Source organism: Physcomitrium patens, chromosome 19 (genome assembly GCF_059467195.1).
Source record: "Physcomitrium patens ecotype Gransden chromosome 19, ASM5946719v1, whole genome shotgun sequence".
Lineage (NCBI taxonomy): Eukaryota > Viridiplantae > Streptophyta > Bryopsida > Funariales > Funariaceae > Physcomitrium > Physcomitrium patens.
The window spans coordinates 5,539,921-5,610,903 of NC_143428.1; the positions used below are offsets into that span (position 1 = coordinate 5,539,921).

At 36.2% G+C, this 70,983-nt stretch overlaps 6 protein-coding genes and 4 long non-coding RNA genes across 32 annotated transcripts; 6 read left to right on the forward strand and 4 right to left on the reverse strand.

Moving 5' to 3' along the window:
• The first annotated feature begins 8,351 nt into the window (after positions 1–8,351).
• LOC112295957 (polyubiquitin) lies at positions 8,352–9,937 on the forward strand. Its single transcript, XM_024548001.3, has one exon. The coding sequence runs from the start codon at positions 8,482–8,484 to the stop codon at positions 9,853–9,855; it is 1,374 nt and encodes a 457-aa protein (XP_024403769.1). The 5' UTR covers positions 8,352–8,481; the 3' UTR covers positions 9,856–9,937.
• Positions 9,938–10,469: 532 nt separating this feature from the next.
• On the forward strand, positions 10,470–14,770 carry LOC112295958 (phosphoglycolate phosphatase 1A, chloroplastic). Of its 2 annotated transcripts, none has more exons than XM_024548003.3 (12): positions 10,470–11,114; positions 11,266–11,346; positions 11,672–11,739; positions 12,122–12,214; positions 12,330–12,401; positions 12,804–12,875; positions 13,084–13,143; positions 13,323–13,375; positions 13,531–13,628; positions 13,808–13,907; positions 14,033–14,136; positions 14,254–14,770. In XM_024548003.3, exons 1-12 carry the CDS (start codon positions 11,096–11,098, stop codon positions 14,379–14,381), a joined length of 948 nt encoding a protein of 315 aa, XP_024403771.1. In that variant the 5' UTR covers positions 10,470–11,095; the 3' UTR covers positions 14,382–14,770. The 2 variants fall into 2 exon arrangements, with proteins under 2 accessions (XP_024403771.1, XP_024403770.1); XM_024548002.3 differs by having other exon boundaries at positions 10,897–11,114; positions 11,240–11,346.
• Positions 14,771–17,765: 2,995 nt separating this feature from the next.
• Positions 17,766–21,608, reverse strand: LOC112272714 (uncharacterized). Of its 20 annotated transcripts, none has more exons than XR_016498439.1 (5): positions 21,188–21,585; positions 19,744–19,842; positions 19,509–19,593; positions 19,185–19,286; positions 17,766–19,083 (listed from the first exon to the last, which is right to left on the reverse strand). It is a non-coding gene; the product is annotated as an uncharacterized LOC112272714 (long non-coding RNA). The 20 variants fall into 20 exon arrangements; XR_016498438.1 differs by having other exon boundaries at positions 17,766–19,096; XR_016498440.1 differs by having other exon boundaries at positions 17,766–18,301; positions 18,607–18,671; positions 19,185–19,593; positions 21,188–21,565.
• A 173-nt stretch (positions 21,609–21,781) lies between these two features.
• Positions 21,782–24,861, forward strand: LOC112272713 (uncharacterized). Of its 2 annotated transcripts, none has more exons than XM_024500749.3 (4): positions 21,782–22,568; positions 22,749–23,163; positions 23,319–23,541; positions 23,711–24,861. In XM_024500749.3, exons 2-4 carry the CDS (start codon positions 22,783–22,785, stop codon positions 24,208–24,210), a joined length of 1,104 nt encoding a protein of 367 aa, XP_024356517.1. In that variant the 5' UTR covers positions 21,782–22,568; positions 22,749–22,782; the 3' UTR covers positions 24,211–24,861. The 2 variants fall into 2 exon arrangements, with proteins under 2 accessions (XP_024356517.1, XP_024356518.1); XM_024500750.3 differs by having other exon boundaries at positions 21,783–22,568; positions 22,754–23,163.
• A 2,828-nt stretch (positions 24,862–27,689) lies between these two features.
• Positions 27,690–29,513, forward strand: LOC112295927 (uncharacterized). The gene is made up of 2 exons (XR_002973790.3): positions 27,690–27,824; positions 28,077–29,513. It is a non-coding gene; the product is annotated as an uncharacterized LOC112295927 (long non-coding RNA).
• A 611-nt stretch (positions 29,514–30,124) lies between these two features.
• Positions 30,125–32,837, reverse strand: LOC149987358 (uncharacterized). The gene is made up of 3 exons (XR_016498453.1): positions 32,628–32,837; positions 31,581–31,846; positions 30,125–31,175 (listed from the first exon to the last, which is right to left on the reverse strand). It is a non-coding gene; the product is annotated as an uncharacterized LOC149987358 (long non-coding RNA).
• Positions 32,838–32,952: 115 nt separating this feature from the next.
• LOC149987359 (uncharacterized) lies at positions 32,953–34,453 on the forward strand. 2 transcript variants are annotated; one of them, XR_016498724.1, is made up of 3 exons: positions 32,953–33,302; positions 33,806–33,891; positions 34,087–34,453. It is a non-coding gene; the product is annotated as an uncharacterized LOC149987359 (long non-coding RNA). The 2 variants fall into 2 exon arrangements; XR_016498723.1 differs by having other exon boundaries at positions 32,953–33,891.
• A 503-nt stretch (positions 34,454–34,956) lies between these two features.
• On the reverse strand, positions 34,957–36,185 carry LOC149987360 (GDSL esterase/lipase At4g01130-like). The gene is made up of 3 exons (XM_090244720.1): positions 35,939–36,185; positions 35,351–35,808; positions 34,957–35,217 (listed from the first exon to the last, which is right to left on the reverse strand). The coding sequence occupies exons 1-3, from the start codon at positions 36,183–36,185 to the stop codon at positions 34,957–34,959; spliced, it is 966 nt and encodes a 321-aa protein (XP_090100846.1).
• LOC112296006 (GDSL esterase/lipase At3g48460-like) lies at positions 35,857–36,903 on the reverse strand. Its single transcript, XM_090244843.1, has one exon. It carries the CDS (start codon positions 36,588–36,590, stop codon positions 36,279–36,281), a length of 312 nt encoding a protein of 103 aa, XP_090100969.1. The 5' UTR covers positions 36,591–36,903; the 3' UTR covers positions 35,857–36,278.
• Positions 36,904–68,480: 31,577 nt separating this feature from the next.
• LOC112295785 (GDSL esterase/lipase At4g01130) lies at positions 68,481–70,758 on the forward strand. Its single transcript, XM_024547731.3, has 5 exons — positions 68,481–68,856; positions 69,052–69,276; positions 69,444–69,610; positions 69,745–70,060; positions 70,157–70,758. The coding sequence occupies exons 1-5, from the start codon at positions 68,598–68,600 to the stop codon at positions 70,438–70,440; spliced, it is 1,251 nt and encodes a 416-aa protein (XP_024403499.1). The 5' UTR covers positions 68,481–68,597; the 3' UTR covers positions 70,441–70,758.
• Positions 70,759–70,983: the final 225 nt, after the last annotated feature.

Consider the following 70,983-nt stretch of genomic DNA (forward strand, 5'->3'; position numbering starts at 1 on the left):
TTTATAACTATATATCAACTACAAAAAAAACAATGACTATCAAATGCTTTACTAAAGAAATCATATCTTGCTCTAAAGATTGGAGAAGTAGCATTTGATCAGCAATATACCACTCTTTTGAAGCCAAAACTATGTTGTCTTTGTATTGCTTCTATGATTACATCTATTGATTCAAGTTTTTTTTGAATAAATTTGTACAACATTAGCTAAAAACTCATTACTTTGTAATATTAACCAGAGCCTTGACAACAATAACTTTAAGATCATAGAAGATCTTTTGTATTTAAAGATTGTTTATATATTTCAGTATCACAGACATACTCATGTAAGTTAGTAATTACATATATAAATAAGTAGAAGTAAGTAAAAATAAATAAAAATAAGTTAATTCTATAGTATTTGATATGAAAGCTTTCTAGAAGCTTCATAGACACTGCTTTGATTTCATAGATGTCTTTAATTGACTTTTTGGATTAGAAATGTGGTCAACAAGTTGGCCATATGCCACACATGTTGTTAGCTTGAAGACCAAGCTAACTATGTGGCCCACACGTAGAAAAACTTGCCTTGTAAGTCAAGGCATGTGTCCTACAAAGTCAACACAAATTGGAGGTCCTATAGAATGTCGCCATGGAGCCTCTAGCTAGATAGTATATATAGAGACAAGAGTGAAGCCTTCTTCACTCTTGTCAACTCCTTTCTTATCTCTAGTCTAGTTTCAAGAGTTGTCATATTTTCTAGTCTTTGGCAATAGCCATTCTAGTTCAATATATTATCACCTTTGAGTGATTTCTAAGTATTTTCAAGTGACACAAGAGTGTATTGAGATTATCTTTCTTTGGAGTTCATATCCTTGATATTCAGAAGGATTGATGCAACTTTATGTTCTTCAATCTCGTCATAATTTTATAAGTGTAGGGCATTTTAAATTTAACAAAATATTAGAACTTATTTCTTGAGATTTTTGGTGGCTTCAAATGTGAAATACTTTGAAGGACTTTGTCTTTTTGTATGACATTTATTGAAGATTTAAGAATTTTTGATATTATCCTTATAGACTTCTTATCAAAGACAAGGTTTCAATGAAAGAAAATAACCAAGTGAGACTTTTTTCAAAGAATTATGATAAAATATATATATATAAAAGAAACTAAAATTAATATTATTAAAAGATAAAAAATTAAAGATTCTTGAATCTAAATTAGAGCAAAAAAAATTGATAAGAGTAAAAAAAAATACTTCACTCTTGCCTCTATATATACTATCCACTTAGGAATTATGTGGCGACATTCTATAGAACCTCTAATATGTGTTGACTTTACAAGCTACATGTCTTAACTTACAAAGCAAGTTTTCTATGTATGCACTATATAGTTAGCTTGTTCCACAAGCTATTCACATGTATAACACAAGGTTAACTTGTTGACCAAGTTTTTAACTTAAAAGTCAACTATACATGTATAAAGTCAAAACCGTGTCTATGAAGCTTCTAAGAAGCTCTTCTAGAAGATATTATAAAATTAAATTATTTTTTTTTAATTTTATCTACTTCTATCTAATCATAGAAGTAATGATTATAATAAGTATGTATGTCCCTGACAATATATCCATGATACTTCTATAGCCACTATCAATTTCAAAGCCATAATGGTTTTTAATATCAATGGATTTCATCATTGATATATTGCCCTCAATTACATTTAATGCCATCTAAATTGTTGTGGATTGATTTACAGAGATGGCATATTTTTTCTTTATAAAAAGATAATTTTTTTAAAAATAATAATAAGGATTTTTTTAGACAATATATATTAATATCATGGACTACCTGATGATATCATTTTTTATTAAAGATGTCAATTTATATCAATGTTTTAGAAATTACCTTTTGAGATATTGAAGGTAGATATCAAACTTTCTTTTGTCTTCTACCTTCAAATTAATGCTGAAATATAACAAGTTATTCAAATTTTAGAATAGTATTTGTAATATACCATCAATTATTGACAAGATGATTAAATCTCATATTGTCAAGAACAAGAACTTGATAAAAACAAATAAACAAGTAAAACTTTTTTCAAAGAAAGGTGACAAAATAGAAATAACTATATATATATATATATATATATATATATATTAAAAAAGAAACTACATTAGCTATTACCAAAAGATAAAAAAATTAGAGACCCTTGAAACTAGATTAGAAGCAAGAAAGAAGTTGACAAGGGTGAAGAAGGCTTCATCCTTGCCTCTATATATACTATGTACTTAAGAACTATGTGACGACATTCTATAGGACCTCCAAAAATGTGTTGACTTTACACAACATGTATCTTAACTTACAAGGCAAGTTTTCTATGTATATACTGAATAGCTAGCTTATTCAGTAAGCTACCAACATGTATGGCATGTGGTTAACTTGCTGACCAAGTTTCTAACCTACCAATCAAGTATAAATACATATAAACTCAAAGCAGCACCTATGAAGCTTTTCTAGAAGATATTATGAAATTAATCTATTTTTATCTAATTTTATCTATTTATATCACCTAGATAATAATTATAGTAAAAAAATATTTGTGATATTACTTCCCTTTCTAGCGACGAGTTCCACGAGGAGCGATGATCACATATTGAGGAAGTCTAAGATGTCGCAAATTGTATTTGTGACATACTCTAATCTTTGTTCTTTTCAAAGATGATTGATAGGACCTTTCAACCATCGATAGTATCTCACACCAAGGCAGAAAGATGTCACAGACATATATTTACTGTAATTATTATCTATGTGATATGAATAGGTAGAAATAAATAAAAATAGAATAATTTCATAATATCTTCTAGAAAAGCTTCCAAGAAGCCTCATAGATGTTACTTTGACTTTACATGTGTTTATACTTAATTGATAGATTAGAAACTTGGTCAACAAGTTAACCACGGACCACACATGTTCATAGCTTTTAGAACAAGCTAACTATGTGGCGTCCACATAGAAAACTTGCCCTGTAAGTTAAGATACGTGTTGTGCAAAGTCAACATATTTTTGGAGGTCCTATAGAACATCCCCATGTAGCTCCTAGATAGATAGAATATATAGAAGCAAGAATGAAGCCTTCTTCACTCTTGTCAATTCTTTTCTTGCTTCTAGTGTAGTTTCAAGGATTTCTAGTTTTCTTGTCTTTTGGCAATAGCTATTTTAGTTTCTTTCTTAATATACATATTGAATTATTTTTATTTTGTCATCTTTCTTTGAAAAAAGTCTCACTTGTTTATTTATTTTTATCAAGTTCTTGTCCTTGAAAAATTGACAAGAGTGCACTTACAATATTAGAGCTTTGTCTAATCTTGATTAAGAGTGGATTATTCATTTCTCTTAATAAGACATAAGCGTATTAGAAGTTGCGGATTACCCTCTTCTAAACTGATATTGTTCGTAGTATTTTCTTTGTTCTCAAGTCCTCTCTTCTATTTGTCTTGAGTGATATTAGACATCTTTTCTTTTGTAAGTGTTATTATGGCAGAACTTACTGAAATGAAGAGTACAATAGCACAAATGCAAGAGCAATTGAGGAAGTTAATGCTTACAATGCAGCAATTCAATTTACCACCACAAGGAGCAACAAGATTGGCAGGAAGTGAAGATATAGAAATGATTGGAGCTGCTTCAATATCTACACCAAATTATGTCCCTTCTCTTATAGTGGAATGCCCTTCTAGTCTTAAAGAACCTAAAATTGTCTTACTCAAGAAGTTTGATTGCACTAGAGTAAAGTTTAGAGGATTTATAAATCAAGTATAACTTGTGATTGAACTTCAACCCGAAAGCTATCCAACTCCATGATTGCAAGTTAGATTCATTGATATGCTTCAAATTCAGCATTATCATGGTTTTTATCTTTTTTTGAATGACAAAATCCAATATTGGATAATCTTGAGGTATTTTTTGGCAGAGTTTCGATCCATGTATAGAGAACATGATGCAATTTGTATTGCAACCAACAAGATCCGTACTTTGTAACAAGACAATCGATCAATAACATTATACGCTTCACAGTTTTGACAACTTACAACTGATATCAAGTGGGATGATGCAGCACTTGTTAGCCAATTTCTCTACGAATTACAATATGAGGTAAAAAAATTAATGCTCAACTTACCTGATCCTCAAATATTGAATCAAGAAATTGACTTTGCTGTGAAGTGCGACAATCATCTTTCTGAATTTTCATTTGAGAACCATAAAAATAGACCTTAATATTACTATAATTCAATGGCAACACCAACATCTCTCCAACTCATACATTCGGAAGTAGAGGATATGCAAATTGATGCGGTACATTTCAAACCTCTTACTAAGCAAAAAAAGACTCGTCATTGTTAGGAAGGATTGTGCTTATATTGTAGAGAACCTAAGCACATTACTCAACATTATCCAAAGAAGTGATCCAATCATAAAATAAGGAGTACGGCTATCAAAGAAGATAGTATCTCCAAAAATGAGTTTATCCAACTATAATAGGGACCGTGCGATTGGAACCTTGTACAATACCTAGTGTAGGTCTTAGTCTCTACTCTAAATCCTCTCTTTGTTTTACGATAAATGTTATTCTAGGACCTAAATATCACAAAGCCTATGCCTTCTTAGATTCACGAGTCTCAACATGTTTCTTAGATGAAGAATATGCTAAAAGACATAGCATACTTTTAATAAAGAAAACTAAACTTGTTCATGTAGAAGTCATAGATGGTCATCCATTGTCTTCAAAAGATATTACTCATGAAATCCTTCCTATAGAAGTAGCAAGTAATGGTCATAGTAGCTTTGTAATATTTAATATCATTAGATCTCCTTCTAATCCAGTCATTTTAGGTTTATCATGACTAGAAAAATATAATCCTGAAATAGACTAGATTTCTCGTAGTCTTGACTTTTTTGAAAGTATAACTAAGAGCATAGTTTATCAAGTAGAAAGTCATAAGTCTAGTACAATTAAACTTGTAATTGTAGGTGCAAGATCTTTCTTGCATGATGCAAAAGAAGGATCACCTTCTGTCATTTGTGCCACATCTGTTTCTACTAATGGAAAGACTTCAAGTGGCATTCTAAGCCAATATCAAGATTTTCAAGATGTATTTGAGAAGAAAAATGCAGATACTCTTTCGGAACATCATTCCTATGACTACTCAATTGACCTTCAAGAAGGAGCACAATCGCCATTTAGACCAATCTATAATTTATCTCAAAATGAATTGGCTGAATTCAAGGAGTATATTGAAGAGAATCTGGCCAAGAACTTCATACGCCATTCCAAATCTCCAACAAGAGATCCAATTTTATTTGTGAAAAAAAAAAGATAGATTATTACGGATATGTGTCGATTATCGAGGACTCAACAAAATCACCATTAAAATTAGGTACCTGCTACCTTTAATATCTGAACTCCTTGATTAGTTGAATCAAGCTAAGATCTATTCAAAAATAGACCTACAAGGAGCATACAATCTAGTACACATCAAAGAAGGAGATGAATAGAAGACTACGTTTCGAACAAGGTATGGACATTTTGAATACAACGTCATGGCTTTTGGACTTATAAATGCACTAGCATTATTCCAATATCTAATGAATGATGTCTTTGAGAGTTTTTAGATGATTTTATTATCTGTTACCTAGACGACATCTTAATCTATTCTAAGAACATAGAAGAACATGAACTTCATATTTGTCGTATGTTACAAAAACTAAGAGATGCAGTACTCTATGCCAAGATAGAAAAGTATGTATTTCACACTACTCAAGTCAAATTTTTAGGATACATCATTTCAAATGATGGACTTATGATGGATCCTAAGAAAGTTCAAGCTATTATAGATTGGAAGATCCCAAAAACGGTAAGAGATGTCCAATGCTTTTTGGGATTTGCCAATTACTATCGAATCTTTATCAAAGACTTCTCTCAAGTTGCACCTCCACTTATACATTTGACTTGTAAAGACAACCTTCAATGGAATCAAGGAGCAGAAGTAGCATTTGAAGCCTTGAAAATAGCCTTTGTTTTCGCACCAATCTTGTATTGCATGAATTTTTTTAAGCCATTTTTTATAGAAATAGATGCATTAGACTTTGCTTTGGGTGCCCTATTGTCACAAATGGAAACAAATGATAAACTTCATCAAGTAGCTTTTTATTCTAGAAAATTTTTAACAGTCGAGATCAACTACGAGATCCATGACAAAGAACTTTTTGTAATTGTAGATTCATTTCAAGAATGGTGCCATTATCTAGAAGGTACTCTTAGTCTAATCACCGTATATACAGATCACAAGAACCTTGAATATTTTATATCAGCACGTATCTTGAATTGTTGCCAAGCTCGTTGAAATATGTCTTTATCAAGATTCGAATTCAAGATCACTTGTCGACCGAAAAAACAATAAGATTTGTCAGATGCACTCTCTAGATGATCTTATCTTGCATCAAAGGAAGGAGATGCTACTTTTGATCAACAATTGACAATTCACTTGAAGCTCGAGCATCTTCATCTTCGAGTAATGAAATCAATACTAATTATTGATTCAACTTTCATTAAGCAAGTTCAGTCAAGTATGTCTTCTGATCCTCTTATTTGTGATATTAAGAGAAATCCTTCAAATAATTAATATCTCTTAAAAGGCTTTGTTGGAGATTAGAGCATTCCTTCAACCTCCAACCTTCCATGTATATATTCCTTCAAATTGAAGATAATCCACTGCCACTCATATCTTGTATAACAAATCGCATATTTTATATAAATTTTATAAGCTTTGTGGTTGCCAATACTTATTAAGTGTTATAGATACATCTTCATATAAGATACTATATAAATCATTGCTCAAATGATTTGACTTTAAACAACTTTTTATACAAAAACTTGATCTTATAGAGATAAAAGATGTGTTTTTCAAATGATACTAGTTATGTAATTATGTGGATAAAGTGCTTGTAACTTGACTCTCTTATTATATATATATATATATATATATATTTGTGAAATTTGATGAGATTTTTTGGATTCATGTGATTGAACAAGCAAGCATTGACAATCTTGAGGTTGCTTAATTGATTTGAAAAAGTGGCATAGATGGTATAGAAGATCTCACCTGTGTGCTAGGAACAAGAACAGGAAGATTATCCTTGTGTTGTGGATGCCGGGGGATTATCCTCAATTTGAAGAGATATGTGCATAGCTGGAAGGGGGGTCTGAAGATTGAACCAATCCCCAACAAAGCCTCTCAGGGGACGGTAATTATTTTTGCAGTCCTTTGAATATATATTGCAGTTCCCTACAACCCCGTCCGTCGTTTGGAGGTGTTGGGACGGGGGATGGGAACAAGAGCAGAAACAAGGAAAGAGAGGATTGGGATAAGGAATGTGGGCTAGGATGAGAACGTGGGACGGAGAACAACAAGATTGGAATAGAGAACAGAGGATACAATGTCGGTTGTGATAGGTGGATCAAATAAATGGCCAACGTTGCATGAAGCCAAAACAATGGTGGAAGCTTATTGGGGTTGTGCAAACCACCGACGAAGTCCCGACGCACCGCTTTGAGGAACGAAGCAATTCGCCGAAGAGAGAGAGAGAGAGCAAGTAGAGTGGCATCGTCGTTACTGTTTCGATCACCGCTTCACTTTTCGGCGTCGACTTTCAACATCGAAATTTGAGAGGACGATGGAAATATGTGGACGAATGATTCCGCAGGGAAAGCCACGAAGAAGCCGATAATTCATCATACACGGCGTCATAGGTCTTGCCACCGTATTGCAAACTTTCCACGATGGCTTCAGTGTCGAAGCTAGTGGAACATGCTAGGGTTTTCTCCGAATCCACAAGCTGTTCAGCTGGAAGTAACCGGCCGTGACAAGCGCAGTTGCCGTAATGGAAGGCTCTAGAGTAAATATCTGGCTTGGCAATCAACCGCCACCTGGAAATATCGGAACGTCTTTCATCACCGGCGACTGGAGGATTTCGTATCGGAGCATCTGCGATTTTACATGGTGCCGATTGATTGCAAGTTGCGATTCGAGAAGTTTCAGATTCCATGCTTACGTTTCACGCTTTCGAGGATCTCCACGAAATTGCCTGAAACCGCTCAACGAGACCTAGTCGTCTTCTTTCTCTCGCTATTCATCCTCGCCGAAGTGTCCTCATTGTTGCCCCCTTCGTTGGACGAGGCGACGAATGATATTTTTATCGACCTGAGCATCCTTTATACCATCTCTTTTGTCCGTTGTGCTTCATCCTGACCTCGTTCATGCTCATCATCATATAAACCTCAAGGGTCTCTCACCGTCCCTCGAATTTGTTACTTTCTACCTCTTGATTGTGGAAGTGAGTAGGAGAGGTTCGTGTTGCTGTGAAGAAGCTAGCGTGAGAGGGAGCTTGGGTTTTTCTCTTACATATCTCCTCAATTACTGCTTTCAGTTATCTTTTAGTTCAAGATGCAGATCTTTGTAAAGACCTTGACTGGGAAGACCATCACCCTCGAGGTGGAGAGCTCCGATACAATCGATAACGTGAAGACGAAGATCCAGGATAAGGAGGGGATTCCTCCTGACCAGCAGAGGTTGATCTTTGCGGGCAAGCAATTGGAGGACGGTAGAACGCTGGCGGATTACAACATACAGAAGGAGTCCACCTTGCACTTGGTGCTTAGGTTGCGGGGAGGCATGCAGATCTTCGTGAAGACCCTGACGGGAAAGACGATTACCCTCGAGGTCGAGAGCTCAGACACAATTGATAACGTGAAGACGAAGATTCAGGACAAGGAGGGCATCCCACCCGACCAGCAGAGATTGATCTTTGCAGGTAAGCAGTTGGAAGACGGGCGCACCCTTGCTGACTACAACATACAGAAGGAGTCCACTTTGCACTTGGTGCTTAGGTTGCGGGGAGGCATGCAGATCTTCGTGAAGACCCTGACGGGAAAGACGATTACCCTCGAGGTCGAGAGCTCAGACACAATTGACAACGTGAAGACAAAGATTCAGGACAAGGAGGGCATCCCACCCGACCAGCAGAGGCTGATTTTTGCTGGGAAGCAGTTGGAGGATGGGCGCACCCTTGCCGACTACAACATCCAAAAAGAGTCTACCTTGCACTTGGTGCTTAGGTTGCGGGGAGGAATGCAGATTTTTGTGAAGACCTTGACAGGGAAGACGATTACTCTCGAGGTAGAGAGCTCGGACACAATTGATAATGTGAAGACAAAGATCCAGGATAAGGAGGGCATCCCGCCCGACCAGCAGAGGTTGATTTTTGCAGGAAAGCAATTGGAAGACGGGCGCACCCTTGCTGACTACAACATCCAGAAGGAGTCAACCTTGCATCTGGTTCTGCGCTTGAGAGGTGGTATGCAGATTTTTGTGAAGACCTTGACGGGAAAGACGATTACCCTCGAAGTTGAGAGCTCGGACACAATTGACAATGTAAAGACGAAGATTCAGGACAAGGAGGGCATCCCACCTGACCAGCAGAGGTTGATTTTTGCAGGAAAGCAATTGGAAGACGGGAGGACTCTTGCTGACTACAACATTCAGAAGGAGTCCACTTTACACTTAGTGCTTAGGTTGAGGGGAGGCATGCAGATCTTCGTGAAGACCTTGACGGGGAAGACAATTACCCTCGAGGTCGAGAGCTCGGATACAATTGACAATGTAAAGACGAAGATTCAGGACAAGGAGGGAATCCCACCGGACCAGCAGCGTCTCATCTTCGCTGGGAAGCAATTGGAGGATGGTCGTACATTGGCTGACTACAACATCCAAAAGGAATCCACCCTTCACTTGGTGCTGCGGCTCCGGGGTGGTCTGTAGAATGACTAATTATTGAACAGAATGTACCTCCTATTTTGTGCCGTATATGAAATTTAAATAAAGCCTTGGCTACGTCTGTAAATTGTTCGTACTGGTCGCTTGTGATTTGTGTGACGATACTTTTAAATTTTGATAATGGACTGAATGGTTTTTGGTTTTTGACGAAATTCTGGTGGGTTTTTCGCAATAATGTCATTGAGGGTGTTTTCTCGAGAATGCCCATTTGACATCGGAGTGAATCTGTCCTCGAATATATCCTTGTTAAATACACCTAAAGGAGATTTTACAAAGCCGCAGTTTCGCATAACATTGTTCAATCGCTCTAATACTCCTATCCGTTCTCCTAATTCGCTTCTGGGAATGTGTTTCTGGCGTGCCTGGTAACCGACGTAAAAGTGGAAATTTGTGTGGAAACGGGGAACGTTTATACCCCTTCCCACAAACCCCAGCGCATTGACAGGTTAGCATACCAAATCATACCAGTTATCGATTGTGTTTTACAGAATCACTCGTAAAAGAAGGATGTAAAAAACATGTTCCATGTCGGAAATGTAATACAATATCCACACATCATCATAGATTGTGTAATGTTCTAATTCATTCTTCCCGCATTAGGAATTATAGTTCCGGAGGACACTACTTTGGACTGGAAAGACCAGGCCCAACATGTCTGAGCCCTTATTTTCAACTGTTTCATAAGTGTCTCCTGTTTCATTCGCAGAAGTTTTATCAGTTGTGGAGATCGTCTTCCCCAAGTTTGGAGTTCTTTGCATATGAATCCATTGGTTGGTTTTACTTGCAGCAGTTTCAGCTGTTTGAAGCTTGAAATTGATAGGCTATAACCTGACATCGATGCTGGATGTATCGAACCATTCCTGATAAAGGAGTTGGTAAATTGCAGGTCTACAATACAATTGACGTTAGTGTTGAATTCACTGTTCCCTTGAAGAAAGAAACGGTCTGAACAAATGAGATTTTTCTGCTCATTTCGACAATCCGATTCCACTTTCCTGAAACACACTTCCTACACCGTTAGAGCTTATACATGGAAACCGCATTTGGTGGAGCCGATTCGGCAAATTGGGCAGGATCATTTCGCACCATCTGCCATACTTCTAAATAGTCCCTGCTCATCCCCTGTAGTTTCGTTTAATGCTAGACTTTCACTGCGGGGCATTATAAAACGGAGCTTTTGCTGTGACCGATTAAACGGTTGCACGGTGAATTCACAGTTTGATGCATGGCCCAATTTCGCTCTGGTAAGAAGACAAAACCCTGCATCATGAATCGTGGATATCTTTGCGTGTTTCGACCATAAATTCGGATCAGCTGTTACTTAATGGGCGCTTTGTCAATTTTACGTCAATTTTTCGGATTATTGCAGTCATGATTTTGAATCACTTTGTACAGAGGCAACTGCCTCGGCCTCTCTCTTAACAAACCCTGCCAAGTTAATCGATAGCGTGGAGACGTTCCTCTTCGATTGTGATGGTATGATGTTCTCCCCTGAATTCGTTTTATTAGGGTTTACGGCGGAGGTTTTGGAGTCTTGTGACTTACTGTTTTTGTCGTTCGAAGCGGTCTAGAATCCCTACTGCTAATGTGACGCTTGATTTGCTTCAGTTATATATATGTATAATGTCCTAGTTACTTATCACATTAAAAGAGTATTCGCGGCCAAAGAGAATTGCCTCACAAGAATTAGAGGCTGATGAAGCCATGATCAGATCAGTCGTTTAATCCAGTCGGCATTGTTCCTTCTGACACAAGTAGCTGAAGATGAAACCCAATTGGATTCTTTAAAAATTGTGTGCAGGTGTTATATGGAGAGGGGATGTGCTGATCGATGGAGTGCCTGAGACAGTTGAGATGCTTCGATCTAAGGTTAGTTTTGAAAGTGAACAACTTCTTGATCCCTTATCGTTACAATTAAATGGTGCTGCCGAAGTGGGATCATCTAAGGCCACTTGGACTTGCACCTAGATCATTCAACCTTTATGGTCCAGGTTAAGAATTTAGGGTTTAAGGGGCCGTGTTCAACCTTTATGGTCCAGGTTAAGAATTTAGGGTTTAAGGGGCCGTGTTCAACCTTTATGGTCCAGGTTAAGAATTTAGGGTTTAAGGGGCCGTGTTCAACCTTTATGGTCCGGGTTAAGAATTTAGGGTTTAAGGGGCCGTGTTCAACCTTTATGGTCCAAGTTAAGAATTTATGGTTTAAGGGGCCGTGTTGAAGGTGTTTATATTTGTTGCTATCCTGAGAATGCAGGGCAAGCGGCTGATATTTGTGACTAACAACTCCACCAAGTCGAGAAAGCAATATGGGAAAAAGTTTGAGATGCTGGGCCTTGATGTCACTGAGGTGAAGCTTCTGGTTCCCATGAATTACCTGAAGATTACTTAGGCTGTTCATCTGTTCAGTAGCAGCACTTGTTAATTCTTCATCATTCTCATGGTTCTAATGCTGGTGGGTGCAGGAAGAGATCTTTTCATCGTCGTTTGCTGCAGCAGCGTACTTGATGTCGATCAATTTTCCTTCGCACAAGAAGGTAGGGTTGTAAGCATTGTTATTGAAGTTTTTGTTGATGTTATTGTAGCTAAACTTTTCCTGCAAGACATGTATACGAAGCTGCTAGAATCTGATGCTCGAGCATTTAACTCTACAACACGAACTTCTGACATAAGAGTATTATATCAATACTCGATTTTCATGTTCTTATGTTTGGATCGTCTACAAATCCAGAGAGTAGGTTATGTTCCTTTCCAAACAATAGAGAGGAAGGCCTGAAGGGTTTGACACCAACAAGGCAGCTCACTGAATTGGTCCTTATACTTCATGTAGGATATACGATTGTTAAATTTATGACCTTGTACGTTTATTTGTTATTTTAACATTCAAACGGTTCTGTCATATTACTAAACTTTTGAACGTTATATGGAGTATGAGATAGGTATACGTAGTTGGTGAATCTGGAATCCAGTTGGAACTCAAACAAGCTGGTATAAACTACCTCGGAGGCCCCGTATGTTTCTATACTATCTACTTAATCTTGATGTAAAGTGTTTGCTGAGATTTCTGTTTTCGTATGATCACCTATGGATTGTCATTGCTTTCGGCGATCTGAAGAAGAGGTAGTCATTCTATTCCATTTCAAATAGTTAATTGGTGCATAATTATGTAGTATTCCAAAATCGCTTGGTAATTTTGCTTACATCTTTGTACTTTTGAAGGAAGATGGAGATAAAAGAATCGACCTCTCTCCTGGTCAGCTTATGCAGCACGATCCTGATGTATGTCTACACCTGTCTATGTTACGATTGCTCCATGCCATACCAATATTGTGTTTTGAAAGAATATTTTTAATTTGTTATTATTATGATCATTAGTATTATTTTCCCTCTTTGTTTCCTGTTTTCTCTTCACCATAGACTTGACCGAGTCTGACAGAAAAAACTTGCTCTGTGTAAAGGTGGCAGCTGTGGTGGTAGGTTTTGATCGTTACATCAACTACTACAAGCTTCAGTAAGCCTTCTAATACCTCACTACTTGTTTTCATGAGCAACTATCCGAAGCAATATTATTTTCGCTTTCATGCACAGTGATAAGGGGGACATACATTGGATGATGAATGCTGATTCAAATCACGCTGCTCAGTTCATAGTGTCACGATTGGTCAGGTATGCTACTCTCTGCATTCGTGAAAACCCTGGGTGCATGTTCATTGCCACGAATTGCGACTCCGTCGCCCATTTTACAGAATGTCAAGAATGGGCAGGTATTTTCTTTCTTGATCTCGATTGCTCAAGCTCGATTTTATGAAGATATTGTATTCCTGAGTCGACGGATATGTTGGTTTGACGTTTACTAGAGTTATAACTTGGCAACAGTTAGATTATGAGGATCCAAATGGGCAAGAGCGAATCCTTACCCTTGAAGGGGTGGTGGTATATACAGGGGGTGGGTGCATGGTTGGTGCTATCAAAGGCTCAACGCAGAGGGAGCCTCTTGTGGTCGGCAAGCCCTCGACATTCATGATGGACCATGTTACATCGAAGTACATCATCCATCTTAAACCTATGACTATTCTCTCTCCATTTAAACACGCGTCATCGGATTTCTTAGAATATCTACCCACTCGTGGATGAAACAATTTTGATTAGATTGTTGGCGATGTGGCAGATTCAACATCAAGACATCGCAGATATGTATGGTGGGGGACCGTCTAGACACCGACATCCTATTTGGCCAAAATGAGGGTTGCGCAACTCTCTTGGTTCTTTCAGGCAATTACTAATGAATTAACCACTAAATTATGAGGAATGCTTGTCGGTCTTTATTTGGGTGCACTGCTTACAAATATATTGTTATGTGCAAGAAGCTAATAAGCTGAAACTTTGCAGGTGTGACCACGCTGGAGACGTTGCAGAGTGCTGATAACAAAATCCAGCCTCACTACTACACACCTACAATCTCAGAGCTTCTGGCTGCTAAGGACTTGGCCAATGGACTGCACTCCAGTCTCTTGTAGCGTGCCGCAAGACACCAGCTAATCTTACCAAAATTGCTAGAAAATTTTATGCATCATTTTGTGACGACTACACCATAGGGAGCCGGAGCTTTTGTACCTCCTGGTACTACCTGTGGGTTCAGGCAATCGAGACCAGGACTCATGTGGGTTATATTATTTTCAAGTCTCATTCTTTCCACATCGAAACTTTTATTAAGTTCGATGTGCATATAGATGTTTCTACCATTCTTCAGCTCGTCTCTCAATTAACCAGTAGCTTATGTAGCACAACGTTTTAATTCAGCTTTTCGTGAGCTGAGAGGGGATTCTCTTGCTTGACTCGTCGTTGATGTTACTCAAAACTGCTCAATGATTACAACTGCTGATGGTACTTCTGGAGAGCTTACAAATCTGTTTCTCAGTCATAGCATACGTATTGCTCAGCGTACTCCCTGAGGATCCAGGTGAGTCCACCCACTTGCTGATCTTCTGCCAATTGTCAAGACTAGTGCAGGAGAATGTATATTGAATGGAAAGTTATTTTTTTCTTTTTTTAAGGAATGTTTTCAACAATTTTTAGTATAAATAGAATGACAACATAATGTGGAGTGGGTAAGTGAGGGTGACAGATGAGTCCATCATGAAGCCATAGTCCACCTCGGCCCTTTTCCCACTACAAATGAGCACATGTGGCATCTTCCTTTCCACAGGTCCACTCTGCATTATGGGGCTCATTGTCCATTGGCACTGCCTCTAAAAGTCTTAATTTACACACAACTGCAAATCTTTGTTCCTTTGAAAAAGCAAAGCAGAGCAAGAAAGAAAGCTTTTAGGATACTCTACGCCATTGTAGACACTCAAATATAGATACATATATATATATATATATATATATAATTCTTCAGTTCTAGAAACACTGGTATTTGAGGATTTTCAAGGGTCAAAACAATCATGTCTATGTAACTGGTGATACAAGAAAGAGAAGTCTAAGTTGAAAAATATGGACATCCATGCCAACCAAGTACAAGACATAGTTATGATTATTGGCTATCTTTTTTTTATATTTTAAATTGCAAGCACTGCTACTTTTTGAAGTCAGTTGAAATTGGGGACGACATCATAGATAAGAGAGGAGATATTATATAGCATTTCCATCATAGCATTTGATGTGATCAATCAACTCCTTAAGGACTATGTAACTACTTGAAGATAAAAATAAAAACCAGAGAATAAGATAATATTGAATGTATATATATATGTATATGTAGTTAGAAATATCCCAGTAACATAACTTCAAGTTAATCTCCTACGGATTATAACTGAAATAGAATTGGAGATAAAAAAAAATTTAAAAATAATATTACTTTATAGTTACATATGTGCATGTACTTAGAGACTGTATGTTTTGACAATTTTTTGTAAATAAAAAATAAACCTTCAATTTTTATTTATTTTCATGTATATATTTTTAATAAGATGGAAATGTCTTTAAAATAAAATGGAAGAAAAAAGAAATTGGATTTTTTCCTCGTAAACTATGCAATAAATCATTAGTTTTTCAAGCAAAGTGTGTAGATGCAAAAATAAATGATTGACTTCATTGACTTCTTTTTTATAATCTTCTTTTTAACTCTTGGCTTATTTTCATGTAATGATCCACATCATAATATTTATTTAATTTATAAATTAAAGAAAATAAAATAAACAACATAAAGAATATGTTCTAATGCATTGAACAACAATTCAAAACACTAAAAGTTTTTTGTAATTTTTTGTGTAAAAAAAACTTGATGTGAAATTCTTCCTATAAAAAAAAAATAACACAATATTAAAAATAAGTAAGTCCTGAACACACAATTCAGCAACTCAGTATCAAGTTCTATTTTTCAAAAATAAATCTTGAAACTCATTTTGAGCATTCTAATTTATTAAGTTTCAAACGAAACTCAAACTTCTTTTTTATTCTCTTATTTTAAAGATCATTTAATAATAATTTGTTTACAAAGTCATGTAACAGAAGTCAGTTTTAATAAAATTTAATCTACCATAACCTGGATCTGTATTAATTAATCCCATTGAGAGGTGGATGACCCAAAAGCGAAACAGATAGTAATATTCATCCATTCATCCACGCTGACCTGGCAACGACCCCTCAGAGCCGGAAGAAGCACACGGGCGCCACATGTTAGTCCACGTCTCGGTAATAGCGTATATCCATGCAAGGGCACGGTGCAATTGCAAATGAGATCGATTGCCACGTGGCACTGGCTCATCGAACCCCGTTTGCTTGGCAAAGAGCACGCTGACATTTCACTCATCCATTATTTCCTTCATCCATTTATCTGTTCGTTCGCCTGTCTGTCTGTCTGTCTGAGGATCTAAATGACTCTCACGAACAATAAATTTAAAGCATGGAATTAAAAGAGGGTCCCCCATAAACACCGCCAAATCTAAGCCGCCATTGTTAGCTATCAACATTTTCATGTTCATATACATGCTTAATGATAAACGGTACTTGATTAATGTGGATGTGGTTGCATAATTAGTAGTCTTGAGATGGGAATCTTATCCAAGGAATGACAATCATTTGTTATGAAGTTTTATAAATGTTTGATGAATTACTCCTTTTTGCTTATTTCCTTTGTTTTTTTTTACTATTAAGTGGTATTGATTCATATTTATTACCAAACACATCAACTCCAAACTGTTGAAATTCAAAATTTTAGTTGTAATATATATATATATATATATATATATATTTATAAATGTATGTGTATGTATATACACACATGTGAGTTGAATAAATATCTGTGTCTTTACTTTACTCATTTCAATTTAGACTTATGGCAATTGAGTGATACATTACTTTTAAAAGTTATAACAAAGGTTTTCCTCTTTTTATTTTGAAAAAATCTATAAATTAAGATCCATAAATTTATTTTATTTATTTATTTATTTGGCATGACTTAGAATTATGATATGCAATTTTACAATTGCAATGAATAATTAATGCACTTATCAAACCAATTACAAACTTCACATATACCTAAAAAAATGTAGCATTGTATCTGGAAATGTAGTATGACGTCTTTACTAATTTCGTTTTATTTGATCTAATATCGATATGTAATACACACATTTCCATGAACAATAATTTTAACTTTGGAAATAATTAAAAAAAGTAAATAATTGCTGTAATGGGGCATAATACTCTTGATATTCAAAGATTTTACAGTAAGTCGTACATTTAAACCGTCACACGAAGACTCAAAAGACATTTTCTGGCATCAAAATCTGGAGATGAACTGACTCCCACGAAGACTTCCAGACGTTTTCTATTGTTACTATTACTGACGCCATTTTTTTCTGTACGCCCATAATTCTCATAATACACAATAATCACAGTTTTATACATTGATCTTATTAAATTATAGGTGTTCTTGAACACTTCAAAAATCAGGGTACTAACATCTTAGCGAAAAAAAGATTCTAAAAAATTTAAGATTCTCAAGTCAAGAGCTGGCCATAATGGAAATGCAGATCATAAACAATAAACAATAAAAATAAAAATAAAATGGAATCCCTGTATCTACAGTTTCCTGTAGCGAGTGGTTGCCGCTACTACATCACTACCACCAGGAAGAAAATACAAGGACATCATCGTCTAGACAAGGTTCCAGGAGGCCAACACTTGCAGAATCAGTGCTAAAATAGAACTACAGAATATTGCTGTGTTGTGGCAAGCAGCAATGAAGGCATTCAAACTCCAGCACGTCTTGAACGCCAGGTATCTGTACAGAGGCCCTCGCTGACTTATCCTTGATCCGTCATTCAAAAAGCATGTAGTGTGCGAAAGATTGAGACCATTTACCGCATCAGAAAGTGATCCACAAGGGTGCAGTTCGATGCTCGCTGTAGAGACTGCAACATCTCACACAAAACTTCCACACAACAACTCGTGAGTAGGGATGACGTGTGGCTAGAATCAAACACGATGCAAGTGTCTGGAGTACCCATATGGAGAGGGAGAGAGAGGAAGATAGAGAACTCAAAAGTGATGTTCACATCACTGCCTTGAAAGGCATCGGGAAAATAAATATTCGAGGTTAACTTTCTCATAAAGCGACACAAGTGGGTATGTTAACACCGTATCTGATTACTCAATTACAGTTAATAGTTCCAGGATGCCGAATCCGATCAGCTACCACCACTGTTTGAGCAATGCATGTACATTTGTGGCTGGTACCTGATGATTTAGGAGATTAGTGTTATTGGTGAAGATTTTTCACTAATGATGACAGCTTCGGTCGACTGCTATCCAGTGAAACAGAAATGTGTCAATTTCTTGCAAGAGGGACGGCCATTCTATGAAAATCCATCTATACGCTTGCACTTGCACTTGCACTACACAACATAATTTTTTTGGAAGGCGGCAAACAAACTGACACAACTGTCTCCATCTGCATTATGCGAGCCAAACCACAAGTACACCTCCCGATTACGTGCATGGAATTCCTGAGTACATTCAGACATAATCCTAGCAAACTGCTTCTCGATAACTTAAAGTCCGTTTCAGACCATGGAATGGACAACATTTCAACCGACACAAGAGGTTAAAATTGGAGTTAAATCCAAGTAGAAAGCTTACAATTTAGTCCGGTTTTTAAGTCTGAAACGGACTTGAGTGTCTGCAAGCATCACTCTTACCACTAGCCAAGAAAGCCTGCTGAGTAAAACTGAAAGTAATTTGATCATTCAGTCAATTCATAAGATAAACCACATAACGAAATTAGCTAGTTCAGACGAGGGAGTGATGCCACGCACCCTCTGCGAGCAGCAATGTCAACACCCAGCCCGATGGCTGTGGTTCCGCTTCCATAATTGACAATGATACGCAAACCGCTCTTTCTTCCCAAATGTACACGGCTGCCACAAGAAATCTACGAACTGAATCGATCCAAGAATTTACAGATTCTCTCAGCAAGGACAACCAGATAAGAAAGAGAATTTAACGGCAGAAAAGTAATTACTGCAAGAGACACATTGATCTCTCAGCTCAACAAATTTCTAGAAACTAAGCTCAACAAGTTCATGTTTCTATGATCAATGACAAAAAATATCTGCAGGTAACGAGATTGTCTTCGGAACCTAATCCGACATGGCAGTCACCAGCATTCTCGTTCAAGCTGGCTACTTTCCTTCCGTTCCACCAACAACCTTACCTGGGGCCATTCTGCGAACAGATATTAAGGATTCACGTGATGATTTGCTATGTAGCGAGATGATACAACAAGAATCACCAACTGATTTTGCAGCATAATTGTGGAGCATTGAATGCCTGTCTACATATTCTGAATGAGGTGTGTCAGGTAACCACACATACCTACCACCCGATAATTCCCAATAGCAAATGCTGGCCGCTCTCCTCGCAGCAAGAAGTGATTGTTCATGGCAACTTCTGCGCATAAAACGGAGCGCACACCTACAGCAGCCGTGTGTGCACTTTAACAGCCTCTACTTGTAACTAATCAACTATTTCACCATGTGTTGAGAGGAACAAATTGCTTTCTAATCAAAATTGAAAACCTTTATCTGCAATGTAAATATATGCGTCCAAGTCTAGGAGTTTAAGATAAAACAGGATTAAAGTTGGAAAAAAATATTAGGAGTCTGCACTTCACATGTGCTGAGTGGCTATCAAATAGCATCATCATCTTCAGAAAAAATAGTAGCTGCTAACGACGAACACGTAGGCATCGGCTGAGCAAATGGCTAACAACATCAGTGACTCCATGCGCTTATAGAAATGGCACGAAGAAATCCGGAATGCGGAGCTTGTTGATTCCAATGGTAGGGCGAAGCAAAATCATCTCAAATCACGCGGAAACAAGAGTACCAGGGACATTGTGCCTCTTTCTAGAGCCAACGTCTTAACCCTATCTGCCACCTTCGTCGTTATGGTCGCCGAGTTGGGCAGAAGCCATGGCAGGCCTGGGAGTGATTGCCAGCCATGAACCTCCTTAGAACGTACCTCCCTGCTCTTGTAACACTATCCGAGCACTTTTCACTCTCGACCTTTCTCTCCGTTGTATAATCTTAAGTGCTCAAGTTTCCCATTGCATCTAATTTCAAATTACTGCTGAATGCTAAGCCTTCCCCTCAAAAGTCACGAGGTTTGATTCGCACGATGTCATGACTTTCCATCGTCATTGAGAACGATTGCGATCGTTTGAAACTAATCGTTGTTAATTAATACAGAAATACGATTTTCTTCACTCATTGAAGCAGGGTTTGGATCTTGGCGAGCCCCAAAATATAACTTGTTACCAAAAGCCGCACTCCACTTGCCTGATATGCTTCGAATCATCCAATTATCAATCTTGTTCCAGTTTCAAAAACCCAAATTATTCCCATACATTGCGAAACGATACAACGCTTGAATGCCAATTCGTTACGTGGGTCAGAAGAGACGAAGAGAATGAACTAACTTGACGCGCAAGAACGCGACTGGAGCGTACTCGTGCCTGACGCAGGGAATTCTTCCGACAGAATCCTCTCAACTACGATGAAAAAATGAGGACGCTACTCGCCTTGCGTCCAACTCAATGCTGCGGGTTGGTGAAGCGCCCCATGAGTGTGCTGCCGCAGTGTCATGGCTGCATTCCCAGCTTCCTCAGGACGTAAGGTGAGCTGACCCACGTGATACCACGAGCTCACCACTCTGCATGGACATCCGCGCAACGGAGCTTCACCGGAACCACCTCGGATCACCATTAGTCGAGATGATGAAAAGAAGGAACACGCGTTTGTATGCTGGGTTTACATACCTGAATGTTCGTTCTCTGTAATTTTGTTCTTAATGACCTTAATTTCTGAGAAACCACCCGACAAAATTGTGGGTTGCATGAGAGTTGTCCACGTTGTTCGAAATTCTTTCCTCTCTGCTAGGTAGTAGCAACGTGGGGCAATGCCAACGATACCAAGAAACCCTTCATTTACGAATGTGGTCTTCCCAAACAAATGCGGGCAAGCACATTCCGATCCCGACTTGACCGAGTAAACCCCACCCCCCTCCCCCCAGCCTTATGGACCCAAAAAATCCAGCAGACACATTAGCATTCCATTTTGGGTTGCGTAGCTAAGTACGCACCACCGAACTGACAAAAGTTTCATTGCGGAGTAACAAAGGACGGCGGGATCTGCAGTAAAACACGGTTATGGCGCCTGCGACCGTTACCCCCGTGGTTTTTTTTTCACTGCGAAAGGACGGAGCTACGAAGTCCGGCTACCATAAAGTAACTTATTTACTTCCTTATACAGTACGCTGGAGGGCCTCTGTCTTCTCGGCCTACAAAGAGCGAGGGCCTCGCATTACCCGGAGCATCCTGTGTCGACATTCCCCCCCCCCCCCCCCCCCCCCCGTCGACTCCTTTTTCACATGCTTGTAGAGCTTAACTGACTCCCACCTGCTGCTATATACATACCGTCTCGCAGACTTTTTCACGATTGGGTAACGGTTGCGCTTGCCATTGTCTGTGCACGCGTCGGCCACCCTTCTCAATGTATCTTGGGAGTTTAACAGAGATCAAGTTGTTGGGTCGCTGATTGTTGTGTCGCAGTCGTGATTGTAGGTTGTTCAGGGATCCTCGTGGGTGTTCTGGTGGTCGATCGACTTAATTGCGTGGTGACTAAGGATTATGGTTCTCGTCTGGTAGTTGATAGTACGTTTGTAGTTCGTTGAGGTTGAAAGATAAACGTGATTTTGGATTCCTTTGCGTCCAAAACTGGTGGGATCCTCCAGGAGCCTTTTCGTACCCCAAATATTAGGGTCGCAAGGTGTTTGAGACTGCTTAAGGAGTGTGAGTGTCGTGTTTCTTGGGGGTTTGTTAGTATTGGAAGCGAGCGACCTAGAGAGCGTGAGAGAGAGAGAGGGAGAGGGAGGGAGCGCGGCGGGGTGGTGAATGAGGAGTCTATCGAGTTATTCACGCGAAGCTGAGTGTCGCATATCAACCGGTGGCCTCCCCGACGCAATCGTCGCGACACGCCCTTGCTTCATCGCCACCTCCATACTTTCTTTCATGGTCTCTCATCACGAGCTTGTCGAGCACAATACCATAAAGACGAAACAGAAGAGGACGCAAGGTCGAATTTTGAGTTCCTTGATTTGACAGGGGACGTAATCCGATGTTGACTATTTTGATCTCTACGGTTCGTTTGAAATCCCTGCTTTGTGATCCCACCGCTTGAAAGTGTGATTTCTTTCTCCCATCTTCACATTGAGATAGTCTTGAAAGAGGTTTTCTAGAGGCCCGAGAATCTCTACGTCTTCATCTTCCAGGTCACGGGGTCCCGAACTTAATTGCACTTGCTGGAAAATTTGGTAATCAGCACAGGATCGTGCATCACAATTGGTAGTCCCACGATGCCGGGACTTCGGAGACAGACAAGCGTCGATTTGTACACGAACTCTATTCACCATACCGGCATACAAACCCCTGCCACGGAGCATCAATACTTATGGGGCCGCAAGAATTCAGTCATGTTTCGGAATCCGATCAACACCCGGCAAGCAGTGCCGCGCCCACCTCAGTGGTTGACACAGGGGTACAATTATCTTGGTGTCAAGCCTGTGAGTACAGTCGTGTCCGCAGCTCCCGCAGTGTCAGCATGTTACGGCAGCAGTGAGAGTGACGACCTCCAGGCAATGGTGCACGATTTCATTGAGAACGATCCTTTGGACCCTAGTGGCGGAATAATAAACGATGGGCCAATCCCTGGCAAGAAGCTCAGTGACGCATTACAGGTACGGCAGTTTTCAAGTGCAATGTTGGTTGCTCCATTCTTTATCGTAATCGATCACCGGTACCCCGGCAGCCGTGATCCAGGATCGTGGTCTGTGATACTTGAAACGGATTTGTGTGCGAGTGGATCTGAGCTCCAGCCTCGTGGTGTCTGCAGATGCGGGTTTCCCAAAACAGCGCTCTGGAACGAGAATTCTTGACGGAAGTGAAACTGCTCCTACTCTCCATTAACGCAGATTCGAACCTTGTATGTAAGCCTGAGGGCTCTGATTGCAAGGGAGGATGCGTGAAGCGGTTTATCGTCAAGCATCTCAAGGTTGCCGGTTACGATGCTGCTGTGTGCAAGTCCAAGTGGCTAAGCTCCGGCCGTGTCCCTGGAGGTATCATCTCACATCCTTATCCCCTCTCGAACTTTGGCAACGTTGAAATCCTTTGCAAGGACCCTCTCATGTTTCAATGGCGCTCTTACTCCAAGAATTTTATCTTAAGATGTGATTGAATTTCGTGCGTCGAAGTATTCACATGGCTGCTTCTGTATCTCTCCCGCAGGTGAGTACGAGTACATCGACGTGGTCTTTGATGATGACTCGGTGGAGGAACGGCTCATTGTGGACGTAGACTTCCAAGCCCAGTTCGAGATTGCAAGACCCACCCAGCAATACGAAGCTGCTTTGAAGGTCCTCCCTGTCGTTTACGTAGGCTCCGCCTCCAGGCTTCAACGTATTTTGGAAATCATGTCTGAGGCCGCAAAAGAATCCTTGAAGCAGAGTGACATGCATCTTCCACCCTGGCGCACGCTCGATTACATGAGCTCGAAGTGGCTGTCAACTTTTGAAAGGAAGGTTGATCCAGCCTCACCCACCTTAACGCCCCGCAGCTATCGCTGGCAGGAAAACAATACGCTCTTCCCAGTAGCTAAGCAGTGTGGCGAGCAATTGAGGCTCACAAAGAGCTCACTCATCGCGGAAATGAAATCCCCTGGAGTCGTCGGTAAGCTCATTCGTACACGGAGCTCGCATGCGAACCTGCTGAACCGAACTGCCCTGTAAATAACTCGGTCGATTGCGCACGATTGCATCAAACCTTCATCCTGGAGTTTTTCGTTCGAAGCAGTGTTTTGCCAAGCTCTCTAGTCTTTTCGTTTTTCTTCTAAACATGAGGAAACAAAATTTTGATATCCCTTTCTGCAGTCTACAATTTGATTTAGAGCTGTAGAATTCCGTTTCGGAAATTTAGGATTGTGATAGTCCTAGCTGGAGCAGCCCTGCGGTTATGTTGGTTAAATACAGAGATTTGTAGAGAAAGGATGCTATTAGCAGCTGGACTGCAACGTGTCACTGGCTAGCCACGAAACCTACGAGTCTTGCTGAATGACCTCGAAGAGTTTTGATAGGATTCAACTCACTACTGGAAACATCAAGTTGAACAGTCTCTTTGAAAAGATTTGACAGATTGCCAAGGTTTATCTCGCAGTTGCCTGGTTAGAGGCTGTTCCCATAGTCCTGCAGGCATCTGTTTTTATTTTTTATTTTTTATTATTTTTACACTAGGAAAGACTCATGTATAGACAATAATTAGGTTATCTTTACTTAGGACCTCCTCATGGAGATGAGAAAACTCAGTGATATTCACAAATTCCGACTCTTTTTTAATAAATTGCTGTGCGCCATCAAAGACGACTGGTTGCTTGCTTTCAAGTATTTCCGGGCATTCTAACCTCGCTTTTCCACATCTGATTCTCTAGTGCTTTGAATATATGCCCTTGTTCATTTCCTGTGCAAAAATCCCCAAATACTTTTTTGACTTGGGACTACGTCCCAACCTTGACTGGTTACCAGACAAGTTCTACACAGCTTGTGATATTACTAAACATAGCAACGCTTGTGATTCTAGAGGTTGATTGTACATGAGTTTATAACTGTTGTGCTAAGTGTGGAGTGATCAACCGTTCCCACCAAGCTGACACCGCATTCAATGCTAAAGAACCAGGGGGGAGATCTTTCAGCGCAATAGAAATAACAACACATCCATACTAATGTGTCCAAGTGCTCTGGGTGCCTTCCATTTACAGGCGGCTTAAATTACTAAATAAAACAATCATTCTACAGTGGTTTGTGATTAACCCACACTGTTCCTAGTCTAGTGCTGCGGATTGTAGGTCCTTCAGTCTACGAGACTTATCCCCAGTGTTTCCTCCAGAAGTGTGACAAATGTCATCTTTTGCCTGAAGCCGTTGGCGCGACACTCGAGTCCCATCGGATGCTGGACGAGGGTTCAGCAATCCAAGCTCACAAGTTAGTTACCTCACGACCCAGCCATGTCAATCTGCGAAAGCTGCAAACTGAGTTAGAGCTCTGTAAAGGTCGTGGCAGCGGAGATGATTGCCTCGGAATGGGGGTGGGCTTGGAGAATCGTGCATCGTCGTCATCAATTCCCAATGCTTGTTGGGGATCTGTGCCGCATTGCTGCTACTTCCCTTTTTGCTGTCTCAGTTTTTTCAACCTGTGCAAGCATTTTTTTGCCGAAACGCTCACAAGTCTCTAGGATGTCCTCAAATCTCGATCCTGCCAGATTGATGATTGTGAAAAGCTGGCATTTCACTTCGCTCTGCAATGAAAGTCTTTTCCGAGTTATAATTGAGAAAACTGTGATTAAAAGGTGGTTGGCCATGAGATTTCAATCAATCCACAAGGTGCCCGGTTTGACGCTTTACTTTCATCAAAAGCTGCCACACCGGAGACTTATTCCACATACAAGGGTACATGATAGTATAAATTATGCGACTGATTGCATGCACAGGACCTCTCACCACGCAAAAGCACCATCTGCTGTTGCTCATTAAAACTGGAAGTCTTGAAGAAGACCAACTAAAAAACTTACTTCAAAATAAAACATTTAACAAATATCAATTTGGCCGTTCATTTCAGATTATTTTAAGTTATATTCTAGAAAGTACAAAAATTAAGACTACCCATTGCATGGATTGAGTCCAGTACATCTATCAACCTTTCAGCAGATACGGATTTACAGTGTTGTTAAAAAATCAATGTATACTTATTTTTTTGTAAAGAACATTTGCTTCTGTAGAGACAAACATTTTGAACGTTCTCTGTTGTAAGATCGTTGTTGCAATTAATATAAAGTTGAGTTTCAAGACTTTTACAAATAACATCATTATCCAAATAATCAATGAACAATCACCAATGGATGCACGTCAACAACAAATTGATGTGATGTTACAACCAAAATAACATATCAAGTACTACAAATTTCATTCATATTATGAGACATCTATCCATATTCTACAATCCTATTATGACATCTATGTAAAGAACGCAATGTGCTTTTAGAAAATCTGAATACGAGGGTAATTGAAAGACTTGTAACAAGACGCTTTGTTGTTGACTTGCTGGAGCTGAGTTTCCAAATGTTAAAAAAACGCTTCATTAAAATTCGTTTTCAAAATTAAGTAGTCGGGAGATATTTTGCAATATTCCTGCTTGTGTCATACACTAATATTTGAAATTCTGTCGACAACTTACTCAATGAAATGAATGTCTTTAAACTTCATTTAACTTTTCAGTAATCCTGGTACCCTGTTTAAGCAGTATAAGTTGCACAAAAGAGAGCAGTGGATCTTGTTTCTTTTCACTACAGCAACAACAACAAAATACACTCATTTTTCATTAATACATGATCTCATAAAATTTTATATTATTTTCTTGTGTAGGAACCTGTTTTGTACCAGTTTGTTGAATTCTTTCGAAAAAAACAAATTCAATCAGTTTAACATGAGTTTTCAAGCTTCTCTTTAAGATTATGAGAAATACATTTTAGTCCAATTTCCAACCAAAACATGGAAACTTATCATCACAAAAAAACACTTATCGCTGCTCTCAAATGTTGAAATGAAGCATGAAAACACAACCGAAATATAGAAAATTAAGAATGCATGAATATTGAGTAAATATCAAAATTTTGATCATGTATAAAACATTCACCTCTCTGGATTGTTAGCCAACTGATGAATCCTGAGATTAGGGTTTGGACTTGGGCCCATTCCCAGCACCCCAATTGCATGCTCTCCTCGGATTTGTGAGGCGATCTCGTAAGCTGTCCACCGAAATCAGGGTTGCAGATTGACGCTCTGCGTCACAATGGGTCCTGTGAAGTCTGCATCACCGAGTCTCACATGCATTGATGCCGGTGAATTGATCGTTTTCGTGCAAATTGTAACGTGGTTCGCAGCTTAAGGTGACCTTCACCTTCTTCGAGGTATGGTCTTCATCTTCCGCTATTCCGAGGTTGATATCAAAGCCATTCTCCGCGAGATCATCGAATGGGGCGATCGATGTGGCACACACACCTCATGCTCTCTATCACCCACAGCACAGATTAGTTCGATCAGAGTCAAGCTTTGGAGTTAGCACCACTGCTAACCTAGAGCAGCAAATCCAAAACCTGACCTGCGTCATTAAGTGTCACTGTCCGACAGGTTCGTAGGACAGGCGTTAATAAAGGAGAAAATGAAGATGATTCGACTAAAGATTTTGATGCCCGTGCTTGTCATTCCTAGGGTGTCGCATCATCTCCAATAATGAGAACCAGTCTCGTCGCCTGTCCAAGTCACCGAAATACGGGGCAATATCTTCCTCGTCTCCAGGTAAGTAGATACGATCGAGCGGAGCTTGCATTGTATGCTCTTGTTTGCTTCTGAAAATCCGACATTATGTGGACATTTTTCCAATTTGTGATCGGCAATGGTAGAGTCGAAAGTTGGGTGTGCGCCAAGTAGCATGCATGCTTTCGATAATTTGATGGCTCCCATGTGGAAAGCATACTGCTTGTCGCCGTCATGCGGTATGCGTGGATGCTACAGCACCTCATGATGGTGGTAGTGCTGGCGATGATGCAGAAGGTGGGGAATGGTGAACACAGTGCAATGGTGGTGTGATGAAGCTGGGATAATTGGTGGCCAGCCGGTCGCATTCAAAGTGGTAGAGGAGCACGGAATTGGTATGTTATGTTGATGGATTTTGACCGGACATCGGAGGTTGTGTGTCAGTTTCGGAGTTCCGTGGTCGGTTGAGTCTGGATCAGGATTTCCTGAAACCTGCGTGATGGGATTCGCATGGTGAACGATGTGATGGGGTTGATAGCATTTTGGTGGTTTGTTAATCACATCGATTATGGTAGTGCATTTTCTAAGAGCCCAGAAACTTTCAGCTTGGTTTTTCTAAGAGCACGCAGCAAGTTTCGGAATACGCCGAGTTCATGGATCAGTGAAGGCGACGATGATTTGCACGACTCAAGCCCTATGCGCAAGTTGAGAGTGTTCACCGAAATGTATGCTTGACAAATTCATTCCATTCCTGCGTTTTCAAGTACCGTGTCGTGGGCCATCGCCGCTTTAACCCCTCTAGTGCAGCACAGAGGATTGACTGTCTTCCTCTCTTAAATCACAACCCGAACATAAAGGACCTCCTCGTTGAATATTCAGCGTCAACATTGAGAGCTGAGTAGGGTGCAGTTATACTTGGAAAGATGGAAGCAGTGTCAAAGTCAAGCACGTAGATTTCAGATCATCTGTTCTGCGAAGAAAACTACGACTCAAGCCACATGGGTTGTCCATTCACCCTTCGATTCAAGCTGAACCAGCAAGCAAGGATCGGGAAGGATCAGGAAGGATAGTAGTCGAGGTTGCAGGTTTGAGTAGAATACTGAGACATGACTGACTGACTCCTTTCGCATGCGTGCAAGGATGCACTAACTGATTTACTACCATGTGGGTGGTGCTGGTGCTGAAAGCTGCGGCGTTGCGTTGCGTTGCGTTGGGTGATGTGAGTCATCGTGTGAGCGTCTCCATTGCAAACGGAGATCACGTTTCTTCGGTATGCACGTCCCTGGTTTCAACTATCCTCATCTGGATGGATGAGGGATGGATAATGAATTAAGCATGGATGGATGGAGGAGGGTGGATGAAGGATGAATGAGTTCTTAGACGAAAACGATGAAGTGATGGATGTAATAACAAACGATTAGCAATTGTTTAATATTTTATGAGGGCTTCTTGAGGAATGTTGAAGTCCACTTTTAGTTTTTAATTTTTTTTAGACATAGCGTTAAAATAATTTTTTATAATATAAATAAATAAAAAATGAAATCATATCAAGCATAATTATCACATCAATTACTACATACTTTTTTGCAAAATTTTTAAAAATAAAAGTGATGCCTAAAACTATCTAAAAGTCAGGATATTTGTGAACTTAAGATTTGAGGTGGAACAAAATAGTTGTTACATGCAATAGTTAGTAGTTTTTCCTATGATTAATATTAATAAAAACTATAAAATAAATTCTATTAAGATTATAATTTTTTATAATTTAAATATTGTGATAATTAGAATTACACAAATGATTAAGATGTGCAACTAAAATGTTTTCTTACAAAACATAAGTAAACTTGTAAGTGATTTGTTTTTAAATAAAATATGAAACATTGTCTTTACATTTACTTAATTTGCAACATGTTTGTGTAACTTTATATTATTTTTAGTATATTTATTCTTCAATAGCACCATTCAAACTTATATTAATAAATAATAATCACTTATTATGTAGAAATCAATGAAAGTAACCAAAATAACTTTGATATTATTTGCAAATCTATTATTTACTTTAAGCAAATAATAAAAGCACATGGTTCATTAAGTTCAAAGTCTATGCTAATAAACCATATGTTTTAAACTTATACCATGTCCAAAAAAAATAAAAAATAAAAAAATCAATCTTACTTCCTCTCCAATTATAACTCCTGCTAGGTCAACCACTATTCATCATTCACCCACTGAATAAATCTCAATTCCATGAAGTGAACAGTGACCACTAAATATATAAACCTATTTCTATCCTTAGTGTCTATGCCATCCACTGATCAATCTTCCTTATTTACACTACATAATTTAAAAAAAACAAATAAATAAATAAATATATAATAAATCATACATTACACATATGTATATATATATATATATATATATAATTATACTCAGGACTCTCATTCAACAACAAGGATGGATTTCGATGAGCACAAACGCAAATTCCTTCCTGACACTCGTGAACCTCAATGACGCCCAGCTTAGATCACTTTACTAATCATCTGGTTTAATCAAGTTTTAATAAAAGCCACCATTTTAAGACTCCGGTTCTCTAGGTTCTCCATGAAAATGATAGTGGATCCAGAGCTTAGTTCCATCGAGGATATCCCCATTCAGTGGTCGTGACTTGAATCGATCACCTGGTGCTGTAGCAAGCAAGTTGAGCACATTGCTGATGAGTTGATGCTGGTGACAAAGGTTGTGTTTACTGTAGAATCTACTCAGTGAGATGGATCGTTCATTAATCTGATAAAACGCTACTGAAGTTTGCCGACATCATCACAGCTGCGGTGGAGCATCGTGTCGAAAGAAGCAAGTTTTCAGTATGGTTTGGGATATGCTTGAGCTTCCTGACTCTAAACCCTCACTCCTCCATTTCGGAAGGTGGTAACATATCCAAACGTGTGGTGGCCGCATGTCCCTGCATGGTTGACGACGAGGTCGCAGAGTAGGCTGGTAGCTCCAGGGCTAGAGTGGATGGTGGGATGGCGCTTTCAGGTCCTCTTATGGGCAGATCAGCAAGCAACGTGGCCCTATGTTGGGTCTCTTTCCTTGACAAGCGAAATGTCTTGTGTTGCAGTCAACTTCAAATTGAACAATGAAGTCATGAAATGTACTTATCTGGGGACGCGGTCCTGAAGGCGCATCTCCTCGCGTGTCTGCACTCTCCATGTGAGAGCCAGTCCAATGAGTTGCTGGTTAAGGGTTGTGCTCCAAAGGTCGCTGGGTATAGACTACTTGTCACCGTCTCGCCTTCCAGCAGAGACTATTTCTTCACCATGGTCATAAATTTTTGCGCTTGGCGTTGCCTCGGATGTAATGCCAGTTCAGTTTTCGAGAGACGACGTTCTCTCACTGCAAAAAAGCCAGAAAGACGATCTCAGGACACTCTCAATTAGAATGACGTGCAGGCCTCGTCGGATGCTTGTTCTGAAAATGACGGTATGCCATGTCAAAGATATCTCCGCATGCCATTAGAATCGGTCGCCACAATCTTATCATAGATATAGTCCTCAACACAATGAATTACTTTTGAAGATGATAGGCAGCTGATAGACAGTGTCTCAGTGCAATTATTTGGAAATACCGAAGGACATTCCGCTGTAATGAGATTCTAGAATAATTTTCTTCACATCAATCAGGAATCGATAGAGCTTCAACAGAGCAGCTACTTTAAATGCAGCGACATTCTAGTATGGAGATGGAGAAAGACAAAAAGAGAAAAAGATCAAATTGTTACAAGTTGGTCTTAAATCTCACCACTTCAAAGCAAATGCCCCTCTCCATCAAGGGTGCGGACATTGTTGATCAACGAGGTGGCCAAACGCAAAAATGGAATTTACATTCGACATGCTCATCTCGAAAACTTTCTCGTACTGATATGTAGCCACAAATCAAGCAGCTGACTAGTCCTAAAAAAAGTTATTGGGGTTAATGTGACCATCCTCTGTTCTCAGTTCCGCTGAGGTATCATCAATTGCAGCGTTTGACTTCGCTATCTTCTCATTCAGGTTCTGCCGCATTTTCTGGAGACCACAGAACTCAACGCTGAGTACTCAATCAAAAATTTCAAAGTCAGCAGGAATTTGAAATATGGGTTTCGGTGCTTCTTAATGAAAGCACCATGTTATCTAAGAAAGAAAGCCTAGCCACCTCGTAAAAGGTCGCCTCCAATCACAACAGCAAATTAACCCAGCTTCATACTATCTGATCATTGCCGTTAAAACATGCAAAGCTCTGTTAAGTAAAAGAAGGTGATGAACAGGAACTGGTTAGCGTAACAGGGGTAATGCAATGTGGTATTAGCTTAGCCGATAGATCCAAGGAGGTGTTCTTGACATGAGCAAGATGATGTCAAGTTAGGCGAACAGATTTTCCAATTGTTTCTTGCATTAATGCAGCACTCATACCCTCTGGGAATTTAGTAGAGACTCAAAACCTCACAACATTAGTAGCTTGAAAACGGTTCATTCACTATAAACAGGTAAAAAAGTTGATTATGAAGAAGCAGGCGTATTAGCGCAAATGAGAATCTAGTCATTCAAGTTCATTTTTCGAGGAGGAACAGTGGAGTATTACTCTCAGAGTTCCTGACAGAGCGCAAATCTTGCAACACCACCACAGTTGCCACTGACGCACAATGCTGCACGCTTTTCACCGACGCCCATATACAAGCGTCGGCATCTAGGATGTGTGATTCGACACAATCCAAAAGAGTCAAGCAGAAGAGCATTTGAACACAACGTATGAAAGCCCTAAAGGTGATGAACAAAATGCCCAATCAGCAGAAAATCAATAGAAATGCACCTGTATCAAGGGCAGAGGCTCTTGCTGCATCATTATAATGCATCGCTGAGGCTATAGCGATTGACATCGGAGCAGATCCCAACCACAACTAACTCTTCGGAGTTGATGAGAGAATTCGACAGGGAGTGAAGATGATGGGAATGCAGGGAACGCCGTCTTGGAGTGCGGCCAGCGCAGTCATCTTCAGGGTTGCCCTGGCTTGGATGTGATCCTCCTGCTTCCACTTGTTCTCCTTCATCGTGTATCTGTCTACACTTTCTCTGCAGGATATTCTGTCAGGAACACCCATAAATTCCCCAAATTCCTCAAAATTCGACGGAAATTCACGAAAATTCCTCAATAGTGTACATTTATTTTTCCACATACGTAGGTCTGTACGTACTCGGTTAATAGATTGTGTAGCTTTGAATAGTTGATTCGTCAAGGTTTGGGTTAAGGCTGAAACTCGGCGATCATATGCTTCAGACGCTGTGAAAATGATTAGTGAGATTAGCTTCCACAATATCTCAGGAACCAGAAGTGCCTATAAGTCAGTGCATGGTGCTTTTTGATGCAAGCAGTGCCTAACCCAATTGAAGAATGACTACATCACTGACGACTTCATCAGCTCTTAGGTGCTTCAGATAGATTGTCCAATTTCGACGTGAAGGTGATTCGTGGTGTGATCGACGGAAGGTAGTCTCAAATGAGAGGCCTGGTTTGTGTTGATCAGCCGAACGTGGGCGTTCTCTTAGTACACGGAAGTCATTTCGGTCTTCAAATTTCTGGATATTGTTTTTGTGACAGAGTTTGCTGCTGTTTTTGCAACAAACGTTTGTGAGAATTCTAAACTTTTGTTCGCAGTGTACTGCTGACGTGGTTCACGCTCAAATTCCTTCCCGCTGAGTATTACACTCCTCTGAGATCAGTGATTGCCACCTGAATCACCATTGTCCGTGATCGATAGTCGAGTTTCCGTAACTTCTAACTTGACCGCCTTCTACGTGATTCTATGGAATCAAAATGACGAAGGAGATAGTCAGCAAATGCCAAGTTCAACAACATCCTTTCCATCTTTGTTTGCCGCAGCCTGGTCTGCAAGTGAAGGGAACAGCCTCTGTTAACGCTCTAGAGAGAATATGAAACTAAAATTTTCCCTTCGATTGCGTTAACTATGATTGTTTCTGTTTATGATTCAGATTTATTGCTGAACATGCAACACAATGCTTCCTAACCGAGTTAATTTTGGAGGATGAAATTGTATTCACTCTCAACCAGTCATGTGGTGAGCATCCTCTTCACACCAGCCAATCTTTGCACAACCTTCTTAGAAACTTATAAAATTACAGTTCCTTGGCGTTGCTATGAAGCTTGGTAAGAAGCTATGGGAGGTTTTGTGAGTTCCTCAAACTATTCTTTGTCTTATGTGTTGATAATTAGAAGATTTACTAGTAGTTCTTTTGGGCGTAAATTGTTTCAGCAAACAGCAAACCGTAATGCTACTGCAATAATTTTGACGAGCTGACTCAAAGCGGGATGCTCCCATTCAGTCAACAAAATGCGTGCTCTTGCAACTAGTGCAGTAAGTTGCCTGTAAGCTCCACCGCTTCATCACTTCAGCCTAGAAACTCAAATGTACATTACCATGTAAAAAAGCCCAATCCTGGACACTAAGTGTTCGTAGACATATGTATAGATGACATCTTTTGCTGTCCACGTCGATCCAAGCACAACTTGCGAGTCTCGTTTGGTGACAATTTTGGCGGTCGAATAGCTAGTTATCATGGTGAGGATAAAAAAGCTTATATTTTCTGCAAAATGTAGTAACAGATTGCTGGTGGCTCAATCTAATTACCAGATTGGTGTGCATAACTGATATGTGAGAAAATATAAATATACATATATATATATATATATATATATGTTGTGGAATCACTGTTCTGCAAAAGCCATTGTCAAAGGCACTAGATAATGAAGTTCGTGTCCTTCCAAAGAGAATACAACTTGGAAGAAATTTCTTTGTACCTGCAAGTCACATAATAATCTCGAATTGAGAAATCGACAATTTTTCAGGCACTGTGAAGTTAGGAATTTATTTTCAGGATTCTTTATCTGAAACAAAGTATAATGAATTTACTCAACGAAAGAGGATAATTGGCTTGGTGATTGCCTACTGCTCCCTTGGAGCTGAGTAATCAAATACTTACGAAGATAGTACCTTCTGTAGGAAAGGTCCTAACTTAAGACTGCGCAACTTATTTGCAAGGTAGCACATCCCATAACACGATTTCTGTAGATTAGTGCATATTGAAGCCAACTGGTGCTGCTGGGTTTCTGGTAGCTTCAGTGTCTACTGCCTACCATCGAACCGTGAATAGTCAGGCGTGCAGTTGAAGCCTCCCGCTGGTGTAATGTGTTTGCCTCCAAAGAAAGCCATGGCTATGGCCTTGTTTGCAGTGTTAGAGAGGTGGATACCGTCAAACCTTAGGTACTTCTTGGCAGTCGTGTGGTTTTTCGAGGTGAGGTTAACAAATTTATCATCAATTTCGCCAGTTTCCCCACACTTCACTTCCATGTTGAAGTTGTACTTGCCGCCATAGCCGCAGGCTGCCTACAGCGGCTTCGTCACGTCTGCATCAACAACAATCAAGCGAGATGGGTCATCAGCACTTGAACAACACCATCTGCGCATAACAGCCGACTGAGTTTTGCGTCGATGACAACATCAAGTGAAGGAATTTTACAGCGGAGCGGGGCTTACTGTAACTCTCGGGGCTTTTGAGAATATCGATGTAAACATCGTGCAAATTGCCAAGGTAGAAGGTGACGTTTGTGAATTTGGCTCGTAAATCAGTAACCGTGTCTTGGAGAATCTTATTGTGAGTTGTGGAGATCAGGTTAATGTTCTTCAGGTAGCCGTAGGTGTCGTATTCGTCTGAATTTTGGGATGAAAACAGAGTTAATAGAGAAGGAATGCATCCCAAAGGTGGCAAGTTCACAACCAAAACCTCTGTGGCATATAGCCCAACCAAACTCTCAATTGCCGTGTTTATGGCGTCCACGACGTCAGGGACGGTGTCTAATCCTTGGCCCGGCGTCAGCTTTTTCTCGTACAGGTCGAAGAAGTAGTACTGAAAGCCGGCGTACATCATATACAGCGACTGATTGAGCGAATTCTCAGCAGGCAGAGTTGTTTGCACCACTGTCACAAATCAAGGAGAAATGTGAGCGAAAAGTTAGTTAAGTGATATTGAGGTTCATATCATAAATCCTGTTTTTCTTTTTTACATTTTTACTTTTTTGCTGTGTAGCGTGACACATCAAAAACTTACCGGCAGAATCCCCGAAAGAATTTTTGTAGTAGTAGTAGGTCAAGAGGCGAACCGTGTATCTCTCAAACCACCTCACCTGCGCATTTAGCGAGAACGGGGTATTGAAGCCATGATCAGGTTTCCATCCAGTGGAGTTGCGTGAGGAGCCCCCAGCCGATGCGAAGTTTGTGCCATACTCAAAATCTCCAGCAATGCTTCGTAACCAGGGGTAATTGGGGCGTCCTCTCACTCCAAATTCTGTCAACATGAATTCAATCACATCGATCACTTTGGCGCACTTGTTAATGATCTACTAGCAAAACTAGTGTCTAGAAGAGCGTCATTGACCTTCAGTTTTACGTTATAAGAATGTGGGCACGAGCATATCACCTAGATAATCAATCGGAAGTTTGCCGTCGCTGTAGCGATCAGCGGCGTGCATGGGGAATTCAAATCCGTACGGATCAAGCTCCACCTGTGCGAACTGATCCGGGAAGGCAGCAATGCTGTTGCCAGTGTCCGTGAGCGAGTCACCGAAAGAGTAGACTGCAGGATAAGAGCAGTTCGGGAGAGCCTTGGCGTTGAGTTCTGGCACATTGTAAGACACCAAGAGAAGCAGAGCTTTCACAGCCCAGATGTGAACACTTCGTTGATTCCTCTTCGCCAGGTCCATCTTCACTTATATGCTTCTGGAGCTGTTAGTAACCGTAATCCAGGGTCTGGGCAACTGTCTGCTAGACTGACAACAACGAGACCTGAATATTTTTGCAGGCTTCATGAGACAGCTAGATGCCAAAATCATTCCCTTCCGACGACAAAATGCCGCGCGCTTCCATTCCTTATATTGAAATCTGGAAGACTTGAGTAGAAACTTGCAGTAGATGAATTTTATCGCTTACAGGTGCGTCGGTGATTCATCGACAGTTTTCCATTTCCTCCGTGGCTTTTTGTGCCTGCTTTATTAATTCGAAACCAGATGATTGAGTTAAGTTTGGTCACGAAAGTACGATATCACGAGGGGAGCTGCACTCTTTCAGTGCTTTTAAATTTTTTCACGACTAAAGTGGTATAATTATGCACTACTGTGGGTTCTGGCCTCCAGGATAAGAAATGATCAAGTCTGAATTGCAGAGAAACCTCCGGACTCTCAATGATCACACACATGATCACATAGCATTACTACACGGCACGCCATGTCCCATACATTGCTATGCTTTCTTACTAATGCTTTTTGTAACCAAATGGCTTGTCTCAAAATATAACTGTATCGTTATTACCTTTAATCGACATACAAAGGTATGTCCTTACGGTGCCAGTCACCGTTAACAGGAGATCATGTTGAACTGCGCCTGACATGGAGGTGCACTGCGCTGTAGGCGGTATTATCCTAGATTTCGCTGTAGTGATATGAAAAACTGGCCAGAGCTACGCAATTCTGGCCCGAACACAGACGTCTCAAATTAATACATTTAACTATTTCGATAGATCTGAAGCATTCATTTCGTCCCGGGTGATTAGTTCGTAGCGTAGCCGCATGATTGGAAGCTCATTTCGAGACTCATATTCTCTTCACAGTCTCTAATCATAGAATGGTAAAGGGAAGTCAACATGGACTATGACTTTGCACGCATTAGGCTGCACATTCCAATCTCGACGAATAGGCTTCAGGTAAAGCAACATGATCTAAATAGTGCAATAAGTTACCGTCACAACGATCGGCTCATGCTTTGGTCATGAGCCATGAAGGATTCAATTAGGGCGCTTTCATCCTGCCGCGCTAATACTCCAGTCCAAACAACATTTGCGTCCAGGGTGGAATCGACTACAGCCCAGTAATAATAACAAGCAAATCATTTGGAGACCATTGCAATCAACCTTCAGTACACATGAGGCAAAGGCTCATCACATGATGGTGACCTTCATGCACCGTCACACCACAAGCTCCCTTCCAACCCTCCAGGGGATTGAATCGAGCTGGAATTTTTTTTGCAATTCTTTGAATTCCAGGGGCAAGTGTACAATTTTTCCTTGGTGACATCACATTAATCCAGTCAAATCAAACTCTATGAACAGGACTGCAATCTGACAATTCAAGGGGCTTCACAGTTTCGCAACTTACCGCAAACGGCCATCTTCGAATCTTTCGAACCGGACATCAAAGTAATAGAACATGGATGTATTGCAGTTCAATATGCTCGATTAATGCTGTTGCATTTATATTAAACAACTCCGACTGTCGGTACTCTTGTGGTGACATTGACCGTGATCAACTGAGCAAGGCCAGGATCTCTGCTACGGAATAGCAGATGAATCTCCCAAATGCCGGACTCGTTGAATCTAACTACGCTCTACAAAGCCATTAATCTTGGGAGGTTCAGATCGCCGAAGCAAGGAATTGGGGGCAGGAGAAAATCGAGGCAGCTGTTGATGAAAGTCTGTTCATCTAGATCCACATTCACCCTCGAGTCTCGTCATCCAATACTGTGTCAACATATCACAAGTCCCTGTTTGGGTACACCCTAGTTGGGGTACGCCCCCACCCTGTTCGCTGACACTAACGCTTTCCAGTCATCCGCTTGGATTAGACTTAACTCAGCGGTTACTGTGCAGCAATTATTTAAACCCCTCTCGTGTACGAGCAAATCAGTGAAATAGATAAGACATTTTCTTCTAGAGATAATTCTACATGGTATTAGAGCTCGAGTAGTATGCTCATTGTGGATTAGTTAGGATCTCAAACTCACTAAGTACTCAGTGACATAGAACTTGTGAGTGACACCTTGTGAGATAGACGTAGAGAGATGGGGACCTTAGACATAGTAATCTCTAGGGACAAGATGCTGGCATCTCCAGCAAACTACAAATTGTGGAAAGCGACCATGGAATACGTTTTTGAAAAGGAAGATCTTTGGGACTGCATCAAAACCATTGTTAGTGAAGAAAAAATAAGTGCGAGTGGCGACACAGCAAGCAACCTGGAAGAAACAAGAGCAAGCGAAAGTACCCGCATTCCGGCAACTCGACAGGAGTTGGAGATACTGTGCAAAAGGAGATGACGAGCTCTGGGTATTTTGAAGTTGTCACTAGCCGAAGGACCACAAGACTTCATTGCCGACCTGAAGGATCCCAAGATAGCTTGGAAGAAGCTGGAGGATTTATATCAAACGCACACCCTTGCAGACATCATGGTACTCCGCAACAAGAGGTCTGCGGCACGCATGACGGACAACATGGATGTGCCTACTTTTATGCAACTCATTTATGGACTGATGAAGGAACTACGAGCGACAGGGTAGAAGATCAACGACGACACTGTGGTTCATGAAATCCTCACTCATCTCCCATTACGCTTCGATCAGTTTGTTCATGTCATTTAGAAGGAAAAAACGTTTCCTTCCATCTTAGAATTATTCAACAGTTTACATCTCGAAGAAACAAACTTAAAGCTTTGGCAAGGATCCTCACATAAAGAAGCCCTTGTCATTAGAATCCTAAAGTTCATCCTAGGAAGACGTTTCTCAAACTCAAGAGGAGCAGGATAGAACAACTTTCAAGAAACTATCTGAAGTCTTTAGGCACAATTATAATTATAACACACTAGCTAACCATTTGATGTACCATCAATTCTGTGACACAATCTATAAAAGTCACATAGAAGATACTATTAAAGACATGAATATTAAAGAACCAAAAACTTAATATTATCTTATGTAACTCAAAAAGAATAGATATTTACTTAAAACTAATATAATATTGAATTTGAAATGGCTATTGCTAAAGACAAGAAGACTAGGAAGTATTGAAATAAGATTAAAGACTAAAAAGGCATTGACAAGAGAAAAGAAGACGACACTCTTGCTTCCATATATATTATCTAATTAGAAGCTATGTGTTGATGTTCTATGAGACCTTTGACATGTGTCTAATTTGCAAGATATGTGTCTTAACTTGCAAGGAAAGTTTCTTATATGTGTGTGTGTCAAGGACAAGAATATGATAAAAATAAATAAACAAGTGAGACTTCTTTCAAAGAAAGATGACAAAGAAAGACATGACATTTTTTTGAAACGTAGTCTTCTATTTATCTCCTTCTTTGATGTATACTAGATTGTATGCTCCTTGTAGGTCTATTGTTGTATACATCTTAGCTTGATTCAACTAATCAAGAAGTCCAGATAACAAAGGTAGGGGGTAATTATTTTTGATGGTGATTTTATTGAGTCCTCGATAATCGACACACATCCGCAATGATCCATCTTTTTTCTTCACAAATAAAATTGGAGCTCATACTGGAGATTTGGAATGGCATATGAAATTTGTGGCTAGATTTTCTTCAATATGCTCTTTGAATTCAGCCAATTCATTTTGATATAAATTGTAGGGTGGTCTAAATAGCGGTTGTGCTCCTTCTTGAAGGTCAATTGAGCAATCATAGGAATGATGTTCTGGAAGAGTATCTACATTTTTCTTCTCAAATACATCTTGAAAATCTTGGTATTGGCTTGGAATGCCACTTGAAGTCTTTTCACCAATAGAAATAAGTGTGGCATAAATGACACAAGGTGATCTTTCTTTTGCAGTATGCAAGAAAGCTCTTGCACCTACAAATATAGATTTAATTATATTAGACTTATGACTTTCTACTTGATTAACTACACTCTTAGTTATACTTTCAAAAAAGTCAAGACTACGAGAAGTTTAGTCTATTTTATGGTTATATTTTTCTAGCCATGATAAATCTAAAATGACTGGATTAGAAGGAGATCTAATGATATTAAATATTACAAAGCTACTATGACCATTAGTTGCTATTTCTATAGGAAGGGTTTCATGAATAACATCTTTTGAAGACAATGGACGACCATCTATGACTTCTACATGACCAGGTTTAGTTTTCTTCACTAAAAATATACTATGTCTTTTAGCAAATTTTTCATCTAAGAAACATATTGAGGCTCTTGAATCTAGCAAGGTAGAGACTTTGAGATGTTTAGGTCTTAGAATAACATTTAACGTAAAATATAGAGAGGGTTCTGAGGAGAAGATAAGACCTTCACTAGGCATTGTACAAGGTTCCAGCCGCACGATCCCTATTGTAGCTGGATAAATTCATTTTTTGACATGCTATCTACTTTGATTGCCATACTCCTCATTTTATAGTTGCGTCATTTCTTTGGAAAATGTTGAGTAGTGTGCTTAGGTTCTCCACAATATAAGCACAATCCTTCCTGATGACGACAAGTCTTTTTTTGCTTAGTAAGAGGTTTGAAACATACTATATCAATTTGCATATCCTCTACTTTGGAATGTATGTGTTGAAGAAATGTTGGTGTTGCCATTCAATTATAGTAACGTTGAGGTTTACTTGTATGATTTTCAGATTGGAATTCAAAAAGACAATTGTCGCACTTCACAGCAAAGACAATTACTTGACTCAATGTTTGAGGATCAAGTAAGTTGAGCATTATTTTTTTACCTTACATTATAATCCGTAGAGAAATTGGCTAATAAGTGTAGCATCATCCAACTTGATATCAATTGCAAGTTATCGAAATTGTAAAGCATACAACGTTACTAATCGATTGCCTTGTCACAAAATATAGATCTTATTGGTTGCAACACAAATTGTATCATGTTTTCTACACATGGATCAAAACTCCACCAAAAAAGCCTCTATATTATCTAATATTGGATCTTATCTTTCAAAAAAACCACAATAATGCTGAACCTGAAAGAAGCATACCAATAAATCTAACTTGCGATCCTACAATTGGATAGCTTTGGGATTGAAGTTCAGTCACAAGTTGTACTTGATTGATAAATCTTCTAAACTTTGATCTAGTGCCATCAAACTTCTCGGATAGGACAATTCTTAGTTTTCTAACATTTGAAGGGTATCCTACCATAGAAGAAGGGACATGATTTGGCACAGATGTTGAAGCAGCTCCAATCATTTCTATATCTTCACTTCCTGCCAATCTTGTTGCTCCTTGTGGTGATAAATTGAGTTGATGCATTGCAAGCGTTAACTCTCTCAATTGCTCTTATATTTATGCCATTGCATTCTTCATTTTACCAAGTTCTGTCATGATAACACTCAGAAAAGAGAAGATGTCTAATAACGCTCAAGACAAATAGAAGAGAGGACTTGAGAACAAAGAAAATACTAAGGACAATATCAGTTTAGAAGAGGGTAATCCATAACTTCTAATATGCTTATGTCTTATCAAGAGAAAGGAGTAATCCACTCTTAATCAAGATTAGACAAAGCTCTGATATTGTAAGTGTACTCTTGTTAATTTATCAAGGACAAGAATATGATAAAAATAAATAAACAAGTAAGACTTCTCTCAAAGAAAGATGAAAAAATAGAAATAATTTGATATGTATATTAAGAAAGAAACTAGAATGGCTATTGCCAAAAGCCAAGAAAATTAGAGACCCTTGAAACTAGACTGGAAGCAAGAAAAGAGTTGACAAGAGTGAAGAAGGCTTAACTCTTGTCTCTATATATACTATCTAACTAAAGGCTATGTGGGGATGTTCTATAGGCACTCCAATATGTGTTGACTTTGTAGGACACATGCCTTGACTTACAAGGCAAGTTTTTCTACGTGTGGACTACATAGTTAGCTTGGTCTTCAAGCTTACAACATGTGTGGTACATGGTCAACTTGTTGACCACGTTTCTAATCCAAAAATTCAATTAAAGACACCTATAAAGTCAAAGCAGCATCTATGAAGCTTCTAGGAAGCTTCTATAACAAATATTATAGAATTTACTTACTTTTATCTACTTTTACTTACTTCTATTTATTTATACATATAATTATTGGCTTACATGCGTATGTCTGTGACAGTGTACCACATCTTTAGCTTGTACCACAAGTTATCAATATGTGTGATATAAAGCTAATTTATTGACCAAGTTTCTAATCTACCAATCACTTATAGACAAATATTAAGATAAAACCACAACTATCAAGATTCTAACAAGCTTTTCTATAAGATATTATTAAATTAACTTATTTTTATCCATTCATAATATCTAGGTAACTATTAGAATAAATATTTATATTCTTAATATATATTTTTTTTAGGAATGAATTCTATAAATAATAGTAATCACATATTGAGGGAGTTCAAGATGTGTCAAATTATATTTGCTACTATCAAGGATATGAACCTCAAAGAACTAAAATATTAATATATTCTTGAATCATTCAAAAAGACTAAAAAATCATTCAAAGATGATATAGTATTAGATGAAAATAGTAATTGTAAAAGATAAGAAGACTAAAAAGTCTTAAAACAAGACTAAAGACTACAAAGGCATTAACAAGAGTGAAGAAGGTTTCACTCTTTCCTCCATATAAACTCTTAAATCAAGTATTTTATATTGTAAAGTCTTGATGGCATAGCTATCAAATCAATTTCTCATTAGAAATGTATAGAAGGTGGATAAGTAGGATATAATCCATCTCTATACCTAATCTTAGACTATAATTGATACTCTATGCATGAGTTCACAAAGTTTTTTATATCCTTGTATTAGCCCTTCTTCTAATATCTTTCTTTGATCATGATATATGTGGTCCAAACCGTCTTATGTCCTACCTAAAGTATATCATGATATTCTTTTAAAACTTTAAATTTAGTTTCAAGGTTTCTTACTATCCTCAATAGAATTTTGTCACTTATTTTTGGACTCTTCTATAGAAATCTATCTTTAAGCAGATAACTATAGAATTAGTGTCAAGTATCTTTGAAGATTTTATCCATCTATCTTTCTTACTTCTTCATTGTGCTCTAATAAATTTTAATATCTTTTAATTTGCCTTCGTACAAATCTTCATAGAAAATTTGAATCTTATCATTAGAATCCATTCTACCAGTAGTAAATGAATTTTTATAGGTCTTCTCATTTTAATCTTTACTTCTTTTATATGACATCATCTCCTCTTCAAAGATATATCTAGCTCTACACAATATATTTGCCACCAATTTCTCTTTATTAATAATATGTATTAAAATAAGTTTCAATATTCTTATATAGGATATTCATCTTATCATGGCAATATCTAGAGTAGTGTAATTAATTATTATTTTAAAAAATAGAAAATAATTTATTTCTAAAACCATAATTACTCTATTCAAATAATTTTTCTTAACCTTTAGAGAGGTGAATATTCTCCAAAGCTCTCTTTTAATTTGTGGATAAGTCCTTTGCCTCTTTGTAAGAACCTTGGTTCTAAATCTTATAGCAAAACTTCTCCTTTCCACATCATCTTGTTCAATAGCCCATCCAATTGCTACAAAACTTATATTCACTATTACAACCATTAGTCTTCTACATTAATAATTTACTTATTTGAGTACAAGTCATGAACTCAACGTCTTTTTTAGATTTTTCATAGCTATGTCTTATTCTTCTTTTCAAACAAATTTCTTATCCTTCCTTAATAACTTTTATAGTGGCTTTGAGATATGGACAAAGTGAAGCACTTAAATGTGATAGAATACACATGCCTCTAAAAATCTTTTAGCTTTTGTAATATTTTTATAAGCCTTTATTCTAAATATAGCATCAACTTTATTAACATTTGATTTCTTGCCATATCTACTAGATATGTATTCCACTACTAGAATCTCATCAACATCAAAGCTTGATTTTTCTGAAGATAATGTAAGATTAACTGACTCCAATTTCTTCAATATCTTAGCCACATCTTCAATATGCTTCTTGAATTTTTTTTTGCAACCTTCAAGTTCCCTAGTCTCATCCTTATCTTTTTTTTTTTTTTTTTTTTTTTTTTTATAAGTATATCATCCAAAAATAGAATGGTTTTTTTAAGCACAAATTCTTTTAATATTTGATTTATAGCATTTTTCATATGAGCTACTAAGTTGGTTTCACCTTAAAGTAAGATATACATCCTCATTAAACTCAAAGGAGTCTTCATGGTGATTAAATTCCTACTTTCTTTACCTAATTAAAAATTTTCATATCCAAAATACAAGTCTTCAATAGAATAAACGGCACAACCTGTAAATTGCTAAGTCATTTGATCTACTATAGAACTTGATCTCATATTTTGAATAGTCACTTTGTTTGCTAGTTGCATATGTTGAATGAACCTTAATGCCTCTAATTTCTTGGGTACTATGAACCATCTATTAGAATAGGAAGCAATTGAAGGTTCCAAAATATCCATCTTTATATTTTCTTTTAATAATTCTATCAATTTTGGAAGCAAAACTTTAGGCATAGATATAGGCTTTAAATTCTATAGAACATGTGGTACTGTAAAGTTTACCATAGATACTACAATATGAGGATTCATACATCCAATCTCATTAGGAATTAAAGCAAATATGTTACCATGTTCAATAAGTATTTTTTAAAATATATTTTCCTCCATTAATATCAAGAAATCACCTCCTCTAATTTTCAATTTAAATAATGATTCTTAAGTAAATTGATGTCTAATTCTAAATTTCTTTCTTAAACTTGGCTTTTTAATTGCGTGCTTGATATATTCCATAGTATTAATTAATATTTGCATAGCTATAAGTTTTACCTTTCTTATAATAGTTTTAAATTTAATTTGAACTCTAGCCTCATGTTTCAACTCATAGCTTGAAGTAAGCTTATTATTTGCTACCATCTTTTTTAACTCCTTATAAGTCCTTCTTGAGAGTATTTCTACTATAGTATCTCTATCCATGCTTATAGCGAAACTTTCTAATTTTTTTATCAAATCATCTTCTAAACCTACTTCTTCTATTATTTCAATTATAGCTTTATCATTTCATATTAAATCCACTCTTTTTAAGTTTTTTTCTTATTTCTTTATCTTTCTTCTATTTATAGAATCTAAATCTTTAATCTTTTGAATATTTATAAATCTATTATTAATTAAATTTAAAAATTCAAAATTCACATTATATATATTAAAATTTGTAGATCATTTATTTACACCCATACACCTCTATCCTACAAGAATGCTCTCGAAAAATCCATAAAGTTGTTTTCTGGCTCCAAAAGCATCCTTCTAATTGTTCTCTATGTCTTTCATGGATAAGTTTCACACTAATAAATTATACAATCTTTTTCCCATCCCAACTACAAATCTTGGCATACAATGAACTATCATCTATTGTAATATCCTATTAATATCCAGTAATACTATTCTATTCTATCTATAATATAAGGCTGACTAAGTATTACTAGATATCTATAGGATATTTTTGCACAATTTTTTTTATTCCACTACTATATTTCTAATCTTAGTCTTTATAGCTAGACAAGCTCTGTATAAATAATCTTATTGATTGTTTGTAGTTCTAATTATCCAACCATGGTTGATATCAATTGGCCACTTATTCTTCCCATATATCTACCTTGATATGATATTGATTTTAGATCTATAAACAATTAAGGCCAAAATTTGATCTTTAGAGTCTTCTAACTTCACATATGTCTTTGTAGTAGCTCTTACCTAATAAAAATTTGAATAGCTATTACTTTCTATTTCATCATTATTACATTTAGAGCAAGTATGTATACATGCTTTTTGTGCAATCTTCTTTATCTCTATAAATTCTAAAGATATACATTCTATTTGATATTTTTTTATAACCTCAACATATTTAAATGAAGCCTTGTCTCTCATATTAGCCTTATTCCTTATTTTTGACATTACAAATTGTGCAAATACCTACTTTAATTCTTCTTCTTTATCCATAGTTATCCATATATCCAATGCCTCTATTATCTAGGATAATAGAAAAAATTATAAATAAGATTAGCTAAGACCTTTAGGACATCTGATTAGGTATGGCTTCAAATCTTTTTTCTAAGTAAAGTTTGAATTTTCATCTTCTTGTTCAATTTTATTTTGTTCTATTTTTGTTTGTATAGTTTTTTCTTTCTTGTTCTATTCTATTTACTTTTGTTCAATTTTTTTTTTGATGTATTTTGTCCTATTTTATAATGAGATTTTATATTTTGAATTATAAGAATTTTAGACTCTCAAGATAGACTGGTCTTATTTCATTGGTATTAGAGCGAATGTTAGACTGTCCTTTGATAGTATGTTGATAACCATCATCTACTTTGAGGTTAATTATTGTAATCACATTGCATAATGTATTGAGGCTACCATGAGCTATTCTTAAAAAATCAATCAAAAAGTGAGAAGGCATTACAATAGTAGATTCTAGTAAGAAAATTTTACCATAGAAGATATGATAGAGCAATCCTAGATGGAGGCTCAAATACAATATTTCTTAGGCCACATAGCTACTTTGTAATGATAAATAGAAGTTTCTATGACAAGGGAGTCAACATCTACTCGACTAAAATTGAGTAAGCCTAGTACATACTCTAGAACTTTAAGATAAGAAGATATATGTTAATGAATCTTCAACATGCTACAATACCTCTAATTATTTGAGGTAAATATGAGTGAAGGAATTATATATGCACCTACCTATTTGAGAGATGCGGTGTTGTAATGTAATACAACTATATAGTGAAATTATAATCAAAATTTAATTTCTAATTAATATCTAATTATCTTAGTTCAATTATAATTTGAAGTATCTAAACATGGCTTTTATAAAATCCTCTTAAGTTATTTTCTTATCTTAATAATTAGTAGGTTGAAGGTTAGTTAGTAATTTTACCTTCTAGGTTGTAGAGACTCTTCTATTACCTTAGAAAGACCATAAATTGATAAAATCAGATTAGAAGAAGTAAATAATTAGTATAGTTGGTACTAAGATTAAGTTGAGAGTAGGATTGGGCTAAAAAATCCTTAGGATAGATTAGATTGATACCCAGGGGTTGACCATTTGTGAGACAAGGTCGAAATCAGACCTCTAGCCACTAAAACAACGGCCTAGGGAAAAATAGGGATTCATTCAAAGATTGGAAGATAGGATTTGAGAGCTAGCTTGAAGTTCTTTCTAGAAGCATAAGGATTGTTTTTGGAGGATTATTAAATACTTAGAAATTATTGTTCAAAGTTACGATTTGTATTGGTGATTTGGATTTTATTTAATATAATTAGAGCTAGTAATTTTGGCTAGTTCATGCAATTGGTGTAACATCTATAATTGAAAATTTGATACTATTTGGATTATTGGGTTTACTAAGTGTATACAAAATTTTGTGATAATCAAACAATGTGGTTTAGAGATATTTGATTTTTAGCATAATAGGATTTTAGAAGTTGGCAGTTTAAGGTTGGGTAGGATTTCTATGATATCTGAAGATCTATTAGTTGGATCAAGGTGAAATTTAACATGGTGTTGAAGGATTTGAAGATCAAGCTGCACACCAATTTTGAAATAAAGTTAATAGTTGGAAAGGGAGAAATCATTACTGAGATTTCTGCTTCACTTTTTAAGTTGGCGGCTGAGTGATATGAGTGCAATTTTTGGAGGTTTTCTCACAATTTGTAAGTTGGATTGGGCTAAAAATCTTTGAGCATATAAAAGACTTACATTGACAATTGCATGCAAAATTCCACATCAAGTGGATGGTCGGATTGGATGTTACAGCTTGTTAAAGCCCACTGATTAGGATTGGGACTTACAAGAAAAATCTAAATGGCTTAAATATGAAAGTAACAAGGTAATTGGAATTTATATATGATTAAAGCTACTAAGAAGAGTGTTTTTAGTACTTTTGAATTAAAATTTAGATTATATTCTTCTTATATAGATGAAACCTATTAGAATTTCTTGAATACTTGTGATACATAATCTCACCTTCCACAGCTAAGTGCCCAGTGCATTTCTAAGCAAAACAATATGTAATACGACAGCGGTAGCCATTTGGTGGCAATATCAAGTTCAAAGCTATGAAAATGATGATAGATTTTGTGATTGGGAGGAGTTTAATATTTAGTTTAAGAATTAATTTTAATCCATCTATATAGAAAAGATAGCACGTAGTTAGTTTATAAATCTTACATAATCTAGGTCAGTCCAAGATTATATTTTATGATTCTAATTCTTATATCTCCAAATTAGCAATGTCTCAAAGACAGAGATGATAGATTAATTTCTACGAGGTTTGAAACCTAAGATTCAATGAGAGGTGAAAGTAAAAGATCTATAAACATTTGAGGAGGCAATTAAAATTACAGAGAGGTTGATACTATAGATTTTAGAAATCGTAGAGCACAATCTATAACACAAAGTTCTATGCCACTATCTAATACTATGGCACAACAACCAATGCCAATGGAGATTGATGCCTTATAAAGATTATTGACACCACAAAAATGATAAATATTGATATATAAGGAATTATGTTTCTATTATCGAGAGCCAAGCCATTAGATTGGAGGTTGTTCAAAATGTCAAAATTCAATCACTAATAAGATAAGGCATGTTCACAATCTCAAGGCTCATTAAGTTGATAATGAGATAGAGTAGGAAAATGAGGCCTTCTAATAAAGGTGTCGAAGGCCAATATTGGAAATAGCTATTGACTCTTAGAAAAAAATAGTATAGCCTTAGACAACTATAAAAAGAGTTAAGTAGTACATCTAACAAGACTACAAAGATGACAACCATATCAAGTACTTATGGATTGTGGCTCTACAAAAAATTATATCTCAATTAAAATTACCAATCAACTTGGGATTAAAACTAAGGTAATAAAAGAAGTGAGTATAAACCTTACAGATGACCAAAAGAACATATAAAGTAAGACATGTGAAGAAGAAATCTTAAAATTGACTAACACCTACATCTTAAGAGAGAAGTTCAAGGTATCAAAGCTAAGATATGATATTATCTTTGATATGCTATAGCTAGAGGTAGAAAATAAGCAAGTTGATTGGATAGCAATAACAATCTTCTTCAAAGATGGTGGACACAAGGTGACTCTTTATACCTCAACATCAAGTGAAGAAGAAAAATAATCTGTAATTAAAGACTTGTTTATAGAGATGACCTTTATGAAGAAGCAAATACAACATAAGCAATTGGTATATATGGTGGTTCCAAATCTTACATCAATAGTAAAAAAAAAATAGCTAAAGGAGTAGAACAGATAGAACAACTGATATAGAAATATTGGGATGTTTTTCCAACCAATTTAGTTAGTAGTGTACTTCTTGATCGAGGTGCCCTTTTTCAAATAGAATTATTGCATGGAACCAAATTAACAAGTTGGCCAAGTCATTACTTAGCACCAAATGAACTTGAAGAACTACAAAAATTATTGGATGAATTCTTGGAGAAGAGCCTCATTTAAGAAAGCACATCGCTATGAGAAGCACCTATATTCTTTGTATCCAAAAAAGAAAGTGAACTTTGACTTTGCATCGACTATCAAGATTTCAATAAGTAGACCATTAAAAATATATATCCACTTCCATACGTGGATGATTTTCTTGATCAATTTTAAAATATGACTATCTTTAGTAAATTAGATCTTTAAAGTAGATATTGACAAATACCTATTATAAAAAAAGATATTAAAAAGATCACATTTTATATGTATTATGAACATTTCAAATGGCTTGTTTTATCTTTTGGCCTTATTAATGCTCCAACCTCTTTCATGAGTCACATGAATAGATTGTTTCGAGACCTTTTGAATAAGTATATAGTTTTTTTCATTGATAATATCCTTATATATAATAAAATCTTTGAGGAGCATAAGCAACACCTACGAGAAGTGTTATGCCAACCACAAGATAATTGCTTCTATTGTAAGCAATCAAAATATAAACTTTAGAAGTCGAAAGTCATATTTTTGGAGCATATAGTATCCTCTAAAGATATGTGTATGGAGTAGGATAAGATGAAAGCAATGAAGAATTGGCCAACTTTCAAGGATGCTTTTGAAGTCCAGTCATTTTTAGGCCTTGCTAAATATTATTATCATTTTTTTTGGTGATTTGTGTACATTGTTGCCTTATTGATAAATCTATTGGGAAAAAAATACTATATTTGAATAGAAATTAGAGCAACAAAGTGCCTTTGATAGGTTGAAGGAGGTACTTATTAGTACTTCAATATTGTAACTATATGATCCAAACTTTCTTTGTATACTTGACAATGATGCTTTCGACTTTGCTATTAGAATAGTGTCATGTGGCATGATTTACAATCTGAGAATATATGGGATATTTAACTTAAGAGAGTTTAACTATAACTTATTGATTAAGCTCAAAAAAATGTTTTATTTCATTTTTAACTTATATACAAAGTCTTAGCTTCCAAAGCTTCTTCACTTTATATAAAATACCCAAATTGTTGAAAAATCCTTCAAAATATTTTTTTCTTGCAAAAGATTTCTTCTTTTTAAATTTTAAAAATTCATATATTTTGATCCAATTATTAATTTTTTTTCAAATTTTTATATTATATAGGTATTATTTTTAAATTTTACTACAAAAAAATAAACTATAAATTTTCTATCAATCTTTTGGCATTTTAGAAATTCTACTAGCTACTCTAAAGCCTAATTTACAAGCATTTTAGGACTATTTTTTTTATATCTCAAAAATTCAAAATCCAAATGCCACAAAATATATGCACAAAGTTTACTAATATGACTATACACATTTTTGGAAATTTTGAACCAAAATCTTGTCAAAGCACTTAAAATATAGCTCAAAATATAACCACTAGTGAATCATATTACTTACTATTGTTAGATTTATAAGCACTGATTTCAACCTCCAATACCTCCTTTATCCCAACTTGGAATCCATCAAATAGTATACCAAAAGTTTAGAAAAAAAATATGCTTTCTTCAACCTTAGTTGCCGATTCTTTATTACTTTTTATATGCATGCATTATGTCCAAAAGAGTGAAAATAGGTATAAAATCAACACCTTAACTTTGAGTGCCCATATCTCTTTCATATAAACTCCAAATCACACAAAATTTGCACCAAAACTATAGCCAAAAACCTAAACTTTTTGATCTTAGCCTCCAAAGCTCAAATAATCTCAAAAGAGTAACCCTAATCTCTAATAGGACCTTGGATAGCCTCCTTGAAGTCCATTGGGTATGATTTTTATCCAATATGAATGAAGATTTTTATCATCCATCTCCATTCATCTATATGGATGCCCTAACTTTTCTTTTTTCCACCAAAACTCCTTTCCAATTCTTTTTCTTATAAGTTCTACATAATATATGCTCTGAATATTAAATAAAAGAAACAAAATAAGACTTCAAGGATCACCAATGTTTAACAAAGGTGACTCTAAACATATAAAAGTTACTACCAATAAAACCAACTTCAAAAGTCACTATCAAAAGAAAGTAAAGTTATATAAATTCTAATAGAAGCCCTTTTAAACAACCTCTTTTCAAGGTAGTAATCTATTTAAATGCTATAACCAATAAAAATCTACTAACATGGTTCTTATCATGTTATCTAGTATATTTTATATTAAATATATAAACACATTATTTTCACATGATAGCCAAACCACAACACGACAACAGTCCTTCAATAAGATTTTAGTAGAAATCTTCAACTTATGGTACATGAATTATACAAGTTCAAAATGATAAAGCTCAATTACTCTGTATGTGATTGAGAGCAATTAGCAATTGTACATGCCACAAAGATATGACAATGTCAAGGTAGAGAGAATTTGCCTCAAAAAAGCACTGAGCTCTTAGTTGTCATTAATTATTCAATCAAGTCTTAACATAAGAAAGACCAAGTTTATATATATATCATTTTTAGAAGCAATCATATTAAATATATAAATCTTAAGTTCCCAAAAATACTCAAAATATGATTAAAAACTCTAAATCCTTATATATCCTTATGAAATATTATTTTAGAACTTCAATAACTCATATCTCTCATTTGGACCATTCAAACATATTCAAATTTTACATAAAGCACTAATGTACTTTTAAAAACTACTATAAAAAATTTCAACTACAAATTTGTTGCGGATCTTAAGATATTATCAAAATCCTAATAATAGCTTCAAATCCTAGTTTTTATATATCTGTGTATAATTTTCTTCATATCTCACGAACTAAGTATATAAATGCCACGAAATTTTTATATATAGTTTCTTAACAAAATAGTATATCTTTTTCAAAAGATTTGAATTAAAAATTTGTCCAAAAACTCAAGATATGGCTCCAACCATTACTATAAACTAAATCACTTACTTACTACTTTTGATTTGAATGTACTAACTTTAGCTCTCTATAACTTCTTCATTTAAATTATAAATATAATAATTCTTTTTTAATTAATATAAATCATAAAATTTCTATTTTAGTAGCATCTTTTAATCTCTAGTAACTATTATAACACTCCTTGTATGCTCAAAAGAGCGACAATATGTCTTAAAATGATACCTTTACTTCAAATGACTATAACTTCTTTATCCTAAATCCAAACTCATTAGTTTTTGTATCTAAATTGTAATTCAAATCCTAAACCTTACAACTCCAAATTTTGATTCTCGAATGCTTTTTTGAAGCTATCAAAAACTCTTCTTATGGTTGTAAATTACCTCCTAAAAGCCTATTGGGTATGGTCTTCAACCAATAGGGATGAAGATCTCCATTCTTTGCTTTCATCCGATGATGCCTTACTTTCATCCCTCTCAGTAAGCCTTCTACTAGTTTAAATTTTCATCTTTAGGCTCTAATCTCCTCTCAAGGCTTTATATTAAGTATTTAGGTATAAAGCCTTAAGACTATATTTATATAATTTTTTAAATGTTATAATCAAGATAGATAAAATTCAAAACAAAGTTTCTTATATCCACTTTCTTTAAATTAATCTATTAACCATTTTAACACACACCAAGATTTATGAATATATTATGTATTTTAATTAATTTTTATATTTTATAAGTAATTATAATATGACATTAATATTATTTATTAAAGAAGCTAGTGATTGTTTGGACTAACCATCGATCTTTGCTATACAAATTACATTTGAAAAATATGAAATCACAACATCATGATTGAAAAGAACAGTTACAACTTTTTAATATCTAGCTTGAGTATAAGCAAAGGTGACAATATACTATGCCAAACAGCTTATTGTGGAGACCATACTTAAAGGTTGAATTAAGAGATAAGGTAGAAGTCGTTACCATTAGTAGTATCATTTCAAATAAACGATTATTCTTGACACCTTTCAAATAAACGATTGTCGCATGTAATGTCTTGAGTAATAAATTCTTCCAAAGATTCTACTTTCAGCATTATTAATAATAAATCTTTGATACTATCCTTCAATCCATATTGAAATTGGTTGATAAGTGCTTTGTCGTTCCAATCCACATTGTAAGTAAGATTTTGTAATTTAGGAGCATATGTAGTGGCTAATCATGATTCTTATCATAAGTATAAAAGCTTGATCTCTGCAACTTGTTCTCGATCCATTTCTCAAAATGTGGCCATAAATACTACTAGAAATGAATTCAAATCATAAAGGAGTCGTGAATCTTTTTCCATTAAAGGTGCAAACCAAGAGAGAGCACTTCCTGATAGTAGTGCACCTATAAATCCGACTTGGATAAATCCATCAGGATATTGGAAAGGATGCAACCTTAGACAGAGCTTGACTTGTTGCAAAAATCCTCAAAATTTTGATCTTGTTCCATCAAACTTCTCAGGCATATTAATCCTTGTCCCTATCATACTTGTAGAAGCAAAACTCCCTGAATTTGGTTGTGACGTTAATCTACTTATTTCTTTCAACTACACAATTTCTTGCTGTAGACTTTGAACTTCTTCCATAAGCGTAGGCATAGTATTTCCATAATTCACAATTAAAATATGTGAGATTTCTATTCTTAGAGTGTTGACAAGCTCATGAAGATCTGCAATAGTTACAAATCTATTCTCACTTCCGTTGAGAGTAGCATCCATAATCTTTCCTTCCATAGACAACTCAAACGAATTCAAAAGTTAAATTAAAGGAGGGTAATCTGCAACCTCTAAAAACAAATGCCACAAAGAGGAATAATCCACTCCCTTTAAGGAAAAGATCAGTATTACAAAACAAGATTTTTTTGTTTAAAGGTAGGTAGTCTGCAACCTTTAAAATACAATAATAGAAGTGAGATAATCTACTCACTTCTAAAACAAGACAAAAATAATATGTTAGCACTCTTGTCAAACTATCAAAGACATGAATTTCAAAGAAAGAAAATCTTCAATACACTCTTCTATTACTGAAGAGAACTAGAAAGTCTTTCAAAAATGTTATTTTATTGAACTAGAATGGCTATTGTCAAAGACAAGAAGACTAAAAAGTCTTGGAATGAGACTAAAGATTAGGAATGCATTGACAAGAGTGAAGAAGGCTTCACTCTTGTCTCCATATATACTATCTAACTAAGAGCTATATGGCGATGTCCTATAGGACCTCCAATATGTGTTGACTTTGCTAGCCACATGTCTTATCTTGCAAGGCAAGTTATCTATGTATGCACTATATAGTTGGCTTGTTCCACAAGCTACTACATGGAGATAACTTGTTCTACAAGCTACCAATACATGGTTAGCTTTTTGGCCAAGTTTCTAACCTACAAACACATCTAAAGTCAAAATCGTGTCTATGAAGGTTAAAGGAAGCGTCTCTAGAAGACTTTATGAAATTATTCTATATTTACCTACTTCTACTTAATTATATAAGTGACTATTGAGGTAAATGTATATGTCCATGACATCTACACATCTTATTATAATGTCAACCAATATTTAATATCTTCATTTCCATGTTTGTTGTAATGATATATGAGTGCACTTAAATGATTAGATAACTTCTTTGATTTTGTACAAAGAATTTTTGTTCTACTTCTACATCATCAATTTTAATGTCCATTATTAAATATTCTTTATAAAGGTTATTTTTTTTGTTATTGAAAGCTCTTATTATTTATCCATAATTGGTATCAATTTGCCATTTGCATTTCTTATAAATCTTTCTAAACAAGAGATTGATTTCAAAACCATGCTCTATTAATATTAAGATTGATTCTTCAAGGCTTCCAATCTTTAAAGGTACGTTGTCGTATTACGTGCTTTCCTGCTCGAGAACGCATTGGGCGTCTGACTATAAGAGGTAATATGGAGATTCGCTAATATTCGAGCAGTCTATTGGTTTTTGACTGTTGGAATATAAACGATTACAAGAATATACTATAAATCTATATAAATATCCTTCGACTGCTCGCCAAAATTCTTTTTGCCCCAGCCGATAGGTCTCTAGACGTTACAGAGAATCCCAAATAATCCAATCTGCTAATCTCCGATATCGCTTTATACTCACGACCTTGTATCCACTGACTGTCTTGTTAGATTAATCCAAAATTTTTTATTCACTCTGCATACTCAATCCTATAGACACCCTTTTAATTCTTCAATCACAGACGTAACTTTGATTTTACAAAACAGTCAAGAGTAATCACACTTACTTCATTAAAACCCCGATTCACCAGTACAACACATCGACCTTTTAGCATTGATCGCCAGAAGTCTTCCCAAAATCCTATGAAGAAAAAAAAACCCCAATTCTCTTTCTTTTTTCTTCGAAGCATGAAGCTATCTCTCTCCCTTTTAATTTCTAATTCTCTCCTCTTTCAAACCCTAGCCTTTGAATTTCTTCAATCTTCAGTCTTGGATCCGGAATTGGCTCCGCCATCAGAGCTTTCTCCTCCATTTTTTGCCTTTTAAAAGGTTCTTTTTCTAGAAACAACGTTCCTTGAAATGGCACAAAGAATAGAATAGCCTGAAATGGAATCGAAACCCTCGTAATAGGGACCACATTGAGTCGCCTAACCAAATCAGGTCTCATATTGGCTAAGAGGCCTGTAGTAAGACCTGGATGTTCTCGTAATTGGGTCAAATTGGTCCTTCGCATCAGGCTCGCTCAGTCATCAATTTAGTCCTTTCGAATCTGTTGACTCCCACTATTGGACTCGAACGAAGCATTTCATTACTGGTAAGTATGCCCTGACCGACTGTGACGGAGTGTCTGAACTGGCCCTTGAATATTGGCACTGGAATCGGTCGTTGCTCCCAATATTCAAGGTAATTGAAGATTAATAAAAGTCTCCTTTCTTTATATTTTCACGATATACTCGTGTTACAACACAACAACGTATATAGTAGCTCTTATCCAAAATAGATGAGTATAAGTTGTCAAAGCTTCACCATCACTCTTGCATAGCTTGACAATTCCATATTATGATATTTTGGCTTCTATTGCAATTTCTTCTTCTTAATTCTTACCAGTATTTTCTTCTATTTTGATATTGGCTACCCCATCACATAAAAATATTTGCACCATTTTATCTTCTATCTCATCATACAAAACTTCCTTGATAACTTCAACTTCTATGTTTTGAGTCTTATAAAAAATGACTCTATGTTTTTATTTTAGTCACCATTGTCTATATTATTATATATTAAGGCAAACAAATGTCAAATCTCATTTTTTTCTTTAATCATTAGAGTATTAAATGTTCTTGCAATCATTGTTTTAAATATCATTTGATTCTTTTTCTTGATTATATCAATGATAAACTCATAAAAAAAATATATATATATTAAGAATTTTTTTCAAAATAAATTCAATCTTGGCATACAAAATCCTTTCTTCCAAAATTTCATTTATGTTAATTAAGGATTTAATATCAAATTAAAATTTATAGGCTAATACTTTATCATTTTTCTTGGTATTTTCTTCTTTCTCTTTGTCCTTGCTATTACTCATCTTCTCTTTCTATTTCTCTTTGGAAGTGGAATACTAACTCTTAGATATAAAGTAGAGGGCTATACTTCTTGATTTATGTTGCTTAATGGTATGTCTCCTAGAATAGTCTTTTTATCACTTAAGATCTTTTTCTTTTTAACTAACTCTCTTAATTCTTCTTTTTTATCAATTTTGTCTCTCTTAACTTCTATTAATGCATCATAGGATTTCTTCTAACCATTCTTACTTATCAAAGATATAATAAGATATAGATAAAATATTCATATTATTGACATATAGAAATAGGTAGTTAAAGCTATTTTTAAGAATTTTCTAAAATTAAAATTAAAATTAAATTGGTAGTTTATATGGGATCTACTATGGAACATTCTAAAAAGGACTTGAGGCGATTATTTAGGTACGATCCATCATTAAAAATATTCTAGAAAATTCTAGGATGGTTGAACAAAGTATAAATAGGATATGCCAAGGCCATTTGGATATCCAATCAAGTATGGCTTTGATCCTTTTCTCTTAATAAATTTTGGTTTTGTATTTTTTTATTCAATTATTTTTTATTTTCTTTTGCTTTGTTCCATCTTTCATGTTCCATTCCATTTAATTTTTTTCAATTTTTTTCTAGTCTACATTATTCTATGTTGTGATGGAATTTATATTACTATAGATTGGAAGGATCTTGATCTTAAAGAGACTCTAATTCTATTTCAAAAGAGGCCTTGATGGAAGTTACATCTATTAGATTATTCCATCCAATTAGTCTTTTGATGTCTTATGCTCCATTCACCATCACTTCTTTAGATATATATATATATATATATATATATATATATATAGATTTCCATTGTATTGTGTTCAACCTAAATAATAAAAGTTTCCACCTTCTTATATATAAAGATTTTCTTCTTTCCAATCTATCTTCTATCAATTTCTTCATGCCACCTCTCTCAAAGTTAGACTCTAAAGGCTCATATGTTGTAGCATCTTTAATTTTTCTTTCTTTGAAGGTAATAATATCACTTTTTATAGCATCTTTATATGATCCATAACCACCATATTTGTAATTTGTATCATCATACCAAATGCATCTCACTACAAATCCCTTTGATCCTTCAATCAATTATAAAATATATGACCTTGTATATTTTTTTAAATTATTCATTTCTAACTTCAATTCTCTCATGTCTCTCATCAATTTTTTAAGGATATTTTTATCTATAGTCTTATCCTTTGAAGAGCTTGATGAAATAAAAGTACATAAAGTTATTGTAAGAGCTTTCATAGCTATCATTGCTATTTTTTCTATTCTTATCTATAATCTTCTAGGCTTCACACATTATTGTTCAATAATGAGGCTCACTTTTTATTCCAACCTTCTCCAATTGGTAGTAAAATCATCTTTTGCTATTCTTTCTTGAAGAAAGACAAGCAATCTATCTTCTAGTGTTTCATCTGTAATTTACAATAAGAACTTTGATTTCATTATTTCTAGAAGGTACTTTTCAAATAATAGAAATTATTCAAATTCTTCTCAAATTCCTTTAGTGGTTTGTTTGGTCTCATATATTTATTTGATTTTTATTCCATCCAATCAAAAAATGATCTTTTGGACATCTTTTCAATGTCATTATCAAAGTATTTATCTCTCAATCTTTCTTCAAATCTAATCCATGTATTCATATAAATGCTTCTATGTATCTATCTCATCATTTCCTTGATTTTGAAACAATAACTAAATTAAAGATCTCAATCATCTTGTCTTCCAGAACTTAATAGATTTCCATTTCACAAATGTAAACCCTCAAAAATCTATTGATATTCTATCCATAAAATCTTCTCACTTCACCAATAATATCCTTCAATGCTTTGGTGGCTTCTTGTCCATTTGTATTGGCAACTTGTTGATCCATGATTATCTAGATAGTCTCCAAAAATTCCTTTATAAGATTTTGACTACCTCTTCTATTTGAATCTCCTTGCTTTATATCCCCCATCTTACCTTGACCAATCTAGTAGTCCTAAAGCTACTCTTAGTGGAAGCACCAAATGTTAGAATAAGATTGTTTGATACAAAAAAAGTACAAGGTTTATGGTTGAAACTAGATATGGTCAATTAATACCTTCTATTCAAATAAACTTCACTACTTTACTACTTCATACTCTTGATAATATGTGAGAGTTGTCATCCCTTCTTCATTCAATTAATTACCATAGCTTCATACTTCATTAGATTTGAATATGTGATGACTCTTTAGAGAGCTGTTTAATCTATATATATATATATATATATATATATATCAAATTTTTCTTCTTTAATTTTTTTATAACATATTTTATAAACAAACAAAGCTAATGATCATATTAACATGAAGTAATTAACATAATTATCCAAAAACTCACTCTATTTTTATGATAACTCTTCTCAAAGAATACAAAAGCTTTATGAATAGTTAACAAAGAGAAGAATCACTTTTCAAAATCTCCAAATAAAATACTAAAAATACTATGAAAAATTTGTCAAATAAAATCTTAAAGAAAACCTTAAAGAGCAACTAACTCTCTTCTTTTATTCTAAAATACATTCCAACTTCATACTAATTCAACTTAAAGTAAATAAGAGCTTTTTTGAAAGCTAAAAAAGAAAGGAACTATTCTTCAAAATCTCTGAAAAAAAATATTAAAAGTACTTTAAAAAACTTCCAAAGAATAGTTGGCTATGTCTAAGAGAAGAGAGCTTAGGTGAAGAAGAAAGAAAGAAGGATCCAAAAGTCAACATAAGCCCATGTCACTCCACCTTAATCCATGTTTTTTTATCTTAGCACCATACAACTTCATTTGAAGTCTATATCAACCTATCTTAATTTATCTTTAGTGATAAACTATCAATATTTATTATTATCTTTTTATTTTATTTTATTCTTTTTTTCTATTTCTTTATTTAAATTAAATTCTTATAATATTTCACCTTATTTTTTACATATTATACCACTTCCTAATATGACACTATCTTCCATGACTAGAGCTTATTCTATTAGAGATTCGACCAAATGATGAATGGCTGAATAAATCAAACCTTGATGATCTATCATTGTTTCATGATTAGTCATTACAATAAGAACAAAGATTGAGGCAACCACAACTACCTCCTTCACACCATCTCAAGCCACCTCTATATGCCAAGCACTAAAGCACACTATCTATGTTGTGGACAAGCTTTTTTGTTGGAAGTGCCTCAATGGTGGTGCTAGAACCTAAGACCTTTTGAAAAGCCACATCTAACTTCCACTGGATCACTGCCATGAATGAAAAAATTTCATCAATTAACAAGAACAAAACCTAGAAGTTGGTTCCTCTTCTATAAGAAAATTACAAATATCCACAAAGTGGTATTTTAAGTCTTAACTCAAAACCGATGGAATATTGAACAAGTGCAAAGCTGCACTTGTCACACACGGTTATAAACAACATGGAGTCGATTTTGACAATTTTTTTGCTCCCTGGGTTAAATGGAGGACAATAAGAATAGTGGTAGCCCTAGCTGCCCAAAGAGGATGGAATCTAGTCCACATGGATGTAAAAACCGCTTTCCTACATGGCGAATTAAAAGAGGAAGTCTAGACAACCCAACGAGAAGGATGTACTGAACCAGGACATGAACACCTAGTATGTCAGCTGAGTAAGGCATTGTATGGCCTTCGTCAAACACCCCGAGCTTGGTACGAGAAGATTGATTCTAGTCTACGAAGTCAAAACTTCGTCAAAAGCACTGCTGATCACAATCTCCATGTGATACAAGACAACAAGGGAAACAACCTTTTTCTGCTCCTATATGTCGATGATCTCTTATTTACTAGCAACAACTCTGCGTGGATCACATGGTTCAAAAATCAATTTGGATCCAAGTTTGAAATGTCTACACTACGAGAAAAGTTTGAAGTAATCCTGGCTGTCGAAATTTGTAGCAGGTATATGCAGAAACCGCAATTGCCCCACATGCGAGCTGTAAAACGAATCTGGGGCTACCTCAGTGGAACGAGAGGCCATAAAATCTTGTTCATAAGAGGAGAACCACCGATCATCACTGGGCATGTGGATTCAGACCACGCTGAAGTTACAGAAAACGAAAAATCAACCATTGGATTTCTATTCCAGATCGGAAGCAGTCAAGTAACGTGGCACTCGAACGACAGCTGACATTAGCCCTGTCAAGCACTAAGGCGGAATACAAGGCTTTGTCAGATGCCACCAGAGACTCAACATGGATTACCACCTTGCTGGCAAATCTCGGAGTAAAGCAGACAAATCCAATCACAATTTATTGTAACAAAAGTGCCATCAAGCTGGCCTATAATTCAGTATATCACCAACGGACCAAACACATATCGGCCCATTACCACTATTCGAGAGAGAAAATAGAAAGCAAGGAAATTAAGGTTTTATTCAAACCATCCCACGAACAGCTCACCGATCTGTTTACTAAACCACTGGGAAAAACACTACTTCAAAGATTCAGAGCAAATCTGCATCTGACAAATCTAAACAACCAAACCTAAGCAGTGGAGCAGAAGACCTCTGCCTCTCACCTTGTTTGAAAGGAACAAAATCGTGCTCCTTTCAGACCGTTGACCGCCTCCTCACAATCCTTCTACAAAAAATAAATCCCAAGATAATGCCCACATCGCACCACATAGAGAGCAAAACACAAGTAGAGCAAAACACAAGTAGCAAGTCACCTAATGTGGGTCTTTCTCATTCAAACTTGCCTTCGGATTTATGGGTTCCTATTTGTTGTATTACAACCCAACCATTCTAGAAGGCACTTTTAAGATGGATTTAAGTACTGTAATTTTTCAAGACTTAAGTTGCTTTGGAGTTTATTTGGAAATAATAACTTCTTTAAGCTGTGATACGTTTTTTCACCTTCAGAAATCAATGTCCTTATTGATCTTAATTTCTTGGTTACTTGGACTTTTCTTAAGTGACTTCTTCACATCTTATTATAGGGTTGTTACTTTTACTTCTTTTTCTTAAAATCTTGAGTAACTTCAAATAAGTTAAGTCTTGGTGCCACACCAAAATGCAATTCATAATTTGTTTATTACAATATTTTTTTGTTAAATGATAAATCCACATCTTAGATTTAACTTATTCCAAATTCTCTTGTAAATTTTGAAAGTTCTTAGTTGTGCATCCATTAATAGACTTGATTCAGGAAGTTGATTAATAAAGTAATGTACTATGAGTCTTGTACTTACTTCAAATAAAATTCTATATTTTTATTTTATTCTATTTTCCCCTATAATTCCTTTACTAGCATTATAGGCATATATGTTGTCCACCAAACTAAGTAATTTTTTTCTGATTATATAAGATACATTGAAGATAATTTTATATCTTTCTTAAGACAATCTTGCTTTCAATGAATTTTTTTCTTTTTCATTTAATTTCAATTTTATAAGTAAGTCCAAATAAAAAATTTAATTTTCTAATTATTTATATATATATATCTTTTATATGTAATCTATTTGAATTAAAAACTTCTCTTACGAGACATAGAGTATTGGGGGCAAATTTTATTATTAAGTTTGTCTAAAAGAAAACTTTATATAATAGGTTTTGAAAATTAAATATATAGTCAATCTTCTACCATGGAAAAAAAATAGATCAAATAAGAAATCAAAAAAGTTGTTTCTACTTCTAATTAGATTCATAATTATATATTTATTTTTTAAATTTTTTTAGTAAAATATTTATTCATCAAAAAAGATTTGCTCCTTAATATATGAAACAAATTAAATTATACCATCCATATTAATTTTGTATTCAATTCCATTCTTATACTAATTTCTTTTGATAATTTTTTTATTATTACTATTATAATAATAATTATTATTACTATTATTATTATTATTCAAACTTAACTTTTAAAAAGTTGAAGAAGCTTCTTTAAATTTTAAAAGATAATAAATGGATCTATAGAAACCTTAAAAGATGTGATATAATTATAAAATAGAAATCTTATATTTTAGAATTTAGATTTAATAATATTTTTTTTTCATAAAATCAAAAAATTTAGAAAGTTAAAAATGTAAGAGGTAATCTTCAAAAAAAAAATCTAACATATTTTTAAAATAAAGTAATATATGTGAAAAATAAAAATTTAATTTTACACTTAACATATACTTTTTCGTATTACATGAAGCCTTTTTTGAGAATGCACTGAGCACCTAGCTTTGAAAGGTAGAAGGAAAATTGCAACAACAAGATTCTAATTCTAATAGAATCCTAAATAATTCCAATTAAATCTTAACAATGTTAATTAAGATTTAATCAAATCCAAAGAAACCTTAAAAAAAATATAAAAGAAGCATGAAGAAATCGTAAAGAAATTCAAAAGAGGTATTAGAATAAAATTCTAAATATATGTTAAATAAATTTTAACTAAATCTTAATTTAACCCTAGTTTAAATCCTAGTAGTTCTTAATTAAATCCTTAGTCAAATCCTAACTAAATCCTAAACAATCCTAAATCCTAAACAAACCTTAAATCTTGACCTATCTCTAAATCCTAAACCAAATCCTAATCAAATTAACCTAATCCTAAGGTACGTTAGAATATCAATATCTATTGATTATATTATTGATCTTGCTTAAGATTTTACATGTCTCACATCAACTAAGTTGGCAACAAGCACACAAAATTTGAAGAAGATCGAACTTATAAAATAGAAGATTGATCCTAAATTCCACTTGGGTGTTGACCAGCCTCTTACTCCAATTTAAATGTTGAACTTCTAGTGCCAATTTTTCCTTCTTGAATCATTGAATTGCTCCTAAAATTCACTTAAATTTTTGAAATCTAATCTAGTTTCTACACAAAAAAAAATTCACTTCAATCTATTTGACAAATTTCTAAAGATCTTAAAAATACTCACTAACCCTCAAACTCTAATTTCTAAGATCTCAACCTACAAAAACTTTCATACACTTTGATCTAACCATTTGATTGACTTTAAAATTTGCATGCACATTCACAACTAGCACACAAAAACTCTATCCAAAATTATCTATACACATATTACAAAATTCAAGAGATCTTCAATTTTATAAACATAGTTTTTTAAAAAAAATCTAATCCAATTGAAAACATCACTAACTTTGAAAATCTTCCAAAAACTAAGTATTAAATTAATTGACATAAAACTAATACTCAAAAATCTTTTTGCAAGTTTTCTCTCAAATTCTACTCTCTGATCTACTAAAGAACTCTAGAGTTGCCATAGGTGCATGGTTTTATACCTCGGGGTTTGATTTCAATCCAAGTTGACAACTAGTACTCTCAAGGTATCAATATTTGGTCATTTGAGGTAATTTTTGCTTGATCCTATTGGTAACTCCCTTCTAAACATATCTATATTAATTACTTATCTCATTTACTTTGATTTGAGGCAATTCTGTCCCTACAAAGCAAATAGAAGCCCCTTCTCTAAAAGGCAGCATTAAGACTAACCTTTCATTACCTTCTTATTATTTATCCTTGTTTTTCTACTACATCTTTCTACTAGGCTCTTCTATAATAACATCCACATTTTTATTTTTTACCATATAGTCATGTTACTACACGACAACATGTATAATATGTATAAAATTAATAAATTATAATAACTAGTACAATTTTGAGATAACTTTTTTAACTATTAAAATATTACATATATCTCTCTATAAGTGTATCTTACTTAATTTATAACCTTGGTGTATGAAAATATTATAAATTGTTCAAGGAATATTAATCAAGAGATGTAAGTTTACAATCTAGGAAGGACCTCTATTCTAAGAAATATTATGACATAAGTCAAGAATATTAGTTAAAGAGTTATGAATATCCAAGGTATAGTTGTATGTATGTATGTATGTATGTATGTATGTATGTATATATATATATACATATATATAATTCTAGAATTTTATTAAAAATTCAAATATTTTTTAATAAAATTTTAATATTTTAAATTAAAAGGATTTTTTTTACTATAAATAATATTAAAAGTAATCAGTTGTCTTTATGTATTTTTTAAAATATTTTTTGATGTTATAATTAAATTTAGGTATTTTTAGTATCTTTAAAAAAAGAAAAAATGTACCTCCTTAATACTAAATTTTTCATGTTTATTTTAATAATATTAATGTTTAAAAGTATAAGTATAAAAATAAAATATTCAACAAAAAAGATTAAAATTATTTATGATTATTTATCATAGTTTGTTGAAGTTGTATTTCAACAATAAATTTGGTTGAAAATTCATTTCTAAATTCAATTATATTAACTAACAAATATCTGAGTTACAAATGCTTTTAGTTTTTGCAGTAGAAACTTAGTTTGGTTCTTAGTAGTAGAAAGCCAAAAAACACTCTTATAGTTTTTGGTAAAGTGATTTTATTTTTACTATTTTTCCGAAGATTAATTAAATTACTGCATTAATTCTTCAGAAAATCTATTGTATTCAATTTTAATGGCATAAGTTTAAATTTATTTTATTTTATTTTATTTTGCACTATAGATTCTAAATATGTTCAAAATTTGGCATTCTAAATTTAAATTAGATAACCAAAAATTTATTCATAATAAAATTTGTGATTTCGATAATATGTCATTAGCTTGTACAAAAGAATAATCTCAATTTTGTTGAAATATCACACAATGACATGAATGCAACCACAATAAGTTAGTAAAATTGTCAATTATCAGAGCTCAATTTGACGTTACTCTAGATTCGAAATGATTGAAGTATTCCTTTAATATACACCAACATCATTATTACCATCAATGAATTTGAAAAAAAATCAAAATAGAAATTACGAAATTTTGATTTCCTCACATGAACACATAATTTGGAGTGTACCCTACTTTGAAATTTTCATATTCTAATCTTACAAAAACCCATATAAAAAAACATATTTTCAATACTTAATTAGATTCATACAACGTATTCATACTCCAAAATTATTCTTTTAATAAGAACCAGAACAATCACCACCTTCAATATTTTTTTATTACAATGAATAAAACTACTGACCATTCCAATCGATCACGCGTTCGAACCCCCGATCAACCGCCGCGAAAGTCAGGTTTGATGGAAGATAAGCGGCCGACAAGGGAATGAGACTGTTTGTTTTTGTGTCTAGATCCAACGAAATGGACTCACAAAAGAAGCAACAGTCAGATGATGTTTTTTGTCACAAAACAAGGAGAAAATCCCAGTTCTTAGCATGGCGATGGTGCGGCAAAAACAAAAAGCGCTCTGATCTGATCATAGAATCGTGTATGTTGATGCAGGTTGAGGGTAATATTGCAGGAGATTTGTTTGATAATTCCATGTGCTGTTTTCGTAGACTGGTAAGCTAATCGTAACTCCGTGTGCGTGGAGCATACGTTAGCCGGGTGGGAGGTGTGCTGATTTCCTGGTGGTGGTCCGTACGGTGTGCAGACAATCGGACCATGTTTCTCGTTACATCTGCACCACCAAGCAGAGGTCCAAGTTGAGCATGGGATAAGAGCGGAGCTATCATAGCAGGGTTTGCTATGTGGGCTAGACGTCGCGTGTAGAAGTTGATTCAGAACTAGCCAGCGACAACTGTGGAGACGGCTACCCGTAGACGCGCAACTGGCCCAAAGCTCTAAAGGCAAAGTGAAAGGCTCGGGTGTTTGACCCTGGGACGACTTCTATGGCAAAGGGCTTGTCACCGGTAAGAAATATAGTGTTAGTATATTCGTAATGACCACTTTCGCCTCCGCTGAACGGTTCAAAGTTGCGGCAGGTTCTATCCCGGCAGGTAGCATATGTCGTATACTTCTAGCTCACATAGCTCCGTCTGATTTGTCAACCCATTGTCAAACCTTTCATGTTCCAGTGAGGTCTGCGTTTACTGCATGCTTTTGATCAAGTGGATGAGTATCGTGGAATATTTATGTTGTTATTAGTGCTGAAATGTTTATGTTGTTAAGCGATTATGAAGGAGCCGTGGTTGGGGATATGGGGACATGTGAGTGAGGGCAGTCACATCGTTAACAGTTTAAGTTTGTTAGAACTTGTAACTCTCGCGTGTGGTGACATCTGACAATCCCGATTTGTCCATCTTCTGAACGAGAAAGCCGTAACGTGCAGAAAACAAACCACAAGTCAAGTGTGGAGTCGCACGAGGACTGGGCATAAATTTCTGAATCGAAATTTGCTAATGTCTCTAGATTCACTTAATAACCAGTAAACAGTATTGAGAGGTGGAATTTTATGGAGAAATTCCTGGTAAAAAAGACAAAAGAAACAATAAATGAATAACTAAATAAAAACAAAAATTTCCTTTTTCACTTTCAGCCAAGTCTATCACACACGATGATAACCACGCGAGTCATCCTTTAGTAAAGAACAATGGTCGTCTTATTCCTTCGGTCAGCTGGCATTTGATGTCCCCATTAATCCTTCCAACTCCACCACGACGTGTCAGATGCGTGCTTGAGACAGAACTATGCATGAGAATGCGCTCAATGGTTTGCCCTACAATAATTTTCACGGAGAAATTTAAAGCACATAAGTTCTAGATTAAAGAAACTATTTGACTTCGCCGTATACTTTTTCTCTTTGAAGGTCGCTTTAATTCAATATGTCTAAAGATTCATGGAAAAAGACTCCGCTTTGCTGTATCACACTGCGACTTCTCTTCTCAAAAAGGAACTGTTGACATCTGTAACGCTGCTGCGATCGGAAATCACGATAAATGGCAACCAAATCAGCAGTCACATCAAACATGCTCATCGCAATCACAGTGTATCATAAATTTGTGTCGAAAGCGGTGATGAGGAAACTCAGCTGCTGAACTACCGATAGACATACTAGTGGGAATCAAGTTGATTTGAAGACATTTCGTCGAAAATGAAGACCTCATTGTGCTGGGTAGCTCTCATCCTCTGCATCTTGCATTGCGTCCGATTAAGTGCAGCTCAGGATCTTCTTCCAAACTGCTCCTATCCTGCAGTCTATGCTTTTGGGGACGGGCTCACCGATGTCGGAAACGCTATCGCTGCCTTTCCTGAAAAATTCGCTCACGCGGAGTTGGATCCCAATGGCATCGAGTTTCCCATGCATCCAGCTGATCGATTCTGCGATGGAAAATTGCTCGTCGACTTCCTAGGTATGTGATCACAAGGCCAATTTATCATGCCTGCTACACATAGAGCTTACCCTGCATGGCTTTTCTAGCCAACCTCGACAGTGCCATTTGGATCGAATTTGCGAACAGTGAATCTGTGAAACTCATAATCTACATTTCGATTGTGTCCCAACTTTCTCACTATTGTGTAAATGCGAATTTGGCTGGTTATCAAAGCTTTTGGAGTTCGGAGGCGGCCCATCTACCCAGTGCTGAGAGGAACTTCTCCAGACTTCAGATATGGTACCAACTTCGCGGCGGTCGGCGGTTCGGCAAGGAACGTGACTTTATACAGCAAGGCCTCTGGACCTTACTACACACCCTTCAGCCTGGATGTGCAGCTGCAATGGTTTGAGCGCTACAAAATTCGACTGTGGTTTTACGAATACATGAACCCAGGAAGTGAGTGCCCAATTTGATATTGTTATATCATGACATAAGAGAATGAATGTATGCTTCCCGTTTCAAGGATCTCTATTAATTCTTTAGGTTCGATTGGTGAGGATTAGTAATATTGCAGAGAATTTCTAATGTAGAACTTCCAACTTATCGCATTATCTTTTTTGCAGTCGTTGTGCAGCCTCTGCCCACATTGAACAGCATAAACCAGTCGTTGTTCCTGGTGTATGCCGGCTACCAGGACTACTTTTACAGCCTCTACGACAAGACGCTCACTCCTCGTCAGGCGTTGAACATTGTGGAGGAGGTCGTGGAGTCTATCGGTACTCTTATTGAGGTAAATTCAATCAGCTTGCACAAATCAATGATCGCTTGATGAAATTCGCCGTCGGCAAGGTGGAAATCGGCGCAAATCAGTCCCTCCGAAAAATGTGACTTGGTTAATTGATTACGTACTTGATATGGTCGCAGGGCATGCTGAAGGTTTCAGTCTACTATCCTCCTGGCTCTCCAAGTTACGTTATGCCCGCTGCTAAAGACATTCTGGTCCTAGGCTTGCCACCTTTGGGCTGCATTCCTGCCATGCTCACAATATACCAAACACCAGGGGCAAAGTACAACAGCCATGGCTGTTTGAGCGACCTCAACAAGATCACCACCAAGCACAATCGTTTGCTGGGAGAGAAGGTAATTGCCCTACGGGAGAAGTACCCCGACACACTGAGGCTGCTCTACGGTGATATCCACGGTGTCTACACAGACATACTCAAGAACCCCGAGGCTTACAGTAAGTTGTTTTTGATATCTCACCCACCATAGTCATCTCTTTGCTATGAAATCTTCCGGCTCTGACACTAATGGGGCTGTTTGGGTAACATCTCAGACATCACAGAGCCATTGAAGGCATGCTGCGGAGTGGGAGGATCCTACAGCTTCAACAAGGATGTCACTTGCGGCCACCTCGGCACGGTCGGCAACGAAATGGTGAACTTGACGGGCACGACGCCGTGCTTCAATCACAAGGCTCACCTTAGCTGGGACGGCGTCCACACGTCTGACGCCTTCAACAAGGCCGCTGTGACTGCCTTCCTGACCGGCAAGCACATCTATCCTGAGGGGGGATTTCAATGTTCCCCAGACTTCACATTCTGGAACGCCAGGATGTAGACATCGGCTACTAGCCTCCGCTTTAGCTTAATCCTTGTGTGCACTACTTAGTTCTCTGCATTTTGACAGCAATTACACTAGTTGATAAGGCAATCCAGGTTTCTACTCCTCAAGACCTCTTGCGCGGAGAAACCATCAGCCTGCACTTCCCTCAGACTCAGGTGGTCACATCCTGTCCAACAGCTAGGTGCAAAGAGGTCCGCACTCTGATGCTAAACACAATGCTCTCGTAGCAAAGGGTGGATTGGAATAAACCACGACTAATCTGATGCTTTTTTATAAAAAGGGGGACTCCCCGGTGCAATCGTATTCACTGTTCACTCTGTGCACTGCTTTTGAAACGCTCTGGCTTGTACCTCATGTGACTGTTAACAAGATCAGTCTTCAGTCGTACACACAGGTGTGATCTTGGCCTCGTTAACTAAGGTAATGCCAGACCATTTCATCCGGTTCTCTGCAACACCGAAATCAGGTCCACCTTTGAGCTAGCTAGGCATAGACTTGCTAGGCACTGAAACCAACCACCCTGGTTTCAGCAGCTGA

Bases quoted from the DNA above. Each gene is read 5' to 3' on its own strand.
- LOC112295957 (XM_024548001.3), top strand. From the start codon at position 8,482: ATGCAGATCTTTGTAAAGACCTTGACTGGGAAGACCATCACCCTCGAG.
- LOC112295958 (XM_024548002.3), top strand. From the start codon at position 11,092: ATGCATGGCCCAATTTCGCTCTG. The intron at 12,876-13,083 runs GTATGTTTCTAT...GTACTTTTGAAG, and splicing joins TAAACTACCTCGGAGGCCCC to GAAGATGGAGATAAAAGAAT. The intron at 13,908-14,032 runs GTACATCATCCA...GCGATGTGGCAG, and splicing joins ATGGACCATGTTACATCGAA to ATTCAACATCAAGACATCGC.
- LOC112272713 (XM_024500749.3), top strand. From the start codon at position 22,783: ATGCCGGGACTTCGGAGACAGACAAGCGTCGATTTGTACACGAACTCT. The intron at 23,164-23,318 runs GTACGGCAGTTT...TGGTGTCTGCAG, and splicing joins AGCTCAGTGACGCATTACAG to ATGCGGGTTTCCCAAAACAG. The intron at 23,542-23,710 runs GTATCATCTCAC...TCTCTCCCGCAG, and splicing joins CTCCGGCCGTGTCCCTGGAG to GTGAGTACGAGTACATCGAC.
- LOC149987360 (XM_090244720.1), bottom strand. From the start codon at position 36,185: ATGTTGACAGAATTTGGAGTGAGAGGACGCCCCAATTACCCCTGGTTA. The intron at 35,809-35,938 runs GTAAGTTTTTGA...GATTTGTGACAG, and splicing joins TTCTTTCGGGGATTCTGCCG to TGGTGCAAACAACTCTGCCT. The intron at 35,218-35,350 runs GTAAAATTCCTT...AAGCCGCTGTAG, and splicing joins ACAGTAAGCCCCGCTCCGCT to GCAGCCTGCGGCTATGGCGG.
- LOC112296006 (XM_090244843.1), bottom strand. From the start codon at position 36,590: ATGGACCTGGCGAAGAGGAATCAACGAAGTGTTCACATCTGGGCTGTG.
- LOC112295785 (XM_024547731.3), top strand. From the start codon at position 68,598: ATGAAGACCTCATTGTGCTGGGTAGCTCTCATCCTCTGCATCTTGCAT. The intron at 69,611-69,744 runs GTAAATTCAATC...ATATGGTCGCAG, and splicing joins CTATCGGTACTCTTATTGAG to GGCATGCTGAAGGTTTCAGT. The intron at 70,061-70,156 runs GTAAGTTGTTTT...GTAACATCTCAG, and splicing joins CAAGAACCCCGAGGCTTACA to ACATCACAGAGCCATTGAAG.